Source organism: Oncorhynchus masou, chromosome 29, assembly GCF_036934945.1.
Source record: "Oncorhynchus masou masou isolate Uvic2021 chromosome 29, UVic_Omas_1.1, whole genome shotgun sequence".
Lineage (NCBI taxonomy): Eukaryota > Metazoa > Chordata > Actinopteri > Salmoniformes > Salmonidae > Oncorhynchus > Oncorhynchus masou.
The window spans coordinates 21,734,055-21,806,143 of NC_088240.1; the positions used below are offsets into that span (position 1 = coordinate 21,734,055).

Consider the following 72,089-nt stretch of genomic DNA (forward strand, 5'->3'; position numbering starts at 1 on the left):
CTGTCTCTCTGTTTAGCATGGTCTCATCTGTCTCTCTGTTTAGCATGGTCTCTCTGTTTAGCATGGTCTCTTTGTTTAGCATGGTCTTATCTGTCTCTCTGTTTAGCATGGTCTCTCTGTTTAGCATGGTCTCTCTGTTTAGCATGGTCTTATCTGTCTCTCTGTTTAGCATGGTCTCTCTGTTTAGCATGGTCTTATCTGTCTCTCTGTTTAGCATGGTCTCTCTGTTTAGCTTGGTCTCTCCGTTTAGCATGGTCTCTCCGTTTAGCATGGTCTCTCTGTTTAGCATGGTCTCTCTGTTTAGCATGGTCTCTCTGTTTAGCATGGTCTTATCTGTCTCTCTGTTTAGCATGGTCTCTCTGTTTAGCATGGTCTCTCTGTTTAGCATGGTCTTATCTGTCTCTCTGTTTAGCATGGTCTCTCTGTTTATCATGGTCTCTCTGTTTAGCTTGGTCTCTCTGTTTAGCTTGGTCTCTCCGTTTAGCTTGGTCTCTCCGTTTAGCATGGTCTCTCTGTTTAGCATGGTCTCTCTGTTTCGCATGGTCTCTCTGTTTAGAATTGTCTCTCTGTTAAGCATGGTCTCTCTGTTTAGCTTGGTCTTTCTGTTTAGCATGGTCTTTCTGTTTAACATGGTCTCATCTGTCTCTCTGTTTAGCATGGTCTCTCTGTTTAGCATGGTCTCTCTGTTTAGCATGGTCTTATCTGTCTCTCTGTTTAGCATGGTCTCTCTGTTTAGCATGGTCTCTCTGTTTAGCATGGTCTGTCTGTTTAGCATGGTCTCATCTGTCTCTCTGTTTAGCATGGTCTCATCTCTGTCTCTGTCTAGCAGGGTCTCATCGGTCTCTCTGTTTAACATGGTCTCATCAGTCTCTCTGTTTAGCATGGTCTCATCTGTCTCTCTGTTTAGCATGGTCTCATCTGTCTTTCTGTTTAGCATGGTCTCTCTGTTTAGCATGGTCTCTCTGTTTTGCATGGTCTCTCTGTTTAGCAATGTCTTTCTGTTTAGCATGGTCTCTCTGTTTAGCATGGTCTCTCTGTTTAGCATGGTCTCTTTGTTTAGCATGGTCTTATCTGTCTCTCTGTTTAGCATGGTCTCTCTGTTTAGCATGGTCTCTCTGTTTAGCATGGTCTTATCTGTCTCTCTGTTTAGCATGGTCTCTCTGTTTAGCATGGTCTTATCTGTCTCTCTGTTTAGCATGGTCTCTCTGTTTAGCTTGGTCTCTCCGTTTAGCATGGTCTCTCCGTTTAGCATGGTCTCTCTGTTTAGCATGGTCTCTCTGTTTAGCATGGTCTCTCTGTTTAGCATGGTCTCTCTGTTTAACATGGTCTCATCTGTCTCTCTGTTTAGCATGGTCTCATCTGTCTCTCTGTTTAGCATGGTCTCTCTGTTTAGCATGTTCTCATCTGTCTCTCTGTTTAGCATGATCTCATCTGTCTCTCTGTTTAGCATGGTCTAATCTGTCTCTCTGTAAAGCATGGTCTCATCTGTCTCTGTGTTTAGCATGTTCTCACCTGTCTCTCTGTTTAGCATGTTCTCACCTGTCTCTCTGTTTAGCATGGTCTCATCTGTCTCTCTGTTCAGCATGGTCTCATCTGTCTCTCTGTTTAGCATGGTCTCATCTGTCTCTCTGTTTAGCATGGTCTAATCTGTCTCTCTGTAAAGCATGGTCTCATCTGTCTCTGTGCTTAGCATGTTCTCACCTGTCTCTCTGTTTAGCATGTTCTCACCTGTCTCTCTGTTTCGCATGGTCTCATCTGTCTCTCTGTTTAGCATGGTCACTCTGTTTAGCTTGGTCTTTTTGTTTTGCATGGTCTCTCTGTTTAGCATGGTCTTTCTGTTTAGCATGGTCTCTCTGTTTAGCATGGTCTCATCTGTCTCTCTGTTTAGCATGGTCTCTCTGTTTATCTTGGTCTTTATGTTTAGCTTGGTCTCTCTGTTTGGCATGGTCTCATCTGTCTCTCTGTTTAGCATGGTCTCATCTGTCTCTGTGTTTAGCATGGTCTCACTTGTCTATCTTTTTGGCATTGTCTCTCTGTTTGGCATGGTCTCATATGTCTCTCTGTTTAGCATGGTCTCATCTGTCTCTCTGTTTAGCATGGTCTCATCTGTCTCTCTGTAAAGCATGGTCTCATATGTCTCTCTGTTTAGCATGGTCTCATCTGTCTCTCTGTTTGGCTTGGTCTCATCTGTCTCTCTGTTTGGCATGGTCTCATCTGTCTCTCTGTTTAGCATGGTCTCATCTGTCTCTGTGTTTAGCATGGTCTCACCTGTCTCTCTGTTTAGCATGGTCTCACCTGTCTCTCTGTTTAGCATGGTCTCATCTGTCTCTCTGTTTAGCATGGTCTCATCTGTCTCTCTGTTAAGCATGGTCTCATCTGTCTCTCTGTTTAGCATGGTCTCATCTGTCTATCTGTTTGGCATGGTCTCATCTGTCTCTCTGTTTGGCATGGTCTCATCTGTCTCTCTGGCATGGTCTCATCTGGCTCTCTGTTTGGCATGGTCTCATCTGGCTCTCTGTAAAGCATGGTCTCATCTGTCTCTCTGTTTGGCATGGTCTCATCTGTCTCTCTGGCATGGTCTCATCTGGCTCTCTGTTTGGCATGGTCTCATCTGGCTCTCTGTAAAGCATGGTCTCATCTGGCTCTCTGTAAAGCATGGTCTCATCTGGCTCTCTGTTTGGCATCGTCTCATCTGGCTCTCTGTTTGGCATGGTCTCATCTGTCTCTCTGTTTGCCTGTCTCATCTATCTCTCTGTTTGGCATGGTCTCATCTGTCTCTCTGTTTAGCATGGTCTCATCTGTCTCTCTGTTTAGCATGGTCTCATCTGTCTCTCTGTTTAGCATGGTCTCATTGGTCTCTCTGTTTAGCATGGTCTTTCTGTTTAGCATGGTCTCTCTGTTTAGCATGGTCTCTCTGTTTAGCATGGTCTCTCTGTTTAGCATGGTCTCTCTGTTTAACATGGTCTCATCTGTCTCTCTGTTTAGCATGGTCTCATCTGTCTCTCTGTTTAGCATGGTCTCTCTGTTTAGCATGGTCTCTTTGTTTAGCATGGTCTTATCTGTCTCTCTGTTTAGCATGGTCTCTCTGTTTAGCATGGTCTCTCTGTTTAGCATGGTCTTATCTGTCTCTCTGTTTAGCATGGTCTCTCTGTTTAGCATGGTCTTATCTGTCTCTCTGTTTAGCATGGTCTCTCTGTTTAGCTTGGTCTCTCCGTTTAGCATGGTCTCTCCGTTTAGCATGGTCTCTCTGTTTAGCATGGTCTCTCTGTTTAGCATGGTCTCTCTGTTTAGCATGGTCTCTCTGTTTAACATGGTCTCATCTGTCTCTCTGTTTAGCATGGTCTCATCTGTCTCTCTGTTTAGCATGGTCTCTCTGTTTAGCATGGTCTCTTTGTTTAGCATGGTCTTATCTGTCTCTCTGTTTAGCATGGTCTCTCTGTTTAGCATGGTCTCTCTGTTTAGCATGGTCTTATCTGTCTCTCTGTTTAGCATGGTCTCTCTGTTTAGCATGGTCTTATCTGTCTCTCTGTTTAGCATGGTCTCTCTGTTTAGCTTGGTCTCTCCGTTTAGCATGGTCTCTCCGTTTAGCATGGTCTCTCTGTTTAGCATGGTCTCTCTGTTTAGCATGGTCTCTCTGTTTAGCATGGTCTTATCTGTCTCTCTGTTTAGCATGGTCTCTCTGTTTAGCATGGTCTCTCTGTTTAGCATGGTCTTATCTGTCTCTCTGTTTAGCATGGTCTCTCTGTTTATCATGGTCTCTCTGTTTAGCTTGGTCTCTCTGTTTAGCTTGGTCTCTCCGTTTAGCTTGGTCTCTCCGTTTAGCATGGTCTCTCTGTTTAGCATGGTCTCTCTGTTTCGCATGGTCTCTCTGTTTAGAATTGTCTCTCTGTTAAGCATGGTCTCTCTGTTTAGCTTGGTCTTTCTGTTTAGCATGGTCTTTCTGTTTAACATGGTCTCATCTGTCTCTCTGTTTAGCATGGTCTCTCTGTTTAGCATGGTCTCTCTGTTTAGCATGGTCTTATCTGTCTCTCTGTTTAGCATGGTCTCTCTGTTTAGCATGGTCTCTCTGTTTAGCATGGTCTGTCTGTTTAGCATGGTCTCATCTGTCTCTCTGTTTAGCATGGTCTCATCTCTGTCTCTGTCTAGCAGGGTCTCATCGGTCTCTCTGTTTAACATGGTCTCATCAGTCTCTCTGTTTAGCATGGTCTCATCTGTCTCTCTGTTTAGCATGGTCTCATCTGTCTTTCTGTTTAGCATGGTCTCTCTGTTTAGCATGGTCTCTCTGTTTTGCATGGTCTCTCTGTTTAGCAATGTCTTTCTGTTTAGCATGGTCTCTCTGTTTAGCATGGTCTCTCTGTTTAGCATGGTCTCTTTGTTTAGCATGGTCTTATCTGTCTCTCTGTTTAGCATGGTCTCTCTGTTTAGCATGGTCTCTCTGTTTAGCATGGTCTTATCTGTCTCTCTGTTTAGCATGGTCTCTCTGTTTAGCATGGTCTTATCTGTCTCTCTGTTTAGCATGGTCTCTCTGTTTAGCTTGGTCTCTCCGTTTAGCATGGTCTCTCCGTTTAGCATGGTCTCTCTGTTTAGCATGGTCTCTCTGTTTAGCATGGTCTCTCTGTTTAGCATGGTCTCTCTGTTTAACATGGTCTCATCTGTCTCTCTGTTTAGCATGGTCTCATCTGTCTCTCTGTTTAGCATGGTCTCTCTGTTTAGCATGGTCTCTTTGTTTAGCATGGTCTTATCTGTCTCTCTGTTTAGCATGGTCTCTCTGTTTAGCATGGTCTCTCTGTTTAGCATGGTCTTATCTGTCTCTCTGTTTAGCATGGTCTCTCTGTTTAGCATGGTCTTATCTGTCTCTCTGTTTAGCATGGTCTCTCTGTTTAGCTTGGTCTCTCCGTTTAGCATGGTCTCTCCGTTTAGCATGGTCTCTCTGTTTAGCATGGTCTCTCTGTTTAGCATGGTCTCTCTGTTTAGCATGGTCTTATCTGTCTCTCTGTTTAGCATGGTCTCTCTGTTTAGCATGGTCTCTCTGTTTAGCATGGTCTTATCTGTCTCTCTGTTTAGCATGGTCTCTCTGTTTATCATGGTCTCTCTGTTTAGCTTGGTCTCTCTGTTTAGCTTGGTCTCTCCGTTTAGCTTGGTCTCTCCGTTTAGCATGGTCTCTCTGTTTAGCATGGTCTCTCTGTTTCGCATGGTCTCTCTGTTTAGAATTGTCTCTCTGTTAAGCATGGTCTCTCTGTTTAGCTTGGTCTTTCTGTTTAGCATGGTCTTTCTGTTTAACATGGTCTCATCTGTCTCTCTGTTTAGCATGGTCTCTCTGTTTAGCATGGTCTCTCTGTTTAGCATGGTCTTATCTGTCTCTCTGTTTAGCATGGTCTCTCTGTTTAGCATGGTCTCTCTGTTTAGCATGGTCTGTCTGTTTAGCATGGTCTCATCTGTCTCTCTGTTTAGCATGGTCTCATCTCTGTCTCTGTCTAGCAGGGTCTCATCGGTCTCTCTGTTTAACATGGTCTCATCAGTCTCTCTGTTTAGCATGGTCTCATCTGTCTCTCTGTTTAGCATGGTCTCATCTGTCTTTCTGTTTAGCATGGTCTCTCTGTTTAGCATGGTCTCTCTGTTTTGCATGGTCTCTCTGTTTAGCAATGTCTTTCTGTTTAGCATGGTCTCTCTGTTTAGCACGGTCTTTCTGTTTTGCATGGTCTCTCTGTTTAGCATGGTCTTTCTGTTTACCATGGTCTCTCTGTTTAGCGTGGTCTTTCTGTTTTTCCATCGTCTCTCTGTTTAGCATGGTCTTTCTGTTTAGCATGGTCTCTCTGTTTAGCATGGTCTCATCTGTCTCTCTGTTTAGCATGGTCTCTCTGTTTATCTTGGTCTCTCTGTTTAGCTTGGTCTCTCTGTTTAGCATGGTCTCATCTGTCTCTCTGTTTAGCATTGTCTTTCTGTTTAGCTTGGTCTCTCTGTTTGGCATGGTCTCATCTGTCTCTCTGTTTGGCATGGTCTCATCTGTCTCTCTGTTTCGCATGGTCTCATCTGGCTCTCTGTTTGGCATGGTCTCATCTGGCTCTCTGTAAAGCATCATCTCATCTCGCTCTCTGTTTGGCATCGTCTCATCTGGCTCTCTGTTTGGCATCATCTCATCTGGCTCTCTGTTTGGCATGGTCTCGTCTGTCTCTCTGTTTGGCATGGTCTCATCTGTCTCTCTGTTTAGCATGGTCTCATCTGTCTCTCTGTTTGGCATGGTCTCATCTGTCTCTCTGTTTGGCTGTCTCATCTGTCTCTGTGTTTAGCATGGTCTCATCTGTCTATCTTTTTGGCATTGTCTCTCTGTTTGGCATGGTCTCATATGTCTCTCTGTTTAGCATGGTCTCATCTGTCTCTCTGTTTAGCATGGTCTCATCTGTCTCTCTGTAAAGCATGGTCTCATATGTCTCTCTGTTTAGCATGGTCTCATCTGTCTCTCTGTTTGGCTTGGTCTCATCTGTCTCTCTGTTTGGCATGGTCTCATCTGTCTCTCTGTTTAGCATGGTCTCATCTCTGTCTCTGTTTAGCAGGGTCTCATCGGTCTCTCTGTTTAACATGGTCTCATCAGTCTCTGTGTTTAGCATGACCTCATCTGTCTCTCTGTTTGGCTTGGTCTCATCTGTCTCTCTGTTTGGCATGGTCTCATCTGTCTCTCTGTTTAGCATGGTCTCATCTCTGTCTCTGTTTAGCAGGGTCTCATCGGTCTCTCTGTTTAACATGGTCTCATCAGTCTCTCTGTTTAGCATGGTCTCATCTGTCTCTCTGTTTAACTTGGTCTCATCTCTGTCTCTGTTTAGCAGGGTCTCATCGGTCTCTCTGTTTAACATGGTCTCATCAGTCTCTCTGTTTAGCATGGTCTCATCTCTGTCTCTGTTTAGCAGGGTCTCATCGGTCTCTCTGTTTAACATGGTCTCATCGGTCTCTCTGTTTAACATGGTCTCATCTGTCTCTGTTTAGCATGGTCTCATCTGTCTCTCTGTTTAGCATGGTCTCTCTGTTTAGCATGGTCTCTCTGTTTAGCAATGTCTTTCTGTTTAGCATTGTCTTTCTGTTAAGCATGGTCTCTCTGTTTAGCACGGTCTTTCTGTTTAGCACGGTCTTTCTGTTTTGTATTGTCTCTCTGTTTAGCATGGTCTCTCTGTTTAGCATGGTCTCTCTGTTTAGCATGGTCTTTCTGTTTTGCATGGTCTCTCTGTTTAGCATGGTCTTTCTGTTTAGCATGGTCTCTCTGTTTAGCATGGTCTCATCTGTCTCTCTGTTTAGCATGGTCTCTCTGTTTAGCATGGTCTCTCTGTTTAGCAATGTCTTTCTGTTTAGCATTGTCTTTCTGTTAAGCATGGTCTCTCTGTTTAGCACGGTCTTTCTGTTTTGCATTGACTCTCTGTTTAGCATGGTCTTTCTGTTTAGCATGGTATCTCTGTTTAGCATGGTCTTATCTGTCTCTCTGTTTAGCATGGTCTCTCTGTTTAGCATGGTCTCTCTGTTTAGCATGGTCTCACCTGTCTCTCTGTTTAGCATGGCCTCATCTGTCTCTCTGTTTGGCATATTCTCATCTGTCTCTCTGTTTAGCATGGTCTCATCTGTCTCTGTGTTTAGCATGGTCTCACCTGTCTATCTGTTTGGCATTGTCTCTCTGTTTGGCATGTTCTCATCTGTCTCTCTGTTTAGCATGATCTCATCTGTCTCTCTGTTTAGCATGGTCTAATCTGTCTCTCTGTAAAGCATGGTCTCATCTGTCTCTGTGTTTAGCATGTTCTCACCTGTCTCTCTGTTTAGCATGTTCTCACCTGTCTCTCTGTTTAGCATGGTCTCATCTGTCTCTCTGTTCAGCATGGTCTCATCTGTCTCTCTGTTTAGCATGGTCTCATCTGTCTCTCTGTTTAGCATGGTCTAATCTGTCTCTCTGTAAAGCATGGTCTCATCTGTCTCTGTGCTTAGCATGTTCTCACCTGTCTCTCTGTTTAGCATGTTCTCACCTGTCTCTCTGTTTCGCATGGTCTCATCTGTCTCTCTGTTAAGCATGGTCTCTCTGTTTAGCACGGCCTTTCTGTTTTGCATGGTCTCTCTGTTTAGCATGGTCTTTCTGTTTAGCATGGTCACTCTGTTTAGCGTGGTCTTTCTGTTTTGCATGGTCTCTCTGTTTAGCATGGTCTTTCTGTTTAGCATGGTCTCTCTGTTTAGCATGGTCTCATCTGTCTCTCTGTTTAGCATGGTCTCTCTGTTTATCTTGGTCTTTATGTTTAGCTTGGTCTCTCTGTTTGGCATGGTCTCATCTGTCTCTCTGTTTAGCATGGTCTCATCTGTCTCTGTGTTTAGCATGGTCTCACCTGTCTATCTTTTTGGCATTGTCTCTCTGTTTGGCATGGTCTCATATGTCTCTCTGTTTAGCATGGTCTCATCTGTCTCTCTGTTTAGCATGGTCTCATCTGTCTCTCTGTAAAGCATGGTCTCATATGTCTCTCTGTTTAGCATGGTCTCATCTGTCTCTCTGTTTGGCTTGGTCTCATCTGTCTCTCTGTTTGGCATGGTCTCATCTGTCTCTCTGTTTAGCATGGTCTCATCTGTCTCTGTGTTTAGCATGGTCTCACCTGTCTCTCTGTTTAGCATGGTCTCACCTGTCTCTCTGTTTAGCATGGTCTCATCTGTCTCTCTGTTTAGCATGGTCTCATCTGTCTCTCTGTTCAGCATGGTCTCATCTGTCTCTCTGTTTAGCATGGTCTCATCTGTCTCTCTGTTTGGCATGGTCTCATCTGTCTCTCTGTTTGGCATGGTCTCATCTGTCTCTCTGTTTGGCATGGTCTCATCTGTCTCTCTGGCATGGTCTCATCTGGCTCTCTGTTTGGCATGGTCTCATCTGGCTCTCTGTTTGGCATGGTCTCATCTGTCTCTCTGTTTGGCATGGTCTCATCTGTCTCTCTGGCATGGTCTCATCTGGCTCTCTGTTTGGCATGGTCTCATCTGGCTCTCTGTAAAGCATGGTCTCATCTGTCTCTCTGTTTGGCATGGTCTCATCTGTCTCTCTGGCATGGTCTCATCTGGCTCTCTGTTTGGCATGGTCTCATCTGGCTCTCTGTAAAGCATGGTCTCATCTGGCTCTCTGTAAAGCATGGTCTCATCTGGCTCTCTGTTTGGCATCGTCTCATCTGGCTCTCTGTTTGGCATGGTCTCATCTGTCTCTCTGTTTGCCTGTCTCATCTATCTCTCTGTTTGGCATGGTCTCATCTGTCTCTCTGTTTAGCATGGTCTCATCTGTCTCTCTGTTTAGCATGGTCTCATCTGTCTCTCTGTTTAGCATGGTCTCATCTGTCTCTCTGTTTAGCATGGTCTCATTGGTCTCTCTGTTTAGCATGGTCTTTCTGTTTAGCATGGTCTCTCTGTTTAGCATGGTCTCTCTGTTTAGCATGGTCTCTCTGTTTAGCATGGTCTCTCTGTTTAACATGGTCTCATCTGTCTCTCTGTTTAGCATGGTCTCATCTGTCTCTCTGTTTAGCATGGTCTCTCTGTTTAGCATGGTCTCTTTGTTTAGCATGGTCTTATCTGTCTCTCTGTTTAGCATGGTCTCTCTGTTTAGCATGGTCTCTCTGTTTAGCATGGTCTTATCTGTCTCTCTGTTTAGCATGGTCTCTCTGTTTAGCTTGGTCTCTCCGTTTAGCATGGTCTCTCCGTTTAGCATGGTCTCTCTGTTTAGCATGGTCTCTCTGTTTAGCATGGTCTCTCTGTTTAGCATGGTCTCTCTGTTTAACATGGTCTCATCTGTCTCTCTGTTTAGCATGGTCTCATCTGTCTCTCTGTTTAGCATGGTCTCTCTGTTTAGCATGGTCTCTTTGTTTAGCATGGTCTTATCTGTCTCTCTGTTTAGCATGGTCTCTCTGTTTAGCATGGTCTCTCTGTTTAGCATGGTCTTATCTGTCTCTCTGTTTAGCATGGTCTCTCTGTTTAGCATGGTCTTATCTGTCTCTCTGTTTAGCATGGTCTCTCTGTTTAGCTTGGTCTCTCCGTTTAGCATGGTCTCTCCGTTTAGCATGGTCTCTCTGTTTAGCATGGTCTCTCTGTTTAGCATGGTCTCTCTGTTTAGCATGGTCTCTCTGTTTAACATGGTCTCATCTGTCTCTCTGTTTAGCATGGTCTCATCTGTCTCTCTGTTTAGCATGGTCTCTCTGTTTAGCATGGTCTCTTTGTTTAGCATGGTCTTATCTGTCTCTCTGTTTAGCATGGTCTCTCTGTTTAGCATGGTCTCTCTGTTTAGCATGGTCTTATCTGTCTCTCTGTTTAGCATGGTCTCTCTGTTTAGCATGGTCTTATCTGTCTCTCTGTTTAGCATGGTCTCTCTGTTTAGCTTGGTCTCTCCGTTTAGCATGGTCTCTCCGTTTAGCATGGTCTCTCTGTTTAGCATGGTCTCTCTGTTTCGCATGGTCTCTCTGTTAAGCATGGTCTCTCTGTTTAACATGGTCTCTCTGTTTAACATGGTCTCATCTGTCTCTCTGTTTAGCATGGTCTCATCTGTCTCTCTGTTTAGCATGGTCTGTCTGTTTAGCATGGTCTCTTTGTTTAGCATGGTCTTATCTGTCTCTCTGTTTAGCATGGTCTCTCTGTTTAGCATGGTCTCTCTGTTTAGCATGGTCTTATCTGTCTCTCTGTTTAGCATGGTCTCTCTGTTTAGCATGGTCTCTCTGTTTAGCATGGTCTTATCTGTCTCTCTGTTTAGCATGGTCTCTCTGTTTATCATGGTCTCTCTGTTTAGCTTGGTCTCTCTGTTTAGCTTGGTCTCTCCGTTTAGCTTGGTCTCTCCGTTTAGCATGGTCTCTCTGTTTAGCATGGTCTCTCTGTTTCGCATGGTCTCTCTGTTTAGAATTGTCTCTCTGTTAAGCATGGTCTCTCTGTTTCACATGGTCTCTCTGTTTAGCATTGTCTCTCTGTTAAGCATGGTCTCTCTGTTTTGCATGGCCACAGAGTTCTTCTCAGCCCTTTCCTCGCTGGTAACACATATTGAGTCACTTTCCTCTCTTCCTTTCAAATGATTATCTATTTAATCATGTTTACATTTATGTTGTCAGTTGGGGATAATATCAGGTTATGCTAACATATCCAAATAAATACACCCATCCACAATAAACAGATTTTAATCTGGGACAAATGTTCCTATCCGTACCTGGAGAGTTTACATAGTGACCGCCTATCTGCTTGAATGACTTAAGCTGCTTAGTGCATTTTTCCAATTACAACGCGTGCAATGAGGTGATTATCTAAGTAGCTAATTGCTCTGTACTTCTCGAGAAACTCCCCTGAATGAAAACACAGAATATTTAACATTTAATCTCTGTCTGTCTGTCTGTCGAAGTTCAGCTCTGTAGGGTCTTCTCAGACATGTGGGTCCTCTCAGATGGAGAAGAGACCAGATGAGAAAAGGAGTGAATATAGTTCTGAGTTGGCTGTAAGAGCACATATGTAGCACAGTATGAACCTTACATCTCAGATGTCTCCAAACCTATATCATTCACCCCCTCACATCCTATAATATCCACAACCTACCCTCAAAGTGCTCCAACAGAGTGATGGGTGAATGAGGCAAGTAGTGGTGTCCTGGATGTTCTGTTTGCAACGAACGTGCCACAGCGCTGCCCTTAGCGGGGTCCCCGGACCGTCATGGTGACCTTTCACCCTACTGAAAGGGACGCATCTGTCACGACTTCCCACGAAGTCGGCTCCTCTCCTTGTTCGGGCGGCATTCAGTGGTCTATGTCACAGGCCATTGCTGCTCCATTTTTCATGTATGTTTTGTCTTGTTCCCTGCACACCTGGTTTTCATTCCCCAATCAATCGACATGTATTCATTCCTCTGTTCCCCATCATGTCTTTGTGTAAGATTGTTTGTGTTACATATGTGTTGTTGACGCACCAGACTGGCTTGGTTTTTTCCGTATAATTTTTTCACAAAGATGTTTTTTGTTAAACATAATTATTGTGACTGTTTTGCGCGTTTTGCACTTTTGCCTAAATAAAGTGTGCGCCTGTTCACAAATGTCTGTTCTCCTGCACCTGACTTTGCTACCAGTACACACACATCTGACAGAATCTTACACCATCCATGGAGTCAGCAGGAGCAGGTACCCCGGTCAGAGGAGTCGAGGAGCACGTACAGGAACACGGCAATGCTACATCATCTCGGTGCCATGATGGATCGTGTTGTCCAGACCATGGACCACTGGGAGAGACAGGAAGTCTCTCCAGCACCTCGACCAGTGCAACCGGGGTTACCTCTACCCGTCCCATCCGGATACAGCTCCAGTGGGATGCGTCTCTCCCTTCAGGGAGTATGATGGGACAGCTGCACAGTGCCAGGGGTTCCTTTTACAACTGGACCTATACCTGGCCACCGTTCACCCAGCTCCCTCAGGAAGGTAGAGAGTATCCACCCTCGTCTCATGCCTCTGGGGGAGAGCTCTGGAGTGGTTCCGAACCTTGGCCGCTGGAGCAGGATGGAATGACAGGGCCCTCATCGACCACTATCGATGCAGCTTGCGTGAGGATGTCCGACGGGAGTTGGCCTGCAGGGATGCCACCATTACCTTTGACCAACTGGTGGATCTGTCCATCCGTGTGGATAACCTGCTGGTCATCCGTGGACGTCCTGAGGGGGCTCTGTCGGTTCTATCTCCCAGCACTCCCGCTCCGGTGCCCATGGAGTTGGGAGGGGCTGCGCGTAGGGAGGTTGGAGTAGGGGCCTTCACGTGCACCATCTGTGGCCGCAGAGGGCACACTGCCGGTCGGTGCCGGGTTGGTCCCTCTGGGAGTTGAGGCAGCAGGCAGGGCACTCTGGCGTCACCCCAGGTGAGTCTGCACCACTCTCATCCAGAGTCCTCTGTTATCCACCTGTTGTACCTGTTTGTTTCCCTGAGTTCTCCCCGCATTCCCAGTATAAGGTGCTCGTCCCATTCAGGCGCAGCTGGGAATTTTATTGAGAGAGCGTTAGCTCTTAGTTTAGGGATCCCCATTATTCCTTTGGATAGACCTTTCCCGGTTCACGCTCTGGTGAGTCGACCATTAGGGTCCGGGCTAATCAGGGAAGCCACCATCTCCCTGGCCACGAAGACGTAGGGGGGGTCACGAGGACAGAATCAGTCTCTTTCTCATTCACTCTCCTGCGTTTCCAGTGGTACTAGGCCTTCCCTGGTTGGCTCGTCATAACCCCACCGTTTCCTGACAAGAGAAGGCTCTCACGAGGTGGTCACGAGAGTGCTCATGAGGTGTGTAGGAGTTTCCCTTGGTGCTACCATGGTGGAAAGTCCAGACCAGGTCTCCACCGTGCGCATTCCCCCAGAATTTTCCGATTTGGCTCTTGCCTTCTGTCATGACTGTCCTGAACAGGTCAGGTTACAGGAGACCACAACCCTACAGATTATCTCTCAACCCCAACAGAGGAGACTATGTGACCCAAGCTGCAGCCAAGGTCTAAAGAGTCAACGAACCCAGAATAAAACACAAGTTTGAAGACAAAGAAATCCTTTTCTACCCAAGCTACGGATGAGTAGCTGTGTCTAAGCGAGTAAATTCAAGCCCGGGCCCCCTTAGCCTCCAATCCCATTGAATAGTGGTATCTAAAGGGTTTCATTCCTATGCTGTGAGCTCTGAGCTACAGAGCTGTCTGTCCTCGGAAGACCCCTTCCAGAGCAAAGGGTGAGGGAACAGACTCCTAAGCCAAAAGGACACTGACATCGGGAGGACGATCAGAGAGGTGGGCCGGAGTAGTGCGTCATCGAGCAGCCTGAACGGTCCCCTGAACAGTCCACGCAGAGAATCCTCGGAGATCATCCCCATGTAATTACATCATTATATTCTGACCCATAAGAGTGGCAGTTTGGGGTAAGGCTATGGTTAGAATAGCATAGCTGACAAATTCACCCAAGTGTATATTTCTCTTGTGTACTTTCTTTTTTCTCTCTCTATTTGAAATCCCCATTTTGGGTAACACAAGCCATAGTGTGTTGGCCCGTTATACTAAGTTCTAATCAATAGCCTATAATGTGTTTTGTCTATATATATGTTTTATCATCATTTTAGCTTTTTAGTAAATAAATATTCAACTAAGATTGGTGTGGTATGAACTCATTGGTGAGACCTGGGTCCGTAAAATCGTTATTCTGATATTCTTTGAGTTAATTTGGGAAATAGAAACTCAATAAAAACTAGTTTTCCCATTGGGGCCCCAGGTTAATGAGTTAATAATTGCTTGATTCAATTAATCACGCAATTAGAAACTTTAATCATTCGATGAACAACAGTCGTCACATTAACTAATACAACGTCACGACACTTCTGTAAAAAGAAGGCGACTCATTTGAAGGGGGGATTGTGCGATAAATCTCCTGGTAGACGCTGCACTTCCCAGGAGTCATGTGTATCCCCTGTCGCAAGCGGAGATGGTGGCTATGGAGGCATATGTCTCTGAATCCCTGCGTCAGGAGTACATTCGCTCCTCCACTTCACCCGCCTCCTTGAGTTTCTTTTTTGTGAAGAAGAAGGATGGAGGTCTGGGCCCTTGCATTGACTATAGAGGTCTAAATCAGATCACGGTGAGGTACAGTTACCCGCTATCTCTTATCGCCATGGCGATTGAGTCAATGCACGGGGCGCCTTTCTTCACTAAACTGGATCTCAGGAGTGCTTACAATCTGGTGCGTATCCAGGAGGGAGACGAGTGGAAGACGGCTTTTAGTACCACCTCAGGGCATTATGAGTACCTCGTCATGCCGTACGGGTTGATGAATACTCCATCAGTCTTCCAATCCTTCGTAGATGAGATTTTCAGGGACCTGTACGGGCAGGGTGTAGTGGTATATATCAACGACATTCTGATATACTCCGCTTCACGCGCCGAGCATGTGTCCTTGGTGCGTAAGGTACTTGGACGACTGTTGGAGCATGTCCTGTATGTCAAGGCTGAGAAATGCCTGTTATTTCAGCAGGCCGTCTCCTTCCTAGGGTATCTCATTTCCACATCAGGGGTGGAGATAGAGTGACCGCATTGCAGCCGTGCGTAATTGGCCGACTCCCACCACGGTAAAGGAGGTGCAGCGGATTCTAGGGTTTGCAAATTACTACCGGAGATGTGTCTAGGTTTTGGCCAGGTTGCTGCTCCCATTACCTCACTGCTGAAGGGGGGACCGGTACATTTGCAATGGACGACTGAGGCGGACAGGACTTTTGGCCACCTGAGGGCTTTGTTTACCTCGGCTCCCGTGCTGGCCCATCCTGATCCCTCTTTGGCATTCATAGTGGAGATGGACGTGTCCGAGGCTGGGGTAGGAGCCGTGCTCTCTCAGCGCTCGGGCACGCCACCGAAGCTCCGCCCCTGTGCTTTCTTCTCGAGGAAGCCCAGCACGGTGGAGCGGAACTAAGATGTAGGGGACCGGGAGCAGTTGGCTGTGGTTAAGGCTTTGAAGGAGTGGAGACATTGGCTTGAGGGGGCTAAACACACTTTCCTCATCCGGACTGACCACCGCAACCTGGAGTACATCCGGGCAGCGAGGAGACTGAACCCTCGCCAGGCAAGGTGGGCCATGTTTTTCACCTGTTTTGTGTTTACCAAGGGCTACAGACCAGGTTCCCAGAATGTGAAGGCAGACGCACTGTCCTGGCTGTATGATACAGAGGAGCGGCCCATGGATCAGACTCCCATTCTCCAGGCCTCCTGCTTGGTAGCGCCAGTCATGTGGGAGCTGGACACGGACATTGAGCAGGCTTTGCGTACCGAGCCCGCTCCCCTCCAGTGTCCCGTCGGGCATCTGTACGTTCCGTCTGCTGTCCGTGACCGGCCGATCTATTGTCCCACACGTCACCCTCCTCTGGTCATCCGGGGATCGGTCGGACGGTGAGCTGTCTGACTGGGAAGTACTGGTGGCCCACCTTGGCTCGGGACGGGAGGGTTTATGTTTCCTTCTGCTCGGTGTGTGCTCAGTGTAAGGCTCCTAGACACCTGTCCAGAGGTAAGTAACACCCCTTACCCGTTCCACAACGGCCTTGGTCACACCTGTCGGTGGATTTTCTAAAGGATCTTCCTCCCTCACAGGGAAACACCACAATCCTGGTCGTTGTGGATCGTTTCTCTAAGTCCTGTCATCTCCTCCCCTGCCCGGTCTCCCTATGGCCCTACAAACTGTGGAGGCCCTGTTTACACATGTCTTCCGGCACTACGGGGTGCTTGAGGTTATAGTGTCTGATCGAGGTCCCCAGTTCACTTCGAGAGTCTGGATGGCGTTCATGGAATGTTTGGGGGTCTCGATCAGCCTCACCTCGGGTTTTCACCCTGAGAGTAAGGGGCAGGTGGAGAGAGTGAACCAGGATGTGGGCAGGTTTCTGCGATCCTATTGCCAGGACCGGCCGGGGGAGTGGGCGGTGTTCATGCCCTGGGCAGAGATGGAGCAGAACTCGCTCCTCCACTCCTCCACTAACCTCCCTCCCTTTCAGTGTGTATTGGGGTACCAGCCGGTTCTGGCACCGTGGCATCAAAGTCAGACTGAGGCTCCTGCGGTGGACGATTGGTTCCGGCGCGCGGAAGAGACCTAGGAAGCCGCCCATGGGCACCTCCAGCAGGGCACACTGTGCCAAAAGACCAGCGCGAACCGTCACCACAGTGAGGCCCCGGTGTTCCCTTGGCTCTCGACCCGAAACCAGCCCCTCCGCCTGGCCTGTCTGAAGCTGGGCCTGCGGTTTGTGGGGCCATTCAAAGAGTGAACGAGGTATGTTAAGGTTACAGCTTCCCCCCGATTACCATATTAACCCCTCGTTCCATGTGTCTCTCCACAGGCCGGTGGTAGCTGGTCCGCTCCAGTCGTCTGAGGTGCGGGAGGTTCCTCCGCACCCTCTGGACATCGAGGAGGTCCCGGCGTACTCCGTCCGTTCCATCCTGGATTCGAGGCGTCGGGTGAGGGGCCTTCAGTACCTCGTGGAGTGGGAGGGGTACGGTCCGGAGGAGAGGTGCTGGGTTCCGGTGGCTGATGTATTGGACCCTGAACTGCTGTGGGAACTCCACCGTCGCCCCGCTGGAGCCGTGCATGGGAGAAAGGGGTACTCTCACGACTTCGGCTGAAGTCTGCTCCTCTCCTTGTTCGTGAGGCGTTCAGCGGTAGACGTCACCGGCTTTCTAGCCACCGCCGCTCCATTTTTCATGTATCCATTTGTTTTGTCTTGTTCCCTGCACACCTGGTTTTCATTCCCCAAAAATCTACATGTATTCATTCCTCTGTTCCCCATCATGTCCATCATGTGTAAGATTGTTTGTGTTACGTAAGTATTGTTGATGAGCCATACCGGCTTGGTTTTTTCGTGTTATTTTTTTCACAAAGATGTTTATTGTTAAACATAATTCTTGTCACTGTTTTGCGCATTTTGCACTTTGCCTAAATAAAGTGTGCGCCTGTTCACGAATCTCTGTTCTCCTGCACCTGACTTCGCTACCAGTACACACACATCTGACAGACTCTGACTCTGGCCCCCTGTACACACAGGGATGTAGTTGTCTGAAAGTAAAGGAAAAACATGTTCAATATAGTGACAAATATTGTGTGAATGATGCTGTGAAATTCAATGAAATAACACTTGATTCAGAGAAGATTAATCAATCAGCAGAGAGGGTGACTGAGCACCTTGACCAAACCGACCCCGCAGATCCCAGACTGTGTTACAACCGCCCGTGACCGGGAGTCCCATAGGGCAGTGCACAATTGGCTCAGTGTGGTCCGGGTTAGGGGAGGGTTTGGCCGGGGGGGCTTTACTTGGCTCATCACGATCTAGAGACTCCTTGTGGTGGCCGGGTGCCTGCAGGCTGACTTCAGTCGTCAGTTGAACGGAGTTTCCTTTGACACATTAGTGCAGGTGGCTTCCGGGTTAAGCGGGTGGGGAAGTACTGTTTTAGCGGGTCATGTTTCAGAGGACGCTTGACTCAACCTTTGCCTCTCCCGAGTCCGTTGGGGAGTTGCAGTGATGAGACAAGATCGAAAAAGACAAAAAAATGAAGAAAAAAACCCATTGTCGTTTTCTGTAGGTTGCATCAATATAACAGGAAACAATCCTGAAAATAGTTTTTAAAGGGGGCTGAAATGACTCATTTTGCCATGGTTTCAATCCTCCTCATTAGGAAATGCGACTGAGAATGAGATTTGGGTCACAGAGGCGTGCTTCGATGTGAATGTCTCTTGTGTGTGCATTCGCACGTGCGAAGCGTTTGTACATTCACTCTGCCAAAACAGTACACAGTTAGTCAATCACTTCAAGGTAACTTGAAAATGTCTAAACAGGTATTGTGTATGGAAGTAGCAAGCTAGCCAACTTCTTTCACGAGTTAACTTCAGCGCCGGTGTGCGATTGTGGCAAAGTTGGTTTGACTTTGGATAGCCTATCTGTGGGGTTAGTTAGGGACCATCAATGAAATACACAATTTAAATGGAACAATATTTTCATGTTGTACACCTTTTAGTTTTGTCATTAAATGCTTTCAATATGTTGTATATGAATTTATACAATTTATTGTTGATGTTAGGTTTTTAAGTCGTTGAAATTTGGAGCTATTGAAACATAAAAATATTGTCCCATGTACATTGTGCATTTTCCTGATGGTACTTAGCTTCTGCCATAGGGGTATCCAAAGTCAAACCAAATTTACCATGGTCAGTGTGCATTCCACACCCTCATGTTGGGCATTACAATCGAGTAGCCTTTAGCTGCACTACGAATTGGTGATTACTTGTAAATTGGTGATTACTTGGGAATTGGTGATTACGAATTGTGGTTATTTGTGAGATGTAGGATTCCTTCATGACCAAAATTATCCTTTTTACACTTTGTAGTACATTTTCTAGAATAAAATAAATGAATAAATGTTTCTGACTTATATCGATTGCACATAGGTCGTTTTCAAACAGAGAAGTTGGTTTTTCGATTGTGGCTCTTTAACTTTCATCTTTGTTTTTTTCTCTCTCTCTGTTACAATTTACTTTTAGTTTCAGATTTACAAAAACTAACTGAAATATGATGAAATACAAAATCTCTATTTAATAACTTACACTTTTTTGCCATTTGCATTTGATCAAATACGTCATGACTGACATTCTCATCCGACTTGAGTGAAAATATCAAAGCAAACAAACTTTCAACCCGTTCTTATCTGTTTACCCTGTTTATTTCAAAGGCTGCTAAAGGTCGCATTCTACAAAAGCAGAAGGGCACAAGGAGATTGTATGGGAGATATGTTAATGGAAGAAAACAAGAAGTGAAAGATGCAGATCATTTACTATTTATCATTTCCCTTCACCACAAATGTTCCTAATTTCGGATCCAATCATTGTCACATCCTTCCGTCTCCAAATAAGACACACTGAAAAAGAACACAAGTAAGGGTAGCAGGTGTACTGTATCTTTTGTTTCTGTGACATGTATTACTATTCAAAGTCAGCTCATGTAGGTTTTTATCAACTATTGTTGCTCTGGCCACCTGGGTTTTCTCTATCTACCGTTCACTTCTCTTTCTGGGAGGGAGGTTGGGAGTACATTCTAATGGTACAACAAAGCCAGCAGTCATTGCTCTTGATTCCAGAGTAGACATCGTCTGAATCAGTAACCGTCCACGTCCTGTGACTTTCAGTTCTCAGAAGGGACTGAGATGCAGGATATCAGTATGCTGAGGATTCCTGTGGTTCTCCACTGGGCTCTGATGTCCCTGCTTTGAGGCCCTTTCAAAGGACCAATCCCCAGACACCAGCTTATACAGGCATTTAGAAACCCACTACCAAGCGTAGAAGTTATCAAACTCTTCTAATGAATTTGAACAATTCTGTCTCAATTTGAAGACATCAGGCCCGGCTGAATAAACCCTACAGAATCACCAGGTCAGCTTAAAACAGTTGCTGAAATGCCTGCCCGTTTCCAAAAAGGATACATTTCCACCTATAAATGTCCCGCTTTACAGGAGTGGGATCATAATTTGATCACTTTTTTGTTGAAGCAAATTTTCCTGCAAATATAGATGAGCAAAATTCACAGAACACTCGCACAAACACATGGTTATGTTAACAGTTTCCACTTTAATGTAGTCTAATTTTGGCCAGATAATGGCTTAACCACAGATCAAGCAACGTTATGGACTAATGTTAAATTCCTGTTGCTGCAAGATCTTTTTGCTGTGACAATACTGGTCAGATTAAGATCCTATATCTGTATATGCTTTCACAGCAAATATTTGGACAACCTGTAGTAGTGAATCATGGAGCATTCTGCCTCAGTGCGTGTTTGCTGCTGGGGCTGGGAGTGCTACGGCAGCTTGTCCACTGCCGTGAGTCTCTATGTTGAGGTTGTACTGTTTTGATTCAGTGTCGTCTCAATAAGGCGCTGTGTGAAAGATTGGTCGTGACGGCTAGAGAGAGACTCAAGTCCTTGGCTTTTGAAATGAAAATGTAAAACCTCAGTGTAAAATCTCTTCTATAAAGCTCTGTGGTGAGTGATACGGTACACAGACACAGCATTGAGAAGCCTGGATGTAAAATCACCAGAGGAAAACGAACATGGGTTGGAGTCTCTGACCTTGATGTGGGACTGTGGAGTGAGCAGAGGAGTTCAAAATCACAGTGTCCTATATTTTCACAGTGTCCTATATTTTCACAGTGTCCTGTATAACTTCTCTGAAAACCTTCAGTTGGGATTGATACAGTAGCCACAGAGTCAATATTACAAACTATTACACCCTTTTAACCTCACACACAAAATGTTTCTGGTTCCTCTGATACCCACAGTAACCTGGCAGTGTCCACCACTGAGACAGAGGCATAGTGGCTGAGTTATGTGTCTGCTCTGCGCTCAGCTCCAATTGATTTAAACCCAGGATCCTGTTAATCAGACGGAATGGGGAGCCACTGTTTCTCAGATGTGTCACATTCATGGGCCTTATTCATAAGAAGGCAGCTACACAGGGCAGAGAATCCATCACCCAACATTGCCACCCCCAGGGCATCAGAGTGGACTGTGGGGTGCACGGCTTCTATCAAGAGATTCCCATCATTCTCCTGAAATGGGCCGCGTTCTTTTGCCCAGCTCCGACACATAATCACCACTCTAAAGCTCCTTCTGCCATCACCATCGCTTCTTGACATTCACCACTTTAGTGGCACCACACAGATGATCCCGCCAGCCACTTAATATTCAAGAAAAGAGAGAGACAAGGGAGAGGGACCATGGCAATATCATGAGTAGGCTACAGTAAGATGCCTATTTGTGTATCGTGTTTAAAATCTGAAAAAAATATATATATCAATGGCCAGACTTTGGCGTGTTGTGGAACACAATGCATCCCTTTGATTATCGTTTCTGAAGTACACACATCAAGCTACAGTTGCTGTAATTAATCTACACTTGGCACCACTTACAGAGTCTGAGCCAATGCTGCTAAGGGGCTCATTTGGGAGAGTCAGGGGAAACAGTCATGGATAATGACACTCCTTAAACTCCAGTCTACACAGAGTGCTGTTTGCTTGCCCTTTAACACCTCCACTTACATGCACAGTATACAAATGAGATGACATCTCCCACGTGGCCACTCTCAAAGGTTAGAGACTGCACACCGCATGGCAGATGAGGCCTTTTAATGAGCAATAGAAACCCATTTGATTAGTTTGGCTGAATTAGACCCAACTCAGCTATCCCATGTGCAAATACAAAAAGACTCATGGGTCAGTGGTAACAACGTGAGGTTTAATTAGAGCTGGGTGGAAAGACCACACCTTAGCAATTAGGCACACTCATGTGAGTGGATATGTACACAGAGACTATGAGCTGCAGAACTGAAGAACTGAAAGACTCAGATTATGCTCCTTTATCGCTTGAACTTGGTTTGAAAATTATACAGGTCTCTTATACTGAATTGTTTAAAAGTAGACACAGCAATATGACGTAGATTCAGAAAGTTAACAGCATAGTGGGTCAATTTCCACAACTAAGAGCGTTGAAGCGCGAGGCTCACCTTCTCAGCTGTTTTGGTGCCCTGGCTTCCACGCTGTTAACAGCATGAAGCTAACCAGTGCACATGCACAGATAATGTGTCTGACCGTGTGAGAGCGAAGTGTTGCATCTCGCCCATTTCAATATCTCCAGTAATTTTGCTGAGTCTACCTTTAAAGTGTACAAAACTTGTTGATAGTGTTAGAACAAAGTGTTTTGTCATTGCTGGACACTTTCTCCATGTTCCCCACTGATACCCTGTCAGAGAAACGTCCAGGATCTTCTTTAACATTTGAAGTCTAATGATGAATTTAAGACACAATGACATTGATCCACCTTGATGTTATAAGCAATATAGTCTTGTGAGCATAATCTATTTGATTGAATTTGATTAGCAAGTGTTTGGCCCCCAGCCTTTTTAAAGGAGATGATAACAGGGAAAAGGAAGCTGCCTACAACTGAACACCACCTAACCCCTGCTGTTTCCCTCTTAGTGTCCATGGATTCACTTGACCCAAGATGGCTGCCACCAGTGTTGTAGTACTCGAGAACGAGTCCTGTCTCGAGACCAGATATTGAGTGCCTTGGTCTTGTCTCTGTGTCGGATACATTTTGTACTCGGTGACCAAGAAACCGTTGGTCATTCTGAGCAATCTCCCCCGATTGCTCAGTTTGGCCAAGCGGCCAGCTTTAGGAAGAGTCTTAGTGTCACGACTTCCTCCAAAGTCGGGTCCACTCCTTGTTCGGGCGGTGTTCAGTGGGCGATGTCACCGGCTTTCTATCCATCGCCGATCCACCTTTCATTTTTCCATTTGTCTTGTTTTCCTACACACCTGGTTTCATTTCCCTCAGTATTAGATGTGTATATAACCCTCTGTTCCCCCCCCAGGTTTGTTTGTGGAATTGTTTGTTGTTTCGTGTATGTGCACGCTAGACTGGTTTGCGCTGGGTTATGTCAACCCATATTGTGTTTAGTATTCTTAGTGCCGTGTGTTTTGTTCACGAAATAAAAGTCTCATTTGGCTCCCCAACTTCTGCTCTCCTGCGTCTGACTCCCTTACAGACAGTTATGCATACCTAACACTTAGTGGTTCCAAACTTCTTCTTTTTAAGAATGATGGAGGCCACTGTGTTCCTGGGGACGTAAAATGCTGCAGACATTTTTTAGTACCCTTCTCCAGATCTGTGTCTCGACACAATCCTGTCTCGGAGCTCTACGGACAACTCCTTTGACCTCATGGCTTGGTTTTTGCTCTGAAATAAACTGTCTACTGTAAGACCTTATATAGACAGGTGTGTGCCTTTCCAAATCATGTCCAAACAATTTAATTTACCACAGGTGGATTCCAATCAAGTTGTAGAAACATCTCAAGGATAATCAATGAAAACAAATGTCCTTGAGCTCAATTTCGAAGTCTCATAGCAAAGGGTCTGAATACTAATGTTAATCAGATATATATATATATATTTTTTAAATACATTTACAAAAATGTAAAAACCTGTTTTCACTTTGTCATTATGGGGTATTGTGTGAAGACTGCTGATGATTTTTATTTATAAAATGATCCATTTTAGAATAAGGCTGTAATGTAACAATGTGGAAAAGGTCAAGGGGTCTGAATACTTTCCGAAGGCATTGTACACTCCTTTCTTGAAACATGAATATCATAACAGCCTTTATATCTATTATAGACATGTTTGTACAGTAGAGAACCAATAGGCCTTCAGTGTGGGACAGGTTCACAATTCTGAAAGGACAGCAACCGTAATTCCAGCGCACTCATGTAGGAGAGGGCACTTTCTGTAAAACACAAAGGTCCAGTGGTGTCTTGGAGAGTATATGCAGGTATAAACCATATATCCACTTTTTCATTCAGTGGGCATTGCTTATACTCATTCCTTAATCCCTACTGATGCATAACTAATTAGTGTAGTGGAGGCCTACGACTTATCAATTATGTAGTACAATGGAGAAATCATGCACAAAGTAGCCTACACAATCGCAAAGCAGGTGAAATATATTCCCATGCAACCAGCACACACAGCCTAGTTTCAGTTGAATATCCTCTGCAGACAGAAAGTGTGTGCAGCTCTCAACTGGTTTTGTCATGGAGCAGCTCACAGAAGAATGACATAGGTAGACTGTAGGGTAGGGAAGACGTTTTAACTAAGGCAACAATGGGCATGCAAACCAGTGTTGTTTAGTAGACTATTCGTGACGTACACAGGTAGCCTAGTGGTTAGAGCCTTGGGCCAGTAACTGGAAGGTTGCTGGATTGAATTCCTAAAATGACAGGGTAAAAAAAAATGTTGTTCTGCCCCTGAACAAGGCAGTTAACCCACTGTTCATCAGGTGCTGAAAAGGTGGATGTTGATTAAGGCAGCCCCCTGCACCTCTCTGATTCAGAGGGGTTGGGTTAAATGCAGAAGACACATTTCAGTTGAACACATTTAGTTGGACAACTGACTAGCTATCCCCCTTTCAATTGTCATCATGGGCCTGGGTGGACAGAGGCCAGGCCCTGACAGTCCAACCCAATCAGATAGATGTGGTTTAAGCATTTTTGTCGACTTAGACCATCAAATGTGTGTGTTTTTTCTTAGAAAAAAGGTGTGATTTTGAGAGGGAAAAAAACGTTTCATGTTTGGCACACAAAGTATCCAGTGACCTAAAGTTTAAAGTGGAACTGACAGCATTTAAACATATCAAATTCCCAGTTTATGCTATAAAACTAACTTTATAAGAGGTTTTAAAAATAGTTTATATATTTAACTCATTGTTCCATTACGTACACTAAGGCATTGTTGTTAGAATCGATGGATGCAGTTCAATGTATGATTAATATAATTCACCAATACATTTCTTGGTAGGTTCAGGTTGTAAATCACAGCTGGCCTGGTACATTGTTTGCTGCCTCCATTCTGGATGCACTGTTTCAGTTTCAATGACTCAGTATTCTGGACAAAAACTAAGACTAATGTAATTAAGGCTGGGAATGTCAATACAATCAAACTAGCAAGGGCAAGAATCACAAGCCAGTCATAACGTGGCTAATAGGCTAGCTTATCTATTTATGTAGCAAGCTAACAGTAGCTAGATAGCTAGCTAGCTGCTAGGAGGATGTCATGTCATGCCATTGGAGGAGTGAGTGAGTGACTGACTTTTCCCCCTCATATCGTTTTTCGGTAGCTATACACAGCTAGAGATGCAGGTGTCATTTGGTTATCTAGCAAGAACTTGAACAACTGTTATACAGTTAGCCTATCTCTTTTCTTTGCAAATTCACTCTGGCTATCTACTCCAATTTCAGAGCACTCTCGTCTGAGTGTTTCAGAGCGCAGACCAACTTATGAATTTATGAACGCACAACACCTGCTGAATATGACTGGTATCAGTAAACATAGGCAACAAGGTAATAGCTGGTCAAGAACGCTCTAGATAACATGTAAACAGCCTAACCAGCTCTACTATGGCGAGTAAAATGGTCAGAGTGAGGTGTTCTCTCATTTGTGTCTGGAAGTAGCTAGCTAGCAAGCTAGCCAACTTTAGCCAGTTAACTTCGGTGCTTGGTTGGGACAAGCATGCATTGGCAAGCAATCTGCAGAAGGACGAGGAGGCTACAATTGTGAGTTGTTGATCTTGTTGTTATTGATGTGCATAACTGAGGGAGAGAGAGCTTACCTTTTCATGGTTGTTTGATCAACAGGACTGTAAAGTTCCCAAATGTAAGAGGACTCCCGTGGTATTTACATATTTGCAGAAGTCCATTCAGGTGTATTTTGTGACTTTTGGCAAATGTGTTCTAGTGATCTGAAGTCTCACTGTTGTTACTACCTGTAAACACACAGTCCCGTTCAAAGTGAATGATGGCTGTCCCATAAGGCAAATGGCTTGTTTGTATAAAGGACTCTGTAGCGCTGATTGGCTATAGCACACCGGTCTGTGTAGACTCCAGTCCTGGAGAAGACAGATGTTTTCATTCGGTTTTATTTACTGCAGTGTCTACTAATTGTCCAAATGCACGGCTGCATTCCAACTCTATAATGCTATAGAATTTCAACAAATGCCTAAGTATACGTAATTCCTAAACATTCTAAGAATTTATGAAAACATGAAAATGTCCATATCTGGTCTCTTGTTATTAATTCAAAATGTGATTGGTTGACTCCACTGTCACTCCAAAATGTTGCACTAATACAGTTGAATGCCAGATGCCTTTATCTAGCTTCTGATGGCCTAAGTAATGTTGGACTTTGCTATCTAGATTTATCTCTCCAGAGTCCAGCAAAGAAAAACCCTGATTGGATATTTTTTTAAATCTTCAGTATTAACCCTTTCCTTTCCAACAAAAACTGACCAGATTAAATCAGAACATAATTGAAAAAATTATATAATTATCATTGTTATGATATTATTATAATCATGATTTTATAAATCCTTAGCCCTCTCTGAAGGTGTAGAAGGCCCAATGTTCCCCACTGTGTTTGGGTTAGTAATAATTAGTAGAGTGGCTCTACTTTCCCTCAGCTTTTTCCACAATTCTGAGTCCATATATTGTTATGACATAATGACACAGAAATACTGGACATTTTCAACTCTTCAACACCCCCCCCCGGTCTTGACTCGGACTCTATTTGCTCCGGTCGTGGTCTTGAATCAGTCTCGCTTTAGGTGGTCTTGAACACAACACTGGCTGCCACTGCCTTCTCAGTTGCTGTCCCCGCCAGTCAAATGATTTGGGGAAGAAAGACACTGGTGCTAATTGCCTGTTACGTAATGTTGACAGTGGTTGTTGTCATCTTGCTGTAGATACTGGGAAATGGTGGTGCAAAGAAAGTTAATTGACGATGTGTGTGTGTTTTGGCAGCAGCTGAGGGAGGCTAGATATATGCACCCTCTGGTCCCCTCTCCGCCAGCTGTGCCTCGTCACACCATCCCTGGGTCCCTGCCACCCCACCAGGCTGCCCTGACCCCTGCCACACATTCTACCACACTGCTACACAGTCAACCTGCCACACACACTCGCTCTGTGTGACTAACTGGGACTGCTGAGGGAGTAAACCACACATTAACTACTGTTTCTAGGTCACATCTGTCCTAGTGTACAAACGGGATGACACTTCCCCTCTAACTGTATATTTAAATGTCACCCACTGGTCCTCTTTGAAACAAACTTGCCCCAATGCAACCTTGTTAGTGGAATTGACCAAATAAATACAAGATGTTTAATGTTTGCGTGTGAGGGCAACATTAGGAAATGAATACGCAGTATCTTTGGACATGTGGTAATACGCTATGGTGATCTGTGTGTCAGGTGCAGCACTTTTGACAGAGAATAACAGTTGACTGCACCTTTAACTCTACTCTCCTATTACTAAGGATGGCCAACCTCTAGTGTCTTAAAGCCTTGTAATTTGGATCATCTACATGTGTTAAACCTGTCTGGGGATGTGTTTGAATATTGCATAGAGAAGACATACATTGAGTGTTCAAAACATTAGGAACACCTGCTCTTTCCATGACATAGACTGACCAGGTGAATCCAGGTGAAAGCTATGATCCCTTATTGATGTCACTTAAATCCACTTCAGTCAGTGTAGAGTAAGAGGAGGCGACAGGTAAACAAAGGATTTTTAAACATTGAGACAATTGAGACATGGCGTGTATCTGTATGCCATTCAGAGGGAAATTGGGCAAGACAAAATATTTAAGTGCCTTTAAATGGGGTATGGTAGTAGGTGCCAGGCACACTGGTTTGCGTCAAGAACTGCAAAGGTGCTGGGTTTGTGACATTCAACAGTTTCCGTGTGTATCAAGGATGGTCCACCACCCAAAGGACATCCAGCCAAATTGACACAACCGTGGGAAGCATTGAAGTCAACACAAGCCAGCGTCCCTGTGGAATGCTCTTGTACCTTGTAGAGTCCATGCCCCAGCGAACTGAGGCTGTTCTGAGGGCAAAAGGGGGGTGCAACTCAATATCAGGAAGGTGTCCCTAATGATTGGTATACTCAGTGTACATATCTTACATTTCAGTCATTTAGCAGATACTCTTATCCAGAGCGACTTACAGGAGTAATTAGGGTTAAGTGCCTTGCTCAACGGCACATTGACATATTTCACCTAGTCAGCTCAGGGATTCAAACCATCAGCCTTCCGGTTACTGGCCCAAACTCTTAACCGCTAGGCTACCACCCAGCCCACATATTCTAATAGGTGTGATATCATCTCATTTTGACTTGATCGTTGTGTATACTGTATGTACATAAGTAGATCATGTCCTATTACCACTGAGTATTAAAACAAATAAGAAACACAGGCTTATCAGTAAACTTACTGCTGGGGTCTGATATACCACGAGGAAGTGAAGTCTGTTTAATAAAAGAACATTACATTCCTCCATAAAATGTGGCACTGATATCCCTGGCTTTATCCCTGCCAGTTATTTTGGCATGTGTGGAATGGTGGATCCTGTCGGCTTGTGAGTGTTCTCGGCAGAGCCTGTCTCAGGGCGCAGGTCTGACCCTGTCTTCTGTCCGAGACCCACGGCCAGGGAAGAGAATGATCGATGATTTGTCCAGACTACGCTGCGTCACGGCACGGCAGAGGCGTCCAGCTGGCCTTGCTCCACGGACGTAGTCTTGTCACGGACACACAGACAGCGTATAGCAACGTCACCCCTCTCACACCCTGTGCTGACAGCCTATTGTTCAAACGGTGAGGAAAACTTCCACATTATGGAAATCGAGGGTTACAGTTTCAGATTCAGATTCTGAGTGTTTAATAGTCACACGTGTGATTGCAGGGTACAGTGAAAATCTTAAGCTCTGAGCTCCAACATACAGGACTAAGTTAAATAAAATAATGAAACTAATGAAAATGGTAAAACAACAACAATAGATATAGAAATAGCACTATATACAGTACCGGAGAAAAGTTTTAGAACACCTACTCATTCAAGGGTTTTTCTTCATTTTTACTATTTTCTACATTGTAGAATCATAGTGAAGACAGCAAAACTATGAAATAACACATATGGAATCATGTAGTACCTAAAAAAGTGTTAAACAAATCAAAATATATGTTATATTTGAGATTATTCAACTAGCCACTCTTTTGCCTTCATGACAGCTGTGCACACTCTTGGCATTCTCTCAACCAGCTTCACCTGGAATGCTTTTCCAACAGTCTTGAAGGAGTTCCCACATTTGCTGAGCATTTGTTGACTGCTTTTCCTTCACTTCACTGTCCGACTCATCCCAAACCATCTCAATTTGGTTGGGGACAGGGATTGTGGAGGCCAGGTCATCTGATGCAGCACTCCATCACTCTCCTTCTTGGTAAAATAGCCCTTACACAGCCTGGAGGTGTGTTGGGTCATTGTCCTGTTGAAAAACAAATGATAGTCCCACTAAGCCAAATCAGATGGGAAGGCATATCGGTGCAGAATGCTGTGGTAGCCATGCTGGTTAAGTGTGCCTTAAATTCTAAATGAATCACAGACAGTGTCACCAGCAAAGCACCCCCACACCATAACATCTCCTCCTCCATGCTTTACAGTGGGAAATACACATGTGGAGATAATCTGTTCACCTACAACACATCTCTACTTCCGGCGCCGACAGAGATAGCCGCCTCGCTTCGCGTTCCTAGGAAACTATGCAGTTTTTGTCTTTTTACGTCTTACTTCTTACATTAGTACCCCAGGTCATCTTAGGTTTCATTACATACAGTCGAGAAGAACTACTGAATATAAGAGCAGTGTCAACTCACCATCAGTACAACCAAGAATATGACTTTTGCCAAGCGGATCCTGTGTTCTGCCTTTCACCCAGGACAACGGAATGGATCCCAGCCGGCAACCCAAAAAAACGACTTCGTAAAAGAGGGAAACGAGGCGGTCTTCTGGTCAGACTCCGGAGACGGTCACATCGTGCACCACTCCCTAGCATTCTTCTCGCCAATGTCCAGTCTCTTGACAACAAGGTTGATGAATTCCGAGCAAGGGTAGCATTCCAGAGGGACATCAGAGACTGAAACGCTCTTTGCTTCACGGAAACATGGCTCACTGAAGAGACGCTATCGGAGTCGGTGCAGCCAGCTGGTTTCTCCACGCATCGCGCCGATAGAAACAAACATCTTTCTGGTAAGAAGAGGTGCAACTGGGTACTGGACTTCCTGACGGGCCGGCCCCAGGTGGTGAGGGTAGGCAACAACATCTCCACCCCGCTGATCCTCAACACTGTGGCCCCACAAGGGTGCGTTCTGAGCCCTCTCCTATACTCCCTGTTCACCCACGACTGTGTGGCCATGCACGCCTCCAACTCAATCATCAAGTTTGCGGACAACACAACAGTGGTAGGCTTGATTACCAACAACGACGAGACGGCCTACAGGGAGGAGGTGAGGGCCCTGGGAGTGTGGTGTCAGGAAAATAACCTCACACTCAACGTCAACAAAACTAAGGAGATGATTGTGGACTTCAGGAAACAGCAGAGGGAACACCCCCCTATCCACATCGATGGAACAGTAGTGGAGAGGGTAGTAAGTTTTAACTTCCTCGGCAAAAACATCACAGACAAACTGAATTGGTCCACCCACACAGACAGCATCGTGAAGAAGGCGCAGCAGCGCCTCTTCAACCTCAGGAGGCTGAAGAAATTCGGCTTGTCACCAAAAGCACTCACAAACTAGAGTAAAGACTGTTGAGAGGCGGTGGAACCAAGTGAAATAAAAACAATAACAATTATAATTTAAAATAATCTATAATATACATATTAACAACTGCAACATTGATGAATATCGTTGGGGTGGGGGCAGAGTAAAAGTCCGGTGGGGGTGGGGGGGGTCCATAGGGGGAGTAGTGGGGAGCAGGTAGCTGACTGGTGGTAGCTGTTCAGTAGCCTGATGGTCTGATGGTAGAAACTATTGGCCAGTCTTCCAGTTTTTGCCATGATGCTCCTGTACTGCCCCACGTCTGAGTGATTGAAACAGGGAGAACAGGGCATAGCTTGGGTGGCTGCAGTCCCATATGATCTTCTGGCCTTCCTGCGACACCTGGTGTTATAGGTTTCCTATAGGGCAGGTAGTGTGCTACCAATGGTGCATTCGGCTGCACATATCACCCTCTGAAGCGTCTTGCGGTCCACAGCAGTGGAGTTGCCATACCAGGCAGCCTGAATGTATGCTCTCAATGGTGCTCCTGTAGAACACTGTGAGGGCCCTTGGGGGCAGGCTGAATTTCTTCAGCATCCTGAGGTTGAAGAGTGGCTGTCGTGCCTTCTTCGCCATGGTGTCCGTGTGGTTAGACCATTTCAGCTTCTCTGAGACGCTGAGGAATTTAAAGTTCTTGACCGTCTCCACGGCAGACCTGTTGATGAGGATAGGGGTGTGTCTAGCTTGGTTCCTCCTGAAGTCCACAATCAGCTCCTTTATTTGGCTAACGCTGAGGGAGAGGTTGTTTACCTGGCACAACGCTGTCAGAGTGCATACCTCCTCCCTGTAGGCTGTCTCTTCGCTGTTGCTAATCAGCAAACTTGATGATGGAGTTGTAACTGTGTGAGGCCATGCAGTAGTGGGTATACAGGGAGTACAGGAGGGGACTGAGGAGGCACCATTGTAGGGCCCCTGTGTTGAGAATCACTGTTGAGGAGGTAATATTGCCTACCTTCACCACCTGGGGACGGCCTGTCAGGAAGTCCATGATCCAGTTGCATAGGGAGGAGTTCAGATACAGGGCCGTGGGGCACTATGGTATTGAAGGCCGAGCTGCAGTCGATGAACAGCATCCTCACATATGCATTCCTTTTGTCCAAGTGGGTAAGGACAGTGTGCACTGCAATAGTGATTGCCTCATTCGTGGATCTGTCAGGAGAGTAGGCGAATTGGAGAGAGTTGAGTGTGTCGTTTAAGGAGGAGGTGATATGATTTTTGGCTAGCCTCTCGAAGCACTTCATGATGACAGGAGTGAGTGCTACTGGTCGGTAGTTTTTCAGTTCAGTTATTTTCCCTTTCTTGGGCACGGGGATGATAGTGAGAGATTGAAAATGTCAGAGAACCCAACAGCCAGCTGGTCTGCACATGCTCTGAGGGCACGGCTACGGATGCCGTCTTAGGAGCCCCTGTAACACACGCCTTGTGTCCCCCCCTGAATTTCTCCTCCACTTTGCCACTATACTTGTGTTTCACCATCTTGATCGATCTGCCTAGGTTGTATTTGTACTGTTTAACCAAACTATTGACCCCAGTCACATTGCCCTGTCTATAAGCAGCATCTCTCTCCTTTAGTTTTCCTATAAGGCTCCTATCAATCCATGGTTTTTGATTCAGGAACGTGTTCAAAGTCACTATCAGTAACATGTCATCTGTGTATTTTTTTTGAGCTGGCAATATTCATTGATGTTTTCTCCAGAGGAACCCAGAACATATTCTAGTCCACGTGATCAAAACAGTCTTGGAGTGTGAATTCTGATTGGTCAGACCAATGCTGTACAGACCTGACCACCGAAACTTCCCTCTAGAGTTTTTGTTTGTAGGGGGGAGAAGCAAGATGCAGTCATGGTCGCATTTGCGGAAAGGAGGATGGAGTGGGCCTTATACCAGTGTTGAAAAGGCGTGTAACAGTGGTCAAGAGAATAATTTCCGTGAGTTAGACAGTATTTTGTTAAAGTCCCATACAACAGTGAATGCTGCCTCCAGTTTGTTTTGGGTCCAATTAAGATATTTGAAAGCCTTTTTGTTGTCGGCTTGGGGCCGGATGAACACGGCCATGGAGATAATCGCTGAAACTGACAGAGGTTTATAACTGACAACTTTGCCAATTTTATTGCCAATGTCCTTCTTTAGTGGCAACTCAGTCATGCGATAAGTACTGGATGAGTTTATTTCATTGAATATAGTGGGTGATTCCAGCTTGGAAAATAATTAGAAACCTGGGCACACTGCCCATTTTTGCCTTACTTTCTGGTAATTTAATGCAAAACACAAAGAAAGACATTCCAAACATTCCATGTGAGAATAGGGGAGAAAAAAAAACAGTTCAATGGGCATGAAATCAAATTCATAAAGGTCGCTCAGGGAGAAAGGTGCAAGGGTAAAGATTTGTGGATCAATTGCTCCATCATAAAGAATGCTGTGTGCCAAAGTGACTGACGATGAGGACGCTTCTGAGTGGAGTGCTGCCTGGCTAGTAGAAGACACTGACACCACAATAAACAAGGTCAAAATCTGTCAGGAGAGGTGACTTAAAACCACCACTTTAACCAGGTTTCCATCCAAACGTTGGCTGATGGAAACAGAATATGTGTCAGGAAACTTTCCAAATGTCGAGAAAACAAAATAGGCTAGATAATTCAGGATCTTTTTTCTGTCAAATGATTTATGCGAGAAATTGCGGTGAAAACGCTTTTATGTGGCAATATTTATATAATAACCATCATATCGAAGGAAACTTGGAGTCACGCAATGGCGTGTTGTGTGGTATGCAGTTTATTAGACTACAGATGAAATAAATGATGATGAACTTCACAGGGTGGGTCTTATTGTGGTGACATGATCATTGATGCTTGGATGCTGTTTAACATTTAAAAATAAGCTCGCTCTTTTGTCCATAATAATTTCCTCATGAAGGCTATACCCTACTCTTTATCTATGAGCTGTTGACTAGAGCTCACGTGCCAATACCAGAGTGGGAACACTCGCTTTATAACACACATTGTTCTGTGAGAAAACCACAAGTAGAGTTGAAAATGTGATGGAAACCCAATGAGTTTGTAATTTGTATTCAGTACATGGTGATTTAACTGCAAAAGGTATTTTTCTGTGCACTACATCGTCACGCACAACCCTTTATCCCCAATAAGTCAATTTGATGGAAACACATCTCTGTTGGGAAAATGCACGTATTGTTTTTTAAAAATAGTATTTTATTTTCACTGCTATTTAGGCACGCCAAGGTAGACCAGCGGACAAAGGTCTTTTAAACCCTTGAAGTTCTGATGTACCAGAACGCATGAGAAAAAAACAACAACTTTATAATGAAGCATTGCGTGCGTATGATTACATTTGTGTGGTGGCATAGAGCAGTAGAGTAGAGGCACTTACAGAAGATTACACACATTGGGTACATTTTTAGTAGCATAGGGTCCGGGACAAATGTGGGTTTTGATAAACACATTTCATGCAATTCATGCAAGTAATTTTAAATGACTAGAGATATTGACAAAATATTTTTTTATATTGCCCAAATGATCGAAATGGCAGGCTACTTTGACACTGAGAATCTGAGAATCTGAGAACAATAAAAACGACCTTGGCTTGAATCCATCAATAGCCTGGTCCTAGGTGTGTGGAGACATTGTAGGCTACAATATGACGAGGATGCTTTCCAGTTTCACTGACTCCCCCAATGATGCGCAGCTCACTCGCTGGTGATGGCTGATGCGCTCGTGACAAATGCATATCTCGCTCTTGTTGTACTTGGTAGTGGCATAGAGCAGTAAAACAATATTTGGAAGTAAAAAGGCCTACAGCATAGTCTTCTCTTTTCAGCAGGAGCCATTTGCTTTCCAACCGGTGTTTTTTCTCGATTATAGTTGAAATATTGCGAAAGGCCTGTTTTGTCTGCATGCTGTTTGTTCACTGACAGATTTGCCACGTGTTCCCGACTGCAGGCTATTCCTTGTTATTAGGCTTCAATCCACAACTAGGCTTTTTTAAAGAAGCTGTTTATCCTCTAAATTATAGGCCTTCTCATGGTGTAGTAGGCTATTCTGAATGATTTCATTACTTTCTGAACAGACAGTAATAATTATATAACTGGCAAATGTATTTCAATTTATTAAGGGTGCTGTAGTTCCTTCATAATTCATCGCGCGACTATGATTCTGTAAGGAAATAAATGATGACGTGCAACGCTGGAGAGATGAGAGTTGCAGGCTCATGTCTATCAGAGCAGAGAGGGAGAGAGCATAAAAGTGAATCTCAATCTAGTTATGTGAGATACAGGCGCACGTCTCACACAACCAGCGCTACCGGTTGGTTTCACACATAGGCCTACAGTAGGTTACAATGTTGCGCAAACCATAAATCCAACCCAATCAACTAGTTGAATATTAGGTCCGTGCGGAAAATCTAATTTTTGACATTATGTTTTTTGTTGGGACAGGAGAATTAATGAAGAGGCAACACGAATGAATTTTGATCGCAATTATTTTGTGACAAATATGTTTCATGCCACGATAGTTATTGGATCCGGCGAAATAGGTTCCGAAACAAAACAGTCCAAACGGAGAGGTGCACTGACCAAACCCTATTTAAGGAGTAGGTGTGTGTGTATGTGTGTGTGTGCATATTTATCTACCATTAGCACATACTAAGACATCTCTATACACTAGGTCCATGGTAGTAATAGGCAGTAATATCTGTCTAAACGTCTATGCTGCTCACAGTCTATGTCTGCTCTGAGGTGGCTCAGCTCACACAGGTGAGGAGGACAGGGAGGCCACACTCATTACACATTCTGGCACTGCCCGTCCCCCTTCCCTCCCTCCCTCCCTCCCTCGCTCGCTCCTATCATTTATTTATTTGCGCCAGCCCTCAATTACACTCAGTGGTGCGGAGAGCGGGCCTGGGCGACCCCGGGTTCGACTGGCTAATGAACGAGGGAGACAGACCCCCTCATGTTTTTTTCCCAGCTTCGTCGAGAGCAGGAGTCCCGGGAGAGACGGAAACAAGGCTGCAGAATAATAATCTGTGCTTTGTTTTAATACGACTGGTCTACTCCACAGGCATATGGATGGAGAGATGGAAGGATGAGGAGAGAAGGGTGCCACTTTCAGGGAGGGATGATGGCGAGGTCTAAGGTGGGAACTCAGGCTCTCATTCCCTGAAGGGGAATGGTCGTAGATGGATGGGCCGTGAATCAAGCTCTCTGTCGCTCCTCTGAAAGCAGGCGGCCATTTGAGTTCTACGCTAATAGCACCTCATTCTCAAATACAGACTAATCCATTTTCAGGAGCCAGCGGTTAACTGGGGAGCAAATTCATGAAAGGGTTGGCATATGTTGAATATGAAACATTTTCTTTTTCACTGAATAGATTCTTATTGCAAACTATCATCCCTTTTCTAGATCAAGGGACCCTAATGTGCTTGAATACATGTATTTAATAATTTGGTCACCAGCATTAGATAATACGTTTGCAGTTGGACAATGGCGCTATTCTTTTTTTTTTAAATTTGACTTTTTACTCCAGCATTTTGGATTTGAGATCAAATGTTTCATATGAAGTGATCTTTTTTCACCTTTTATTTCAGGGTATTTTTTATACATATCTGATTTACTGTTTAGAAATGAAAACACTTTATATACTGTATCTAGTCCCCCCATTTGAAGTTGTCGAGTACTAAATTATTCAACAGTTTAGTATTTCGTCCCATATTCCTAGCACGCAATGACTACATACAAATTGTGACTACAAACTGTTTGGATGCATTTGCAGTATGTTTTGGTTGTGTTGTCCAATAGGAACTGAATGGTAAATGATGACTATAGTAATGTACTTCCTAATTGAGTTGGTAAGATGTTTCTGAAACTAAATCAATCCGGATATTGCTATGATTGAGAAAAATCATGAATGAACCATTACTAATGATGAGTGAGAAAGTTCGAGGCTACAACAAATAATGGGGAAGATTAGCATGATCTTCGTCCCTCTGTAACTTTCTCACTCGTCATCATTTCAATTCATTCATGATTATCAATAATCATGGTAGCATCCACATTCATGTGGCAGCGTTCACAAACATCAGCGTCATACATCCATTCTTTTAGAGGCATGAAGTACAAGAGGATTAATCATGAGGATGAATCATTATCATTATGCCTAATCCTATGTATTTTTTTCTGCATAGGTTATCTAAGCATACCTTTTTACCCGTTCAATTGTCATTTTTATAATGGGTGTCATGCCATTATCATAAGGTGCCAGATTACATTTGAAGTGCATTCAGAAAGTATTCAGACCACATTACTTTTTCTACATTTTGGTACTTTACAGGCTTATTCTAAAATTGATTAAAGAAAATATGTTCCTAGTTAAATAAAGGTTAAATAAAAAATGTATTTAAAAAAAATCTGTAAACAATACCCATTATAACAAAGCAAAAACAGGTTTTTAGATTTTTTTTTAGCAAGTGTATAAAAAAAAATGGAAATACCTTATTTACATAAGTATTCAGACCCTTTGCTATGAGACTCGAAATTGAGCTCAGGTGCATCCTGTTTCCATTGATCATCCTTGAGATGTTTCTGCAACTTGATTAGAGTCCACCTGTGGTGAATTCAATTGATTTAACATTATTTACAAAGGCACACACCTGTCTATATAAGGTCCCACAGTTGACAGTGCATGTCAGAGCAAAAACAAAGCCATGAGGTCGAAGGAATTGTTCATAGAGCTCCGAGACAGGATTGTGTCAAAGCACAGATCTGGGGAAGGGTACTAACAAATTTCTGCAGTGTTGCTGAGCAATCAGGAGAGAAGGGCCTTGGTCAGGGAGGTGATCAAGAACCCAATGGTCACTCTGAGTTCATCTGTGGAGATGGGAGAACCTTCCAGAAGGACAATCATCTCTGCTGCACTCCAGCAATGTTTTTCAGCAGCAGGGATTGGGAGACTAGTCAGGATCGAGGGAAAGATTAAAAGAACAATGTACAGAGAGGTCCTTGATGAAAACTTGCTCCAGAGTGCTCAGGAACTCAGACTGGAGCGAAGATTCACATTCCAACAGGACAACGACCCTAAGCACTCAGCCAAAACAACGCAGGAGTGGGACAAGTCTCAATGTCTAGAAGTGACCCAGCCAGAGATACAAAGATACCTCATGCGAGTCCTGCCCATCACCGGCATTGAACATCCAATCAAATGTTGTGTGTGTCACTTTACACTCTCTCTTTACTCTATCATATCTTTGCTTCATGGTGCACCTGGGATAGAACCACTTACTAGATTGAAGAGAGCTGGGGGCGGGCGTACTCTTTGTCTGGTCCAGGCAGTGTGCCCCCTCCACAAAATACTTCTGACAGATATTTTTACAATTAAAGTGACTCCAAAATGACAGAATGCATTATTCACTTCCTTTTGAACAAAACATAATATGAAACATAACGAAAACAAGCTGTAAATGCATCCAACAGGCATGATGTGGTCATTTTGTGCATGAGACCAAATACTACACTTTTGAAATTTGTTCAAATCCTTACAGATGTAGGATCTTAATTTGAGCCAGTTTGCTACAGCAGCAAAAATATCCTGGAGCAACAGAAAATGTGAAATTATGTGGATTATAATTAATGGAATTTTTTTGCCGGGGTTGATACATCTTCTCTTAGAGAAAATCAAGTCTGAATTTTTAAAGTGGACATTACACACTTTAGAAGCCTCTACAAGTTTGCATTCACTGCTGTGCAGGAAAATTCTCAGCAACAAAAACATGATCAAATTTAGATCCTACATGTATACAGTATGCCATATTCAAATGGAGGGACTAGATATATAAAGGGCTTTAAATTCTAAACGGTAAATCACTCATATATGAAAATTCCCTGAAATAAAAGGTGAGATTTTGTACTGTCATCTCAAATCCAAAATGCGTGAGTAAAAAGCCAAATAAAAACATTATAGAAGCACTGTTCAGCTTCAAACGTAAGGGAGTGTATCATCTAAGGCTGGTGACCAAATTATTAAATAAATGTATTCAAGCACATTAGGGTCCCGTGATCTAGAAAGGGGATGATAGTTTGCAATAAGAATCTATTCAGTGCAAAATTAAATATTTCATATTCAACATATGCCAACCCTTTCATGAATTTGCTCCCCAGTTAACCGCTGGCTTTTGAAAAAGGATCAGTCTGTTTTGGAGAATGAGGTGCTGTTAGCGTAGGACACAGATGGCTGCCTGCTTTCAGAGGAGCGACAGAGAGCTTGATTCACGGCCCATCCATCTACAACCATTCCCCTTCAGGGGATGAGAGCCTGAGTTCCCACCTTAGACCTCTCCATCATCCCTCCCTGAAAGTGGCACCCTTCTCCCCTCATCCTTCCATCTCTCCATCCATATGCCTGTGGAGTAGACCAGTCGTATTAAAACACAAAACATTGATTATCAATACCCTCAAATAAAAGGTGAAATACTGTACTGTCATGACATGAAATGTTTGATATCAAAAACAAAATGCTTTTGTATAGAGCCAAATTAAAATGTTTGGCATCACTGTCCAACTACATACGTAGGGGAGTGTATCCACACTCACAAGTTATTTTTGTTCCTCCAGCTTCACTCTTTCTAATGTAACATGACTGTCCGGCTGTGTCATGTGGAAGTGTTGACCCCAATACTGTGTGTCAGTCAGGAGGTGCTTGTCCTTCAGACTGACTTTTGACCGTGCTGGCCTAAGCAGAAATGTGTGTGTGTGTGTGTGTGTGTGTGTGTGTGTGTGTGTGTGTGTGTGTGTGTGTGTGTGTGTGTGTGTGTGTGTGTGTGTGTGTGTGTGTGTGTGTGTGTGTGTGTGTGTGTGTGCGCATGAGAGAGTGGGTGGAGGAGTGGGATCAAGAGGCCTAGGTCGTGACAGAGCATTTCACAACATTTATACAAACTGAATCTGACTCATATTGTCAGATTCTTCAGTGTTTTATTTCAAACTGATTAATTAAACTGGTTGTTTACAAAGTGCAATTCAGAAAATACAATTTATTCTGTATAAACCTTCCTCCAGGGTACTTTATTACAGGTAGGCCTCATTGTCTCACATCAGTGCGAAGGCCGTCTGCACTCATCTCTCTGATAACTCGAAAACACTCATGCGAAAGCTAAAAAGAAGTTTGACTACAATATGCTGTCCTAATATTCGAAAATGTTATCAAGGTGACATCATCCACTGAACCCCCTTGAATCCTCATAAGAGTCAGAGTTAATCTTAAAACTATAAACCTGTAGCTAATATTGACATTTATTTAATCACAAATTCTTCAATACCCTAATTCTACATTTAGCTAAGGTGTTTTGTGGGTGTAGAATAAGAGTTCCTGAAAATCTAAATGTGCACGAAAATTAGCTAGCTAGCTAGCTAGTGTCTGCTTGCTGACTGAACCAGTCTCAAAGCAAGGGATGCTAACAATGACAGTTCACACACTCAATGCTGAATACTCCCTCTAGCTAGCTAGTGTAGTGATATTCTAGCTAATAGCACACGTTTTCATGATAAGGCAGTTTCTGTTTTGCCGTGATTAGTGAGTTTTGCAGCACAGCTTGACTGCTTTAGGCTAGCTGCGATGTTACTGTATTGGCCAAATGTTACAAAGTAGTGAGGCACAGTGCCAGCTGTCAGAGTCAGATACATGCTGATTTCTTAGAACAGTCCCATAACTTTGGTTATTCATCAACAAGATTGGCAAAATAGCTACAGTAATGGCCATTCAAACAAGTTATCACTAGACTCCTAGCTTGGGCAAGTTTGCTCAGCTGATCAAGGATGGTAGTAGTCAGTGCCTCATAGATATGTCATAGAGTTAGGAACTAGTGTTCGGCAGATGAGCAAAATCTAGATTTTTAGAGATGAGTTCCACGTCCTACAAGACTGATAGTTTGAAGGACAAGCGTCACGTAGGAGTGACACCATCTGACGTGAGACAATGGGTAGGCCTAAGTTAGCTACACGTTAGGTAAATGCCAAGTTTATATCAACAATGACTTACTAATGTTGTTTAAAAAAGAACATGAATTACCATCTGTAACATGCTAATGTATGTGTGGACATACTTTAGTGTGTGTGTGTGTGTGTGTGTGTGTGTGTGTGTGTGTGTGTGTGTGTGTGTGTGTGTGTGTGTGTGTGTGTGTGTGTGTGTGTGTGTGTGTGTGTGTGTGTGTGTGTGTGTGTGTGTGTGTGCGCGTGTGTGTGTGTGTATGTGTGTACGTCTCTCTCTTGCTGTGCACCTCTCCTACTCTGGATCCAGGACACATTCACACACACTGCACCCCAGCATCCTCGTTGTGTTGACAGTTGCTGATGCCCATACCATTGTGAAGGCAATAAAACACACTGGCCTCTCTGCCTGTGCATCGCAGGTCATCCAACCAGATCCTACCGATTCCTAAACGGATGACAACACAATCCAGAAGCCAAGTCCATGAGATTCAACAATGAACAATGAGAAATGTACTAATATGTGTGAAAGAAAAGAAAACTCAACCCTGACAGGCTCTCTACACATCCTCACTGGGAACAAAAAGAGAGAGAAAAAAAGAGTATTTATCTGCTAATGATAAGGTAGAGGATGGACTCACCATGGCTGGCTGTGAAGACTGTGGAGGCTCGTTGGTACCCCAGCATCTTGCAGATCACTGTCCCGTCCAGAGTGTCAAAGCCGTCATCACACACCGTACCCCACTGCCCCGTCCACATCACCTCCACTCTCCCACGAGTCCCCCCGCCAGCAATACGCACATTTGCTGTCACTGGAGAGAGAGACATTTTAAAATAACTTATGCATGCACATGATTAAACATGAATTGTACCGTATTCCAGGCCCATAGACCAATGAATATTCACTTAAATATGCAGGTAAATGAATACATATCATATTTACATATACAGTATGTCTTAGCGACGAGAGAGTCTATGTCAGATATTGTGGGTAACCTGACATTAGTGTGAGGTGTAGTGCTGAGTGTGTGTGTGTCTGTGTATGTCTGTGTGACTTCACACACTCACCTGATCCAGCTGCTCTTTCACCCTTCTCTCCGCGTGGACCTAGCGGTCCGGGAATTCCCGGCAACCCTGGAAATCCTAGGACATGAAGAGGTTGAAATTAAACATACACACATTTGTTTTACTATCCTTGGTGGACCAAACAATTGATTCCCAATCAAAACCTTATTTTCCCTAACCCTAACTCCTAATCCTAACCCATATTCTATCCCTAACCCTAATTGTAATCTTAAACCTAACCCCGAAACCTAAAATAGCATTTTTCCTTGTGGGGACCGGCAAAATGTCCCCACTTGTCTAAATATTCCTTGTTTTACTATCCTTGTGAGGGCTCCTGAGTGGTGTAGCGGTCTAAGGCACTGCATCTCAGTGCTAGAAGCATCACCACATACACCCTTGTTCGAATCCAGGCTGTATCACAACCGGCCGTGATTGGGAGTCCCAGAGGGCGGCGCAAAATTGGCCCAGCGTCATCCGGGTTTGGCTGGTATAGGCCGTCATTGTAAATAAGAATTTGTTCTTACCTGACTTGCCTAGTTAAATAAAGGTAAAATAAAAAAATAAAAAAATAATAATAATTCTGGTCCGCACAAGGATAGTAAAACTACACACACACACACACACACACACACACACACACACACACACCAACAAGTCCTCTTGTTCCATTAACACCAGCAAGTCCTCTTGGACCTACGGAGGAAGAATAATAACCACAAAATCATAAAGGACACTTCATATGATTAAAATAACACTTTACAGTAGGAGAATATATAACATTGTAATTCCTGTAATCAACCATTTGAAGGACTTGACAATGAGGGTTCCATAGCTCAGAGACAGGCTGAAATTCACCTTCAGGTCCTATGGGTCCAGGTAGTCCTGTCGGCCCTCTGTCACCCTTCAAATCAGGGGCCCCCTGTACTCCATCACGGCCCTGGGCTCCTGACAGATTCACAGCACACTGTCACACTCACTCTATAATGTAGAGGCTATACAGTACAGTACTATGTCACACTCACTCTACAATGTGGAGGCAATACAGTACAGCACTATGTCACACTATGCAAGTAATTTCATTTATGTACCCCTAATTGCACCAAATACATATATTTATCCTACAGCTATTGTAAGCAGTAATCATGAGCCTATAAACCAGAGTTACACTGTTAACACTGAGGCGGTGTGCAATAGTAGGAAGACCACTTTATGCAGCTCACCCTGCACTATCAACTCCAATGTAAATAACACGAGTAAGTCTACCTTTGGAAGGCTTCCCAGTAAAGCATTAAAAACAATCAAGCAACCCAGAAAAGTGGTAAAAATAGTCAAATTAACATACAGCCTGAGAAACAAGGTCTATGAAGTCAATACTTCCTTGTAACAGATGATATTCATATTCTGACTATCTCTGAAACTCACTTAGATAATTCCTTTGATGATACAGTGGTAGCAATACATGGTTATAACATCTACCGGAAAGACAGAAATGCCAACGGAGGCATTGTTGCGGTCTATATTCAGAACCACATTCCTGTAAAGCTTAGAGACGATCTAATGTTAAATACTGTTGAAGTAATATGGCTACAGGTTCATCTGCTTCACCTAAAGACCATTCTTGTGGGAAGCTGCTATAGACCACCAAGTGCTAACAGTCAGTATCTGGATAATATGTGTGAAATTCTTGATAATGTATGTGATATCAACAGAGAAGTATATTTTCTGGGTGATTGAAATATTGACTGGGTATCATCAAGCTGCCCACTCAGGAAAAAACTTCAAACTAGTTACAAACAGCACAGAAATTAAATCATCAACATGTATTGATCACATCTTTACTAATTCTGCAGATATTTGCTTTAAAGCAGTATCCAAATCCATAGGATGTAGTGATCACAATATAATAACCAATATCTGGGAAAACCAAAGTTCCAATGGCTTGGCCTAATATAGTGTATAAGAGGTCATACAAGAAGTTCTGTAGTGATTCATATGTTGATGATGTAAAGAATATTTGCTGGTCTGTGGTGTGTAATGAGGAGCAAACAGATGCTGCACTTGATGCATTTATGAAACTACTAATTCCAGTTACTAATAAGCACGCACCCATTAAGAAAATGACTGTAAAAACTGTTAAATCCCCTTGGATTGATGAGGAATTGAAAAATTGTATGGTTGAGAGGGATGAGGCAAAAGGTATGGCAATTAAGTCTGGCAGCCCAACGGATTGGCAAACGTGCCGCAAATTAAGAAATCATGTGACTAAACTAAAGAAAAAGAAAAAGAAACTACACTATGAAACAAAGATTATTATATAACAAATTATATAAATATAATATAAAAAATATAAATATAATATAAATATAATTATATAAATATATTTTAACAATTTATATAACAAATTATATAAAGAATGATAGTAAAAAGCTTTGGGGCACCTTAAATTACATTTTTGGGAAAAAAGCCAACTCGGCTCCTTCATTCATTGAATCAGATGGCTCATTCATCACAAAGCCCACTGATATTGCAAACTACTTTAATTACTTTCTCATTGGCAAGATAAGCAAACTTAGGGATGACATGCCAGCAGCGAACGCTGACACTACACAGCCAAGTATATCGGACCAAATTATGAAAGTCAAGAATTGTACTTTTCCGTAAATTCCGTAAAGTCAGTGTGGAAGAAGTTAAAAAAGTATTGCTGTCTGTCAACAATGACAAGCCACTGGGGTCTAACAATCTGGATGGAAAATTACTGAGGATAATAGCAGATGATATTGCCACTCCTATTTGCCACATCTTCAATTTAAGCCTGCTAGAGAGTGTGTGCTTTCAGGCCTGGAGGGAAGCTAAAGTCATTCCGCTACCCAAGAATAGTAAAGCCCCCTTTCCTGGTTCAAATAGCTGACCAATCAGCCTGTTACCAAACCTTAGTAAACTGCTGGAAAAAATTGTGCTTGACCAGATACAATGCTATTTCACATTAAACAAATTGACAACAGAATTTCAGCATGGTTATAGGGAAGGACACTCAAGCACAGCACTTACACAAATGACTGATGACACTGATGATTGGCTGAGAGAAATTGATGATAAAATGATTGTGGGGGCTGTCTTATCAGACTTCAGTGCAGCTTTTGACATTATCGATCATAGTCTGCTGCTGGAAGAATGCATGTGTTATGCTTTACACTCACTGCTATAATGTGGATAAAGTGTTACTTGTCTAACAGAACGTAGAGGGTGTTCTTTAATGGAAGCCTCTCAAATATTATCCAATTAGAATCAGGAATTCCCCAGGGTAGCTGTTTAGGCCCCTTGCTTTTTTTTTTTTTTACTAATGACATGCCACTGTGTCGATGTGTCTATGTATGCGGATAACTCAACACTAAACACGTCAGCTGCTACAGCGACTGAAATGACTGCAACAAAGAGCTGCAGTTAGTTTCAGAGTGGGTGGCAAGGAATAAGTTAGCCCTAAATATTTCTAAAACTAAAAGCATTGTATTTGGAGCAAAACACTCACTAAACCCTAAACCTCAACTAAATCTTGTAATAAATAATGTGGATAATTGAGCAAGTTGAGATGACTAAACTGCTTGGAGTAACCCTAGATTGTAAACTGTCATGGTCAAAACATATTGATGCAGAAGAAGCTAAGATGGGGGGGGGGGAGTTTGTCTATAATAAAGCGATGCTCTGCCTTCTTAACACTATCAACAAGGCAGGTCCTGCAGGCCCTAGTTTTGTCACACTTTCACTACTGTTCAGTCGTGTGGTCAGGTGCCGCAAAAAAGGACTTAGGAAAATTGCAATTGGCTCAGAACAGGGCCGCAAGGCTGGTCCAGAGAGCTAATATTAATAATATGCATGTCAACCTCTCCTGGCTGAAAGTTGATGAGAGATTGACTTCATCACTACTTTTATTTATGAGAGGTATTGACATGAATGCATCGAGCTGTCTGTTTTAAACTACAGGCACACAGCTCAGACACACATGCATACCCCACAAGACATGCCACAAGAGGTCTCTTCACAGTCCCCAAGTCCAGAACAGACTATAAGAGGCACACAGTATTACATAGAGCCATGACTACATGGAACGCTATTCCACTTCAAGTAACTGATGCAAGCAGTAAAATTAAATTTAAAAACAGATAAAAAACAACTTATGGAACAGCGGGGACTGTGAATCAACACAAACATTGGCACAGACACATGTATACACACACACAATAACATACGCACTATTCTTACACATGGATTTAGTACTGTAGCGATGTGGTAGTGGTGGAGTAGGGGCGTGAGGGCACACAGTGTGTTGTGAAATCTGTGAACGTATTGTAATGTTTTAAAATGGTATAACCTGCCTTCATTTTGCTGGACCCCAGGAAGAGTAGCTGCCGCTTTGGCAGCAGCTAATGGGGATCCATAATAAATACAAATACACTCACTCTACAATGTGGAGGCTATAGTGTACAGTACAGGTGCAAATGCAAAAATCTGCACAAAGTCCCACACAGTCCCACAATTAACACAGGGCTCTCCAACACTGTTCCTGGAGAGCTATCCTCCTTTAGGTTTTCACTCTAACCCATGTTGTAACTAACCTGATTAATCTTATAAACCAGCTAATTATTAGAATCATGTACGCTAGATTAGAGTTTGAATGAAAACCTACAGGATGGTAGCACTCCAGGAACAGGGTTCACTAACATGTACAGACACAATCATGCTTGGCCGCGTGAAACAGTCAAACACCAAGTTATTTACCAGTGTGCCCTTTGATCCCAATTTGGCCTGGTATCCCTGGTAAACCTGTGAAGAGGTTGAGAGGTAAATGTTAGAGGTGGCAGCAAGAGAAAATAAAAAACGGCCAGGTTCAGTTAATTGTTGAGTACAAAAAAATAAGTTGTTTGCAGGTGAGCCCTTCAAATACGCAGGTGAAGTATTAGTATTAGAAAGTATTAGAAAGTAAACGGTCTATAGGTGAGTGTAGTGTTAAGCCCATGCAGACTCACCAATGTGTCCCATATCCCCCTTTGGTCCCTGTGGTCCTGGCAGCCCAGGGGCTCCTGAACAGTTAGTAGCTGCACCGCCTGTACGTATGACACAATCAGAGATACTGTATACACACGCACACACACTGCACACAATATCCACTGAAGAGATACAGTTGAAGTCAGAAGACATGACATCATTTTCTGGAATTTTCCAAGCTGTTTAAAGGCACAGTCAACTTAGTGTATGTAAACTTCTGACCCACTGGAATTGTGATACAGTGAATTATAAGAGAAATAATCTGTTTGTAAACAATTGTTGGAAAAATTAATGGTGTCATGCACAAAGTAGATGTCCTAACAAACTTGCAAAAACTATAGTTTGTTAACAAGAAATTTGTGGAGTGGTTGAAAAATGAGTTTAAATGACTCCAACCTAAGTGTATGTAAACTTCCGACTTCAACTGTACATACATACACATTACACCATATTACACCTAACATTTAACATAACTACAGTATTACAGATGTAGGATCTAAAATTAGAATTGTCCGGCACAGCAGGAAATGCAAACTTGTTGTGTATTTGAGTTTTACAAAAGGCTTCTACATTTAGAATTTTCCACCTTGAAGTTTCAGACTTGATTTGTCGTAACAAATAACTCCTACAAAAATGTCCATTAAATAATATTCACATAATAATTCACATTTCCTGTTGCTGCAGGATTATTTTCCTGCTGTAGCCAACTGGCTCAAATTAAGATCCAACAGTTGTACTGTATGTGTGATAAGAAAAAAAATCAACTGTATACAGTGCCTTGCGAAAGTATTCGGCCCCCTTGAACTTTGCGACCTTTTGCCACATTTCAGGCTTCAAACATAAAGATATAAAACTGTATTTTTTTTGTGAAGAATCAACAACAAGTGGGACACAATCATGAAGTGGAACGACATTTATTGGATATTTCAAACTTTTTTAACAAATCAAAAACTGAAAAATTGGGCGTGCAAAATTATTCAGCCCCTTTACTTTCAGTGCAGCAAACTCTCTCCAGAAGTTCAGTGAGTATCTCTGAATGATCCAATGTTGACCTAAATGACTAATGATGATAAATACAATCCACCTGTGTGTAATCAAGTCTCTGTTTAAATGCACCTGCACTGTGATAGTCTCAGAGGTCCGTTAAAAGCGCAGAGAGCATCATGAAGAACAAGGAACACACCAGGCAGGTCCGAGATACTGTTGTGAAGAAGTTTAAAGCCGGATTTGGATACAAAAAGATTTCCCAAGCTTTAAACATCCCAAGGAGCACTGTGCAAGCGATAATATTGAAATGGAAGGAGTATCAGACCACTGCAAATCTACCAAGACCTGGCCGTCCCTCTAAACTTTCAGCTCATACAAGGAGAAGACTGATCAGAGATGCAGCCAAGAGGCCCATGATCACTCTGGATGAACTGCAGAGATCTACAGCTGAGGTGGGAGACTCTGTCCATAGGACAACAATCAGTCGTATATTGCACAAATCTGGCCTTTATGGAAGAGTGGCAAGAAGAAAGCCATTTCTTAAAGATATCCATAAAAGTGTTGTTTAAAGTTTGCCACAAGCCACCTGGGAGACACACCAAACATGTGGAAGAAGGCGCTCTGGTCAGATGAAACCAAAATTGAACTTTTTGGCAACAATACAAAATGTTATGTTTGGCGTAAAAGCAACACAGCTCTAAACCCTGAACACACCATCCCCACTGTCAAACATGGTGGTGGCAGCATCATGGTTTGGGCCTGCTTTTCTTCAGCAGGGACAGGGAAGATGGTTAAAATTGATGGGAAGATGGATGGAGCCAAATACAGGACCATTCTGGAAGAAAACCTGATGGAGTCTGAAAAAGACCTGAGACTGGGATGGAGATTTGTCTTCCAACAAGATAATGATCCAAAAACATAAAGCAAAATCTACAATGGAATGGTTCAAAAATAAACATATCCAGGTGTTAGAATGGCCAAGTCAAAGTCCAGACCTGAATCCAATCGCGAATCTGTGGAAAGAACTGAAAACTGCTGTTCACAAATGCTCTCCATCCAACCTCACTGAGCTCGAGCTGTTTTGCAAGGAGGAATGGGACAAAATTTCAGTCTCTCGATGTGCAAAACTGATAGAGACATACCCCAAGCGACTTACAGCTGTAATCGCAGCAAAAGGTGGCGCTACAAAGTACATAACTTAAGGGGGCTGAATAATTTTGCACGCCCAATTTTTCAGTTTTTGATTTGTTAAAAAAGTTTGAAATATCCAATAAATGTCGTTCCACTTCATGATTGTGCCCCACTTGTTGTTGATTCTTCACAAAAAAATACAGTTTTATATCTTTATGTTTGAAGCCTGAAATGTGGCAAAAGGTCGCAAAGTGCAAGGGGGCAGAATACTTTCGCAAGGCACTGTATGGGTGAAGCAAGTACATTTAACTAGCTTTATATCCAGTTCTGAATGCATTCACTCAGCACTTTTAACTAAAATGGACATAGCATAGCGCGAAAATTGTAGTGTATTCAAAGTTTTAAAAGGCTTCTAAAGTTTGTAATTTACACTTTAAATTGTGAGACTTGATTTTCCCTCAAGAAAAATGTATCAACCCCTAAAAATAATGTCCATTAATTATAATCCACATAATAATTTACATTTCCTGTTGCTGCAGGATTATTTTCCTGCTGTTGTAAACTGGCTCATATTAAGATCGTACACATGTAGTTTCTATATATTACTGTGAAAACCGGAACAGAAACTGAGAAGGCTGAATGTGGAACTATGCCTGGAAATGTTACAACATTTGAGCCAGTCATGATGAGGGAAAATGAATTTTTATTTGAATGTATTTAAAAAAAAACTTTATTTAACTTGGTAAGTCAGTTAAGAATAAATTCTTATTTACAATGATCGCCTACCAAAAGGCAAAAGGCCTCTTGTGAGGACGGGGGCTGCGATTCAAAATAAAAATAAATAAAAATAAAGGACAAAACACACATCACGACAAGAGAAATAACACGACACTACACAAATAGAGACCTAAGACATTAACATAGCATGGCAGCAACACATGACAACACAGCATGATAGTAACACAACATGATAACAACATGGTAGCAACACAACATGGCAGCAGCATGACATGGTAGCAGCACAAAACGGGGTATAAACATTATTGGGCATTATTTGACTCTTAACCAAAAAGGTGAATTTGAGTCCATCTCCTACCTATTCTAGGGCGTAAGAGAGTAGGGCCTTGTGATCATCAGCCTACTGACAGTGAGGATGATGAAGTAAAAATATCAACTTCCTTTCATGGAGAGAAGGGCAGCAGCAGCAGTTTTAACCATCCATCCTACACTATTTTAAAATTGATTAACACCACCCCCTCCCTAAAACGTTTCAAGAGTCAGGGCTAGTTTTCTAAGCAATTTAAAAAATGCAAAGTTCAGAGCAAGTTCAGCTAATCAAATATGTATCAAGGCATACTTTATTTGGACTGGCTTTGGGACATCAAGTACACAACGCACGTTTCCTCTGTGACGGATGGGGTGAGAGAGGGGGTAATATTCAATGTCCCTAACACTAAATCACCCTTCTCCACCTGTAGAACTGGCCCATGTGACACTGTCAATAATTGATCTAGCCTCTGTCTCTCAGACTAAAAGAACACACTAATACCACGGTCCTACCTGTCCACCAAGGAGCTGATTAAAGTTAGTGTTGATGCACGGGTAACTGCCATGGTAAACAGTCAACTTATCCACCATGTTCTTCACAACTCCGTAGCTTGAGTTGTATTCCATGTCCGTACTACTGGGCCTACCTGGTGTTCCAGCTGGTCCTTGTTGTCCAGTGGTACCATCTTCACCTGAAACAGTGACTTATTATTGAGTTGATGTACTGTATGGAGATCATTAGTGGTAGAACTACAAGATAACTCTGTGTTTGCCAGTGGATATGAGCATTAATAAGAACCACAGACTACTAAATGCATTGTTAGACATGAAAGATCAGTAATTCTGTCACATTTCCTATTGGGGTTTAGATTGATCTAAAGGTTTGGAGTCAGTAGGAGTAAGGTGAATCACCTTCGGGTCCTGGTTCCCCTGCTTCTCCCTTGGCTCCAGTCTGGCCATCAACTCCAGGGTCTCCTTTTTGTCCTGTCTGACCTGGAACACAGTAACCCTCTCACTATCACAATCTACTGTCTCACCTGGAACACAGTAACCTTTTTGCTAAATACTTATATACAAAAACAAACATTAAATGTTACTGTATGAATCACATTAACTTAACATATAATGTTCACAGATCACTTAATGTATAATGTATGAAACATTATTTTGTCTGATGGATTTGGAATTTCTCTTTGATGGTTTGTGTTATTATGAAAAAGACAATCGTTGCCTCAAAAAAAGGCACTTATTCATCCATGTTAGCTGACTGAAAGTGGCAGCCTGATTACCAAACGAGAGTACTTAGCATCACCGGAGACTGCTGAGGGAATTGTGGCTCATTATAATGTCTGGAATGGAGCAAATGGAATGACATCAAACACGTGGAAACCATTGTTTGATGTATTTGATACCATTCCACTAATTCCGCTCCAGCCATTACCATGAGCCCGTCCTCCCCAATTAAGGTGCCACCAACCTCCTGTGGTAAGCATCCGTTCTACACTAAGTGCACAGAACATTAGGAACACTGGCTCTTTCCATGACATAGACATGATGTCACCTGTTAAATGAACTTCAATCAGTGTAGATGAAGGGGAGGAGACAGGTTAAAGAAGCATTTTCAAGCCTTGAGACAATTGAGACATGGATTGTGTATGTGTACCATTCAGAGGTTGAAAGATCAAGACAAAATATTGAAGTGCCTTTGAACAGGGTATGGTAGTAGATGCCAGATGCACTGGTTTGAGTGTGCCAAGAACTGCAATGCTGCTGGGTTTTTGACTCTCAACAGTTTCCTGTGTGTATCAAGAATGGTCCACCACCCAAAGGACATCCAGCCAACTTGACACAACTCAGAGAAACATTGGAGTCAACACCTGCCACCATCCCTGTGGAATGATTTTGACACCTTGTAGAGTCCATGGCCCGACAAAATGAGTCTGTTCTGAGGGCAAAAGGGGGTGAAACTCAATATTAAGAAGGTGTTCCTATAATGTTTTGTACACTCAGTGTATAGTGTGAGGAAGGACGGCATTTTGGTAGGATGACCTATTGAAAAATTCCTGACTCAAACTCGCAGGGTAATCTGTTAGCTTGTGTGAGAGTCCATCCCTGATTGAGACTTCATACAGGGGTAAATGTCAATTCATTGACTAAACAGTGGGTTATTATGAAACAGAGAGGCAGGCCTCCACTTCCTCTGCCCCTGACTGAAGATGACAGGCCATCAGTGCACAGATCATTACTGGACAGATGAGCAGCTGAATGCTAATGCTACAGAGTTACACTGAACAAAAATATCAACTCAACATGCAACAATTTCTAATATTTACAGTTCGTTAAATCAGTCAATTGAAATAAATAAATTAAGCCTGAATCTATGTATATCACATGTTGGTCACAGATACCTTAAAAAAAGAGGTAGGGGCGTGGATCAGGAAAAACAGTCAGTATCTGGTGTGACTACCATTTGCCTCATGCAGCACAACACATCTCCTTCGCAAAGAGTTGATCGGGCTGTGAAATGTTGTCCCACTTCATTGACTGCAAAGTTTCTGGATATTGGAACACACTGTCACGTTATTTATCTGTTATTTTACCAGGTAAGGTCCCATCTGAAAGACAACACCCTACACAGGGCAGTGTCCCCAATCACTGGCCTGGGGAATTGGGATATTTTTTAGACCAGAGGAAAGAGTGCCTCCTACTGGCCCTCCAACACCACTTCCAGCAGAATCTGGTCTCCCATCCAAGGACTGACCAGGACCAACCCTGCTTAGCTTCAGAAGCAAGCCAGCAGTGGTATGCAGGGTGGTATGCTGCTGTCATACATGTCAATACCGAGCATCCCAAAAATGCTCAATGGATAACATGTCAGTGAGTATGCAGGCTGTGGAAGAACTGTGACATTTTCAGCTTCCAAGAATTGTGTTCAGATCCTTGCGACATGGGGCCATGCATTATCATGCTGAAACATGAGGTGATGGCGGCGTAGGAATGGCACGACAATGGGCCTCAGGATCTCGTCACGGTGTCTACTGTAAGTGCATTCAATTTGCCATCAAGAAAATGCAATTGTGTTCGTTGTCCTTAGCTTATGCCTGCTCATAACATAACCCCACTGCCCCCATGGGACACTCTGTTCACAACGCAGACATCAGAAAACCATTCGCCAACACGACGCTATGTGCTCGGTACAGCTGAAACTGGGATTAATCTGTAAAGAGCACTCTTCTCCAGCGTGCCAGTGGCCAGCTAAGGTGAGCATTTGCTTACTGAAGTTGGTTACGACGCCGAACTGCAGTCAGGGCAAGACCCTGGTGAGGATGACGAGCATGTAGATGAGCTTCCCTGAGACGGTTTCTGACACTTTGTGCAACCCCACAGTTTCATCAGCTATCTGGGTGGCTGGTCTCAGATGATCCTGCTGGTTAAGAAGCCAGATGTGGCGGTCCTGGGATGGCGTGGTTACACGTAGTCTCTGGTTGTGAGGTTGGTTGAACGTACTGACAAATTCTCTAAAACGATGTTGTAGGCGGCTTATGGTAGATAAATCAAAATTAAATTATCTAGCAACAGCTCTGACATTCCTGCAGTCAGCATGCCAATTGCACACTCTCTCAAAACTTGAGACATCTGTGGCATTGTGTTGTGTGACAAAACTGCACATTTTAGAATGGCCTTTTATTGTCCCCAGCAGAAGGTGCACCTATGTAATTATCATCCTGTTAAATCAGCTTCTTGATATGCCACACCTGTCTTGGCAAAGGAGAAATGCTCACTTTCAGGGATGCAAACACGTTTTTGCCCAGAATTTCAGAGAAATAAGTTTTTTGTGCAATTAGACATTTTCAGTGATCTTTTATTTCAGATTATGATACCAACACTTCACATGTTACATTTATATTTTTGTTCAGTATAGTTTGGTGCTGATCTAACATTGGCTGTTGCAGTGACACAGTGATGCTAAAACAATGGTGCAATGCAGTGCTTTTGGTTGACTCACCCCTGTCTCCCTTGTCCACCCTCACACCAGGTAACCCCCTCGCACCAGGTGGACCTAGGGAAACCACGAGGTCAAATAACATGTGAATTACAAGCTTGTGGTGTAAGGGGCGTTTATACCTCTCTTCCTCTCTTCTGTGGTTGTTGATTTAACACTAAGGACAAGGGAACTTACCAGTAGGTCCCTGTGGGCCTGGTGAAGCTGCAATACAACAAAACCTCATTATTACCACCAATACACTCTGGTGTTGTAATTTGTACTTTGCAAAGCATGATGACAAAAACATAATGTGCAAATCTCACACAACACAAGGGTTGATTGCTCTGCACCCCAAGATATGTGTATATCTACGTTGATGTGTACTCATATTTTACATCAAATGTAAGATATATCAACCTGGTAGGTCCTGCCCATGTCTTACAGTAGCTACCTTTGAGTAATCTGAATGCTTTCACGGAGTCCTGAAGGAGAGTGGTGCTGGCATTGACCGCTCCCAGGTTTGTTCTCAGCTGGCCCAGCTGGCCATCCTCCCCACAGAGGCTGGAGACCTGGGTCTTTAACTTCCCCAGGTATCCTCTGAGAGAGATGGTCTCCAAGCTGGTGTTTCTGGCAAGGGTACGGAGGTCCTCCTCCAGGGGGATGTGATTGTCAGTCAGCTTCACTGTTCTGGAGCCAGAGGAGGAGAGACTACTAGACTCCATTGAAAACACTGGGGCAGAGGTGCACATAGAGAGACACAGAGCATTACTAATACAGGAAGTCATGTGTTACTGCAATTCAGGATATCATGGAAAATCCTTTTACAACATTAGATAAACGTGTTTGAACCATTTTGGACATGAAACCAACCAATGGTTTGTTGTACCTTTGTAAAGGAGGAAAGCATTCAGTGCAGTCAGAAGGATGAGGTAAACGACAATAACATTTAGACATCGTTCTGCTCCTCTGGCCTTGGCTGGTTTTAGATCTGAAACATGGTGACATAAACACAAACAGGATTTATGCTACATTCCAAATGGACCTCTACCATCTACCCCCCTCCCCTCCAGGCACTCCTGTAGATCTAAAATGATCAGAAGAGTGGAAGCAATAATGCAACCCCCCCCCCCAGCCTATCAGATGGCAAGCTGAAGCAATTATCATGTTGCTTAAACCTATCCAGTCCATGAAGTGTCAAGGGGTAGGGATTAAAATTCAGAAAACAGTATCCCATGGAATATGGAGAAATTATCTCAACAAACCCACAGACATGGCTGCCCTCTCCTGGCCATTTCTCTATTTCTGCCTCAATGTAGAAAGTCAGGCTGTTGAGCTCAGTAAATTGCACTAATTTACTGTAGGTTGCCACAGGAGGTGCTTGTAGCCAGCGAATATAAAGTTAGAATTCAGTGCTGTCTGTAGTCTTCACACACTCCAATAGCTCTTTGGCTAGACTGATTATTATTTACAATACACAGACAGTTCTTCCACTTTCAGATTGTGTGTACCATAACAATCTTATCCCTCACAGTTGTCTATGATACCTTAAAGGTAGCTAAATGTTGTTCCCACCAGCAGCACTGCAGATTTTGAGATGAGTGAGATGCAAGACTTCGCTCTCAATCAGTCACACACAGTATCTGCACTGGTTCGCTTCACACTGTTACAGTTCACGCTGTTACAGTGCGGTAGCCACGGGACCCAAAAAGCAGAAACGTTGATCCTCATGCTTCAATTGTGGAAATTGACCCAATATGCTGTTTACTTTATGCGCATATGTCATATTGCTGAGTCTACCTTCAATGGTTCTCACAAGGCTTGTCTCCCTGAATGTTTTGAATGTAGTTACAATAAATTAACCACTTACTGTATTGAAGTCCGTCCATCCACATTATAATATAATATATGCCATTTAGCAGATGTGTTTATCCAAGCGACTTACTGTCATGCTTGCATACATTTTTATGCACAGGTGGTCCCAGGAATCAAATCCACTAACCTGGCGTTGCAAGCACCATTCTCTCCCAACTGAGCTACAGCAGACCACACTTTGTACCAATTTATAGTGAATTGTATAAATAACATACTTTGAAATAAGAAAGGCACCATAGGCCCCAAGCACCAGGGGTGGAATATAAGAAAAATCACACAAATAGCGCACTACAGTTGGATCACCAGGCCTTCAGCGCAAGAACAACCTATAAGTCAAAATGTTGCCCCTGTGACCCCCAGTTCCTCCCCTGCTTACCACTGCTCTGGAAGGTGTACAGGTCAGTCCTGCTCAGTTTCATGTCCATGTCATAAAGTGGGTTACTCTGGCAGAACGAGCTGACGTGGCCCTCTCCTCTGTCTACTGATGTCTCCATGTTACTCCAAAGTGACAGACAACAGCCCATAATTCCTCCTCAAGGCCCTCTTATAACAACTCATCATTACGTAAAAAACATGGAATCCTCACTTTCTTATAAAACCCCCCCACCACCCGTTTGACACATAGCGGAAGTCATCTGATTTGGGGCTGAGGTAGCAAAAAAAATACAAGACATGTTACAGCAATCTATATATCTATATCAGTAGTTACAGCTTAGATAAGTGAGTAGATCTGCAAGGTCAGAACATGGCATAGGTCATCTCTACATCCTATGGAAAAATGTGTAGAATTGCATGGAATTAGCTTTAAAACAGCAACAACAACAAAAAAGCTAAAAATAGCCTAGCTGTTTGACCTCATCTGGTATTTAAGGCAGTGAAAACAAAAAACAAGCAACGTAACCCAGCTAGCAAAAGTGATTCCTTGGAAGTCGTGGGAAGGTATGTTTTTGGTTTCACATTGGCTGTTCTCAGTGTTCTGAGAACAGAAGTGAACATCTGGGATGTTCTGGGAATGTATATTTTTAGGTTGCAGGAAAGTTGAGAACTTTTTTTACTCTGGTTCATTACAAGTTTTCCTGGAAGGTTTTATAAACATGAATGTTTCTTCTACATTTTAATGTGGATGCTACTGTGACGCACACAAAATGTATAGTCACATTTGTATTATGTATTGTTTCTTTGTAGTAGGGAAGAATACTTTTACTGAAATGTCAGTCCTCCAATGTTTCGCCCTTGGGATACATTTATACAACTGTTGGCAAGTAGGGGGCAGTGAAATGTGTTCACTTAACACTGGGACTATATGCGATCCTGCACATGTGTGTTCTCATAATTGAGAGAACCTTTGAAAGAGAAGCCACATTCTCCCGTTTCATCATTATCCTGTGTTACAGGTCAGTAAAGTGCAAAAATACACTGAATACCACAATATAGTTTTGGAACTTGCCTGTTGAAGTGAATGTCATGGTTTTGAACAACATAGTAATTATATAACGTTTGACAGAAAAAGCAGGTTGAGTGTAAGATGAAATTTGATCTAGATTCCTTTGATCTAGAAAGAAACAAATTGTTAATTCCTGAAAAAGACACTCCTGACAAAATCCTAAGGGTTTAGAGAATTTAATGTTGTAACTGTGATGTTTAAGAACTTTGTAATTGTTGTATTGTAAATGTTAGAAAAGCTGCTAGCTTAGAGCTAGCTCTGTTTAGCTATTAGCTAGCTCCGGTTAGCTTTTGGCTAGCTCTGGTTAGCTGTTTGCTTGCTCCGGTCAGTTGCTTGCTAGTGTCGGTTAGTGCTATGCTAGCTTGTTCAGTCGTTTTCCAATAATTAGCATTAATATGTTTTCCAATAATTAGCATTGTATGAGAGATCGGACCAATATGCAGCGTGGTACGTGTTCGTCATGTTTTAATGAACAAAATCACTGAACACGAAAATACAAAATAACAAATAGAAAGACAGAAACGAAAACCGAAACAGTTCCGTGTGGAACACACAGACACAGAAAACAATCACCCACCAAACACTGGTGGGAAAGGCTACCCCAAGCCACGGTCCCGAATGGATGGGAGATTCCGGCAGCACCAGACGGACAGGAGACTCCGGCAGCTCCGGAGTGAAGGGCGATTCTGGCAGCTCCTGGCTGACTGACGGCTCTGGCTGACTCCTGGCTGACTGATGGCTCTGGCAGCTCCTGGCTGACTGACGGCTTTGGCAGCTCAGGACAGACGGGAGACTCTGGCAGCGCTGGGCATGAGGAAGACTCTGGCAGCGCTGAGCAGGCGGAAGCACCTGTAGGAAGAAGACGGAGAGACAGCTTGGTGCGGGGGGCTGTGCGGCGAGGTGGAACAGCCCGCACTGGGCTGTGCTGGCGAACCGGGACACCATGCGTAAGGCTGGTGCCATGTACCCTGAGGAGACGCACTGAAGACCAGATGCGCTGAGCCGGCTTCATGGCACCTGGCACGATGCCCAACCTAGCCCGACCGATACGAGGCGCTGCAACGCACCGGGCAATGCCTGCACACCAGGGACACCATGCGCCTCACGGCGTAACACGGTGCCTGCCCGGTCCCTCTCTCTCCACAGTAAGCACAAGGAGTTGGCGCAGGTCTCCTACCTGACTTCGCCACAGTCCCCGTGTCCCTCCCCCCAATACATTTTTGGGGCTTTCGCTGCCTCCAGCTCTGCCTTGGGGCGGCAATATTCTCCCGGCTGTACCCAGGGTCCATTGCCATCCAAGATCTCCTCCCAAGTCCAGGAGTCTTGAACCCGCTGCTCCTGGGTACCACGCTGCTTGGTTCGGTTGTGGTGGGTGATTCTGTATCGGGATTCATGTAGAGGTCTGTAATTTTTATCATAGGTACACTTCAACTGTAAGAGAGACGGAATCTAAAACAAAAATCCAGAAAATCACATTGTATTATTTTTAAGTGATTAAGAGGCACTGAGTTTGAAGGTAGGCCTTGAAATATATCCGCAGGTACACCTCCAATTGACTATTGACAGGTACACCTCCAATTATGTCAATTAGCCTATCTGAAGCTTCTAAAGCCATGACATCATTTTCTGGAATTTTCCAAGCTGTTTAAAGGGGCAGTCAACTTAGTGTATGTTCCGGGTTGGAGCGAGCGGTCGCATCTACACTTCGGTCCGCAGGTAGTATAACTTTTCATTACATTTCATTATAGTACAACGGTTTGATTTGTCTAATCTTAGCAATCTCTCCTTAGCTAGCTACATAGCCGTCTTTGTATCAAAGATAATTGCGTAATTATCGTTTTTCGTCGTCCTAACGTAGTCTACACTGCTATCTGCCCAGCAGCTAGCTAACGTCCACCGTCTACCAGCACTGTAGAAACTATTACACTCAACTGAACGACTTGATTAGTGTAGTGTTACCTAGCTACATAGTTGTCTTTGCTGTCTTCGTATCCAAGATAATTGTGTAGTTTAGAGTGTGTAGACTTAGAGTGATTATCTTAATTTACCGAGGTTAGCTAGCCAGCTATTTGTCGTCCTTAACGTAGGAGATACTGCTAGCTAGCTAGCCAACAGCTAGCCAACGTCTACCGAATAGAACTTCAACAACCCGGTCTACATTCCGCTTCGCTCCACAGGTAGTATCACATTTCATTTCACTTCATTACAGCACAACGGTTTGATTTGTTTGATCGTAGCTAGCTAGCTACATAGCCGTCTTTGTATCATAGACAATTGTGTAGTCTAGAGCGATTTTCTAGGTTAGCTAGCCAGCTATTGTCGTTCTTTTAACGTAACGTAACGTAATCAACACTGCTAGCTAGCCAGCTAGCCCCCGAATAGCAGCACTGTAGAAACTATTCACTCAACGGAACGACTTGATTAGTGTAGTGTCAACAACGCAGCCACTGCCAGCTAGCCTACAAAGTCAACAACGCAGCCACTGCCAGCTAGCCTACTCCAGCAGTACTGTATCATTTCAATCATTTTAGTCAATAAGATTCTTGCTACGTAAGCTTAACTTTCTGAACATTCGAGACGTGTAGTCCACTTGTCATTCCAATCTCCTTTGCATTAGCGTAGCCTCTTCTGTAGCCTGTCAACTATGTGTCTATCTATCACTGTTCTCTCATCTCTGCACAGACCATACAAACGCTCCACACCGCGTGGCCGCGGCCACCCTAATCTGGTGGTCCCAGCGCGCACCGCCCACGTGGAGTTCCAGGTCTCCGGTAGCCTCTGGAACTGCCGATCTGCGGCCAACAAGGCAGAGTTCATCTCAGCCTATGCCTCCCTCCAGTCCCTCGACTTCTTGGCACTGACGGAAACATGAATCACCACAGATAACACTGCTACTCCTACTGCTCTCTCTTCATCCGCCCACGTGTTCTCGCACACCCCGAGAGCTTCTGGTCAGCGGGGTGGTGGCACCGGGATCCTCATCTCTCCCAAGTGGTCATTCTCTCTTTCTCCCCTTACCCATCTGTCTATCGCCTCCTTTGAATTCCATGCTGTCACAGTTACCAGCCCTTTCAAGCTTAACATCCTTATCATTTATCGCCCTCCAGGTTCCCTCGGAGAGTTCATCAATGAGCTTGATGCCTTGATAAGCTCCTTTCCTGAGGACGGCTCACCTCTCACAGTCCTGGGCGACTTTAACCTCCCCACGTCTACCTTTGACTCATTCCTCTCTGCCTCCTTCTTTCCACTCCTCTCCTCTTTTGACCTCACCCTCTCACCTTCCCCCCTACTCACAAGGCAGGCAATACGCTCGACCTCATCTTTACTAGATGCTGTTCTTCCACTAACCTCATTGCAACTCTTCCACTAATCTCACTGCCTCTAACCCTAGGAAGCTCTTTGCCACCTTCTCCTCCCTCCTGAATCCTCCTCCCCCCCCCTCCTCCCTCTCTGCAGATGACTTCGTCAACCATTTTGAAAAGAAGGTCGACGACATCCGATCCTCGTTTGCTAAGTCAAATGACACCGCTGGTTCTGCTCACACTGCCCTACCCTGTGCTCTGACCTCTTTCTCCCCTCTCTCTCCAGATGAAATCTCGCTTCTTGTGACGGCCGGCCGCCCAACAACCTGCCCGCTTGACCCTATCCCCTCCTCTCTTCTCCAGACCATTTCCGGAGACCTTCTCCCTTACCTCACCTCGCTCATCAACTCATCCCTGACCGCTGGCTACGTCCCTTCCGTCTTCAAGAGAGCGAGAGTTGCACCCCTTCTGAAAAAACCTACACTCGATCCCTCCGATGTCAACAACTACAGACCAGTATCCCTTCTTTCTTTTCTCTCCAAAACTCTTGAACGTGCCGTCCTTGGCCAGCTCTCCCGCTATCTCTCTCAGAATGACCTTCTTGATCCAAATCAGTCAGGTTTCAAGACTAGTCATTCAACTGAGACTGCTCTTCTCTGTATCACGGAGGCGCTCCGCACTGCTAAAGCTAACTCTCTCTCCTCTGCTCTCATCCTTCTAGACCTATCGGCTGCCTTCGATACTGTGAACCATCAGATCCTCCTCTCCACCCTCTCCGAGTTGGGCATCTCCGGCGCGGCCCACGCTTGGATTGCGTCCTACCTGACAGGTCGCTCCTACCAGGTGGCGTGGCGAGAATCTGTCTCCTCACCACGCGCTCTCACCACTGGTGTCCCCCAGGGCTCTGTTCTAGGCCCTCTCCTATTCTCGCTATACACCAAGTCACTTGGCTCTGTCATAACCTCACATGGTCTCTCCTATCATTGCTATGCAGACGACACACAATTAATCTTCTCCTTTCCCCCTTCTGATGACCAGGTGGCAAATCGCATCTCTGCATGTCTGGCAGACATATCAGTGTGGATGACGGATCACCACCTCAAGCTGAACCTCGGCAAGACGGAGCTGCTCTTCCTCCCGTGGAAGGACTGCCCGTTCCATGATCTCGCCATCACGGTTGACAACTCCATTGTGTCCTCCTCCCAGAGCGCTAAGAACCTTGGCGTGATCCTGGACAACACCCGGTCGTTCTCAACTAACATCAAGGCGGTGGCCCGTTCCTGTAGGTTCATGCTCTACAACATCCGCAGAGTACGACCCTGCCTCACACAGGAAGCGGCGCAGGTCCTAATCCAGGCACTTGTCATCTCCCGTCTGGATTACTGCAACTCGCTGTTGGCTGGGCTCCCTGCCTGTGCCATTAAACCCCTACAACTCATCCAGAACGCCGCAGCCCGTCTGGTGTTCAACCTTCCCAAGTTCTCTCACGTCACCCCGCTCCTCCGCTCTCTCCACTGGCTTCCAGTTGAAGCTCGCATCCGCTACAAGACCATGGTGCTTGCCTACGGAGCTGTGAGGGGAACGGCACCGCAGTACCTCCAGGCTCTGATCAGGCCCTACACCCAAACAAGGGCACTGCGTTCATCCACCTCTGGCCTGCTCGCCTCCCTACCACTGAGGAAGTACAGTTCCCGCTCAGCCCAGTCAAAACTGTTCGCTGCTCTGGCCCCCAATGGTGGAACAAACTCCCTCACGACGCCAGGACAGCGGAGTCAATCACCACCTTCCGGAGACACCTGAAACCCCACCTCTTTAAGGAATACCTAGGATAGGATAAAGTAATCCTTCTCACCCCCCCCCTTAAATGATTTAGATGCACTATTGTAAAGTGGCTGTTCCACTGGATGTCATAAGGTGAATTCACCAATTTGTAAGTCGCTCTGGATAAGAGCGTCTGCCAAATGACTTAAATGTAAATGTTAAATGTAAACTTCTGACCCACTGGAATTGTCATACAGTGAATTATAAGTGAAATAATCTGTCTGTAAACAATTGTTGGAAAAATTACTTGTGTCATGCACAAAGTAGATGTCCTAACTGACCGAGCCTGACCCCAAAACTATAGTTTGTTAACAAGAAATTTGTGGAGTGGTTGAAAAACGAGTTTTAATGACTCCAACCTAAGTGTATGTAAACTTCCCACTTCAACTGTATACATGTGTAGATAGTACAGTTTTCAAAATGTGCTGTATTACTGTATATTCCTCATACAAATCTTACGGTACATAGTGATTTTCAGACTTGAATTGACCTTTACAATAGTTGCTGTATTGCTGTTTTCCCTACGGTCAAATAATATTTTTGCAGGAATCTCCTTGCGAATGATTTTGCCGAAGATTGTATCACCGCCGGGCTGGGCAACCTGAGCTTTTGCTATCTCTTTGCACAATTGATGACACTCTGGACCTGTTTACATTAGGCTGTACTCTCCTACCATCCTCTTCCATTGTAACACCATGGTTTATGACGTAGTCCACAATTGTGGCTCTGATTTCATCAGGGACTCTTATTCTTTGCCTTCTACCTCTTCCTCTATTATGTCTTCCCCGAACACCAACACCACGCATTCTTACACATTCTTAATTCTCTTCCACAAGCTTGTAGCTGCTGTTCAGGGTTGTGATGTTCCTCCATGTTCAGAAATGGTAGTGATTGTGCTGTAGACAAGCTCCATATATATGCTTCCAAACTTGATTGGTTGATTGGTAAGATTGTGATTCCTATTTCATTACTAGGTCACCTGGCAGGTAATTTGCCAATTTAGCAGACATCACAAACATTCCATGTCATAAATATTTGTGGAATATACATGTATGTCTGACAGATTTTGCTGATTGAATGGATCATTTTGTATGTAGTGGCTCACACAATGAAATAATGTTCAGAAGTTGTGAAGAGTATGACAATTTCACTGAGAATCAAATCATCAGTTTTGATCAGCAAGCCATGTTCTTGTAGTTATTGTGCAAATTGGAGACAATTGTACTTACTCTTTGCACACGTGCCAAAACACAGGCAATTTGCTTAAATGAATTAGAAATTCAAATCTGGTGTGAACAAGAAACTAATTGTTCAGAGATTTGAACTTATTGTTTGGAAAAAAAAGATTTTCATTCGAGAATTGAGCGAATGCGATTGAGAATGAAAAAAAATATTTTTGACAACTTTTACTTTTACTCCACCACATTCCTAAAGAAAAGAATGCACTTTTTACTCCATACATTTTCCCTTACACCCAAAAGTACTAGTTACATTTTGAATGCTTAGCAGAACAGGAAAATTGTCTAATTCAATTTTCAAAGCTTTCCTTAATTTTGGGTCAGTCATATTCTTCTCTGCATGCATTATTTGGTGTTTTACATGGTACACAGAGGATATTTTTGCAGAATTCTGCATGCAGTCTCAATTTGGTGTTCATCCCATTTTGTGAATTCTTGGTTGTTGAGTGGACCCCAGACCTCACAACCATAAAGGGCAATGGGTTCTATAACTGATTCAAGTATTTTTTTTTGCCAGATACTGTCTCTCTCGGTATCTCACACACAGTTTTGAAATCCACGGAGAGGACAGCGTTCATCTGACTTTTGACTGCATCCTGCCACCTTGTGGTCATTGGATAGATCTAATAACGAAACGGTCAAAATAATGGTGCGTTCAAGACAACTCGAAAATCTCTGAGTTACGACTTTCGTTCGTTCAAGACAACTGGGAACTCTGACAAAAAGAGCTACGACCTGGAAAAATCAGTTTGAACGGTTCTCCAACTAGGATTAACAAGTCAGAAACTCGGGCATCATTCTAGAGCTCAGACTTCTCCGACATGAAGATCCCTGACAACACCATTTTTTCCCAGTCTGAGCTCTTTTTCCCCCCATGAGTTCCCAGTTGTCTTGAACTCACCATAAGTAGCCAATGCCGTAACCCTCACTCAGTTCTCCTCTAAGGCTGCATTTAGGCTGTGTTTAGACAGGCGAATCAGCTCTGAAAAATATCTGATATGAATAGATCTGATGTGATTGGTCGAAAGACCAATTCATTGAACATATATCAGAATTGGGCTGCCTGTGTAAACTCAGTTTATGACAGGCAGTCCAATTCTGATTTTTTTTTTTTTACTAATTGGTCTTTTGACTAATCATAAAAAGATCTTACGTAAAAAGATCTGATGTGATTAAAATACATTGGTTTTGATGTACTGATGTACTTACAATACTTACAGAAAAAAAGTCCATGAGTAGTTTGTTTTTGTGTCAGTGTGCCTTATTCTGGTTTGGGATCAATGTTAGGCCTAAATTGGAAGACGTGTGAGGGTGTGCTGCTGTGAATAGCCACAAGGTGTCTCTCTGACATTGCACTAACAGATCTGAAATCAACCACACTGCTAAGACAATTGATTCTGAATCAACCATATGCAGCCATATTTGGAAAGTTATTGTCTCCACCCCACATTTCAAACAATCCTATATTACATTGCTGAGTTTCTGGTATTCAGATACATTGTTTCTTTATCATTTTATAATACATTGATTATTTTAACATGTTGTTCTCAAGACAACAGCTCCAGTAGGTATACTGACAATGACAATAATTAGGTGCATAACATAGCCTACAATCTATTGTTCCATTTAACATAATTGCCCTGAAGCCTTTATCTTTGTATTTTGTATCCCTAAGGGTTGTACATAATTGTTCCATAGCAAACATAAAACGCAATATAAGGAACATTTGTATTATTATGTTACATTCATGTTAAAATAAGAATAATTTGAAATAATGTTAGTTTGGCAGTTAGGCTATTAAATTATTATATATTATAATTATAACGCTTCGAACACACCGACTGAGTTTTTGCGTTTCAATTCACCAAAAAGTACATTAATTTCCAATGTAACTCTGCGTTTGCCTTGCTGCATTGCGTTGCAGATGCAGTTGCGGTCGTTCTGTGTGGTGCATACATTCAATTTATCGTATGCATCAAATTGTATGCGTAGACTTGACAGAAAGTAGCAAAATGTAAATGTTGAATTTTTGTTGTACACATATCCAGTAAAAAAATGGGATTACATAATAAAAACAGTTTGACTGGAGAATTTATTTACATGTTGTATTCATTTATTTGCCAAGTATATTATTTATTCGATGACATCCACAAATTAATTGTGAGAGCCTATAATATAATTTCAGTATATAATGCAGTTTTGGAGCGAAATGCAATATTAAATAGTGTAGATAGCAGAGTAGGCTCTTTCAACAATGAGACCAACGTTGAGGAAGGGGGTCTTGATCGCGCTGTTGGGCCGGGACCAGTCCCGCCGAAAGCGCAGGTCTGTGTGGTTCCAGAGATGGTTAAAGTCCCGAAAGCAGGCAGGGGAATTCCACCATCTCATTCAAGAGCTTCGAATGTTTGGAGAGGAATTCCGAAGTTACTTTTGTCTGAACCGAAGTCAGTTCGACCACCTGCTGCAGATGGTAGGAGCCAGGATCACCCGGATGGATACCAACTACCGGGAGTCCATCAGCCCAGTTGATCGCCTGGCGATTTGTCTCCGGTAAGCTACATTCTAGTACATTTTTAAAGCCTTTGATACCATAATTGATTGATATTTTGATACATTGTTTTTATGTGCAACCTAGCTAGCTAAAGGACTCTCTGGTTAATAGTCCATATTTGACATCAGATGTACTTTTACATAATGTTCATTAGGACTATAACTTTTCCCAAAGTTTATTTATAATCCTTTTTTAATTATGCAATGTTACCAAATGAAAAGAAAGGTGCCTTCTGCCCTGATGAAGGTAGGCTAGTCTTCTCCAGGACCCATTGTTCAAGACAGTTACAGTCATTCATTACATTCTTATTGGACTCACATACACTAAGAGAAAAAGGTTCCAGAAGTGTCCTTCTGCTTTCCCCAGAGGATAACCATTTTGGGTTCTAGGTATAACCCTTTGGGAAAATGTTATACATGGAACCCAATAGGGGTACTACCTGGAACCAAAAAATGATCTCCTATGGGGACAGCCGGAGAACCCCTTTAAGTAGATAGTACCATTCTTTCTAAGAGTAGAGTTGGCCTGGGCTACAGTTTAATGATATAGTCATAGACTGAATTGTACTGTTTCAAGTCATTGTTAATGATGGTTACAATATAGTTAGTGGACCATAATAAACATTAATGAGGTAGCTATATGAGTAGATATAATATGTGGGTGGAATTCAAGTTACACACAATATTGATCATTATTTTGAATTATACGGTGGCAGGCATAGTTCCCTCTGTGGCACAAGACCTTGGGACTGTCTGGCTGGTGAATACCTGCCTGTCCCCAAGGAGGAAGACTCGAGGGCCATCGCTGCCGAGTTGGACGGTCCACGGTGGCAGGCATAGTTCCCTCTGTGGCACAAGACCTTGGGACTGTCTGGCTGGTGAATACCTGCCTGTCCCCAAGGAGGAAGACTGGAGGGCCATCGCTGCCGAGTTGGACGGTCCACGGTGGCAGGCATAGTTCCCTCTGTGGCACAAGCCATTTGGGACTGTCTGGTTGGTGAATACATGCCTGTCCCCAAGGAGGAAGACTGGAGGGCCATCGCTGCCGAGTTGGACGGTCCACGGTGGCAGGCATAGTTCCCTCTGTGGCACAAGACCTTGGGACTGTCTGGTTGGTGAATACATGCCTGTCCCCAAGGAGGAAGACTGGAGGGCCATCGCTGCCGAGTTGGACGGTCCACGGTGGTAGGCATTGTCCCCTCTGTGGCACAAGACATTTGAGACTGTCTGGTTGGTGAATACATGCCTGTCCCCAAGGAGGAAGACTGGAGGGCCATCGCTGCCGAGTTCCTGGAGAGGTGGAATTTCCCCAACTGTCTTGGCTCCATTGACGGGAAACATGTAGTAATCCAGGCTCCACTGTGCTCAGGTTCGCAGTTCTACAACTACAAGGGTACATATTCAGTTGTACTCTTGGCTGTGGTAGATGCCATCTACTGTTTCCGTGTTGTCAATGTTGGTGCTTACGGCAAGGGATGTGATGGCGGGACTCTGCCTTCGACCAGGCACTTCAGGATGGCATCACTCCCTGGGGCTGAAGACCTGGGATCTGTTCCCCACGTCTTCGTCGGCGACCAGGCCTTCCCTTTAAGACCCAACCTCATGAGCCCTGCACTGGACGCCAGCTGCCATTGCCAAAGCCTGTAAGGATCTTTAACAAACGACTGTCCAGGGCAATGCACCTTTGGGATTCTGGCAGTCCGGTGGAGAATGTATTGGAGAGTGCTTGGTCTCAGCCCCTCAAATGTCGATGCCTGTGAAGGCCACATGTGTTCTCCACAACTACCTGAGGAGGTCATTCCAGGAGCCGCTCCGGATGGAGATGGGCACGCCAAATGGTCACCTACCTGATGTCACCAGGGAAGGTGCCAACAACGCCCCCAGAGAGGAACTCCAGGTGAGGGAGAAGCTGACCACCTACTTCTCATTGCCAGCAGGTGAAGTCCCATGGCAGTATGCCGTGGAGTGAAACAGCTCTTTTAAGAGCCCCATAACACAAGGTGATTTTAAGAACCATCCACCGTTGTCCATAAAATTGCATTTTTTTCCCCAGATTACTTTATGTATCATTGTCTCTCTTCATTTGGAAGCTATATTTAAGTGACATTTGGGAGTAAAGATCACACCTTAACCCCTTCCCTAACTCTGTTTACGTCAGTATTATACACACCTGGCATGGTACATCAGGTGAGCAGGAGCACTAATTAAGGTTATATGACATACAGTTAGTGTGATAACAAAGGGAAAGGGTAACCTAGGTAACCTAGGGTCCATACAAATAGTACAGTTTACCACCATGTTCACTGGCCTGACAAAATACAGGTGGAAAAAAAAACTAATTAGGAAGAGAATGTGTTTTTACTTTCATCTTGTCTTAGATCTGCAAAGATGTAGGGAAGAAATAAGCAGATTAAGCCTAAATGAGATATTAACAAACAACTGACAATGAAAACATTATAATTGATTAAGTATTCAAGTACAGGAAAGAACATGACAGGTGTGTGTGCGTGTAAAAAAAAATAATAATAATGAATGTGTAGCCTGTAATCTGTAAGAGAACAGCAAGAGCATGTATTTTTGGCACAACTGCAGACCGATACAGGGACTACTCATAAAGCCTAGATGTAGTAGGGGAACTTCCGACATGGCCATAAAGAGAGAGAGGGCAGGGCACTGGAGATCTGAGGTACAGAGAGGAGAGGTGTGTGTGTGTGTGTGTCTCTGTCTCTGAGAACAAGGGAATAATATGTAGCCATAACAGCTAAACAAACAAGTGGCCTCTGGACGTCACGGACCAGTCGATGGAACATAACTTCACAAACAGTTTTAACACCCTGGTTTTCAAGTAGTTTTAAATGAAAGAAATATTGACCTTTAGTCTTGTAAGAGACCAAGAGCATCTGTGAAAACTCCGTATGAGTTTCAATTGCGAAATCTATGTAACACTAATAATGAATGCTATCCTAAGACTTTATAAACAAATGACTTTATGAATTGACTGAATTTAAACGGAACTGACGTGTGTGAAAAGAAAGGTACAATGAGGGAGGTCAAAACAACAGGCAGACAACTCCTCATCTCTTCCTGTCCTTCCTGTGAGCTGGTCGGCTAAATGGACTCCATCTCTGGAAGGAAAGAGAAAAACAACACATACAAGATTTCTGTTAACTAAATCCTACTTGTATAGTCGTAACGCTCAATGAGTGAATGCGTGTGGAGTCAGGCGCAGAGAGCAAAGGATGCGGGAAAAACACACTTTAATGTCCAAAATCCAGACCGTATATACCCAACACAGGCGTAACTATTAAATCAAATAGTACCAGGACAGCAAAAAAAAAAAAAAAAAAAAACAACAACATAACACTACACCTCTCACAAATACAGTAGAACAAGGCAGCACAAACAGAAGAGGGCTAAACAAACGTATATAACCCCACCCTAACAACCAAACAAGGAACAGGTGAAACCAATTAGTCAAAACCAAACGAACACAGAACAATGGATCGGTGGCAGCTAATAGACCGGCGACGACGACCGCTGAGCGCCACCTGAACCAGAAGGGGAGCCAATGTCGGTACTATTCGTGACAATAGTGTAGTTAGTGGCATAAATATTGTACGGTAAAGTTGGTATTACTTGCTGTTTACTCATGGAATTTGTATTTCAGATCAAAAGATGAATATGACAGGCAAATATTTAGACAGCAAACTGTTTTGGGATATTTTCTAACCTAGAAACAGCTATACATTTGCCTCATTAATACTTTGATCTGAAATACCAAATAACCTACATGTGTAGGTAACCTAAATGTATAGGTAACCTAATAACCTAAATGACCTACTTTACTTCACTGTCGCAACACTTATGATTCTACCTGTGATGTGGAGAAAAGCAGATGATACATTTTAACCTTGACTGCTGCTTTTCTTTGCTGAGGCAGCCTCTTCAGTGTTGGCACCAGGCTCATGGCAAAGAGGGTCTCTTCATCCTCCTTCCTGTGAGCATCAGGTTGGGCTGCATCCCTCTCGACGGCTTGGAGGAGAGCCTCTGCTGAAATGAGTTGAGTGGATCTGGGGGCTGGTACCTACGATGACGCCTGGTGTGACGTTGTTCCTCTCGGTTTCTCTCCTCGTTTGTCTCCACGGCCACATCCTGTTCAACGAGGTCCTCAGTGGACACTTCCGTGAGGTTCATAATAATCTCAGGTGGTCCTAGATCCAGGGGTGCTTCCTCCATTTCATCATCTTCCATGGCTGCACTGGTTGGTGGTCATACTTGTGGATGATGTAGATGTTGTAGAGGGTCTCGCTGCACCGGTGGAGGTGATGGTTGCATTTGTAGGTGACGTTGAGGGTCTTGATGCACCGGTGGCGACAACACTTGTGGATGACATAGTAGAGGGTCTGGCTGTAAAAATGCCACTCGTTGCCCGAGGCACAATAAATGGATCCAGAAAGAATGTCAGAAGCGCCAAGGCTGCTGGCCTGAAGCTGCTGGCCCAGACCTCTTCTCTTTCTCTGCCCTTCTCTCTCTCTGATACATGTCCCTGAGTCCTCTCCACTTCCTCCTACAGTCTTCTTCTACATAGACATGAACATGATAAGCCAAACCACTACCTAGCATAACTATAGTTATTAGATATCTATCATGAACATGTCACCTACTGTACACACACAGTTAATTGGCCAAATTATCAGGGGTGCAGTAGTATCTACCATTTCTATTACTATTTATCTAGCATACACACTCACACTCTTTCAAACATGATTATTTGGGAACGTTATCAGGGGTAGTAACTAGCATCATTTATATTACTATTTCTTTCACACACACACACACACACACACACACACACACACACACACACACACACACACACACACACCTCATTTGCTAGGTTAGCTAGCTAACGTTAACTAACCACATCTAGCACAAGCTCACTACTATCGTGGACAGTTGTCTTCAAGCAGCATTTTTTGTGTTTATGTCCATGTAGCTGTCAGCAGTTGTGTCAAAAATATACGGTTTTGAGAATACTGCGAAAATGATTCTCTCCTCCATGTGTCCAACAGCATGCGACCATCTGCAAAAGATACCTGCATCTGTATAGTTGCCTAGCTGCGCAAAATGTTATGCAGCAGTGATGCATGACGCAGTCGGTGTGTTCGAAGCGTTAGGCTACCACGCTGTAAAATATCGCCCAATAATAGGCTAGCCTATGTCTTGCAAATTGATAGGTCATTCTGCAATGTAGAACATGTTTCAAAACGAATCAATTGAATCCGTTTTCATTTTCGTTTTTACAGTAGGTTTATACCAGGCCTATACGGGCCGATTCAGACTTAGAAAATGTACGCCTTTCCTGCTCAAGCCTTCCCGACGCACTTCTTAGACACTTTTCAATATGTGGCATTTAGACTTACCTTATTCAATCGAGTAACTGAACGTGTGGCTTCCTTTCGTGCTCTGAATAAATTGAATTCAACTGCTGAAAACCCTCCCACTTGCTGGCCAACCTATTTTTTCCTCGTGGAGTTTTCATTAAATAGTGTTTTCAGTGGCATACATTTTATCTTATGACTACCAAGAAACACTCTGTGTGACCCTGATTTAGGCCACTGCAGTATTAAATATGGTGTACCTTTTTAGTTTGAATTTTGTCACAATGGGTTCAGAATTGTAGGGATATATAGCGTATATGCCTATGCATATTGGTCTGTTTCAGCACCGATTGGTAGATTTAAAAATACTCTGATCTTGTAGATTATTTAGGTTCCGGAAAGTATTTATGAATCATAAAATGTTTGGAGAGCCTTTACAAACAAAATAAAGAAAATGGCAGTTTGATTCCTTCTGAAAATTGCCACATTTAGTTATTCAACCCATAGTAATGTTGAAAGATTA

The 72,089-nt window shown here is 43.7% G+C and overlaps 1 protein-coding gene across 1 annotated transcript; it reads right to left on the minus strand.

The window, feature by feature from the left end:
* Positions 1 to 39,672: 39,672 nt before the first annotated feature.
* Positions 39,673 to 56,385, minus strand: marco (macrophage receptor with collagenous structure). Its single transcript, XM_064944280.1, has 14 exons — positions 56,207 to 56,385; positions 54,845 to 54,946; positions 54,410 to 54,688; positions 54,154 to 54,180; positions 53,980 to 54,033; positions 50,886 to 50,966; positions 50,621 to 50,665; positions 46,790 to 46,867; positions 46,542 to 46,586; positions 42,624 to 42,713; positions 42,417 to 42,461; positions 41,772 to 41,846; positions 41,345 to 41,515; positions 39,673 to 41,151 (listed from the first exon to the last, which is right to left on the minus strand). The coding sequence occupies exons 1-14, from the start codon at positions 56,352 to 56,354 to the stop codon at positions 41,021 to 41,023; spliced, it is 1,371 nt and encodes a 456-aa protein (XP_064800352.1). The 5' UTR covers positions 56,355 to 56,385; the 3' UTR covers positions 39,673 to 41,020.
* Between the last annotated feature and the right edge of the window lie 15,704 nt (positions 56,386 to 72,089).

What these genes read in the sequence shown, in the direction of transcription:
- marco (XM_064944280.1), bottom strand. Translation starts at nt 56,354, where the DNA reads ATGGGCTGTTGTCTGTCACTTTGGAGTAACATGGAGACATCAGTAGAC. An exon ending in TGCTTTCCTCCTTTACAAAG is followed by an intron (nt 54,689 to 54,844) that starts GTACAACAAACC and finishes CCTCTGCCCCAG; the next exon opens with TGTTTTCAATGGAGTCTAGT. An exon ending in AGCATTCAGATTACTCAAAG is followed by an intron (nt 54,181 to 54,409) that starts GTAGCTACTGTA and finishes GTTGTATTGCAG; the next exon opens with CTTCACCAGGCCCACAGGGA.